This window comes from Schistocerca americana, chromosome 5 (assembly GCF_021461395.2).
Source record: "Schistocerca americana isolate TAMUIC-IGC-003095 chromosome 5, iqSchAmer2.1, whole genome shotgun sequence".
NCBI classification, from domain to species: Eukaryota; Metazoa; Arthropoda; class Insecta; order Orthoptera; family Acrididae; genus Schistocerca; species Schistocerca americana.
This window is the reverse complement of record NC_060123.1, coordinates 663,087,560-663,159,648: the sequence shown is the minus strand read 5'-3', so window position 1 is coordinate 663,159,648 and position 72,089 is coordinate 663,087,560.

The following is a 72,089-nucleotide window of genomic DNA, read 5'->3' as shown; positions in this document are numbered from 1 at the left end:
TACATCCAGCATCTCTACGATCGTCTCCATGGGAGAATAGCAGCCTGCATTGCTGCGAAAGGTGGATACACACTGTACTAGTGCCGACATTGTGCATGCTCTGTTGCCTGTGTCTATGTGCCTGTGGTTCTGTCAGTGTGATCATGTGATGTACCTGATCCCAAGAATGTGTCAATAAAGTTTCCCCTTCCTGGGACAATGAATTCACGGTGTTCTTATTTCAATTTCCAGGAGTGTACATAAATGACCTTGTGAATAACATCGGAAGTTCACTGAGGCTTTTTGCGGATGATGCTGTGGTATATAGAGAGGTTGTAAGAATGGAAAATTGTACTGAAATGCAGGAGGTTCTGCAACGAATTGACGCATGGTGCAGGGAATGGAAATTGAATCTCAATGTAGACAAGTGTAATGTGCTGCGCATACGAAGAAAGAAAGATCCTTTATCATTTAGCTACAATATAGCAGGTCAGCTACTGGACGCAGTTAATTCCATAAACTATCTGGAAGTAGGCATTATGAGTGATTTAAAATGGAATGATCATATAAAGTTGATCGTCGGTAAAGCAGATGCCAGACTGAGATTCATTGGAAGAATCCTAAGGAAATGCAGTCCAAAAACAAAGGAAGTAGGTCGCAGTACACTTGTTCGCCAACTGCTTGAATATTGCTTACCAGTGTGGGATCCGTACCAGATAGGGTTGATAGGAGTGGAATCCGTACCAGATAGGGTTGATAGACAAGATAGAGAAGATCCAACGCAGAGCAGTGCACTTCATTACAGGATCATTTAGTAATCGCGAAAGTCTTACGGAGATGATGGATAAACTCCAGTGGAAGACTCTGCAGGAGAGACGCTCAGTAGCTCGGTACGGGCTTTTGTTGAAGTTTCGAGAACATACCTTCACCGAGGAGTCGAGCAGTATATTGCTCCCTCCAACGTATATCTCGCGAAGAGACCATGAGGATATAATCAGAGAGATTAGGGCCCACACAGAGGCATACCGACAATCTTTCTTTCCACGAACAATACGAGACTGGAATAGAAGGGAGAACCGATAGAGGTACTCAAAGTACCCTCCGCCACACACCGTCAGATGGCTTGAGGAGTATGGATGTAGATGTAGATGTAGATGCATGCTGTCCTTCACTTTGATTGATAGACTATACAGAGTATTTGCATAAGAGCGTGCAAAAATTTAATAGGGTGGACGGGATGCACCACCGAAAAATTTGAGGTAGGAAACCTGCGGTCGGAGAAGCCAGCTGGAGGAGACATTAGGAGTAAAGTCACAGTAATGTGCACTTTTTATTTACATTAACTATAGTTAACTGCAAATACCATCATTGACACAATGAAAGTACGCTTTGTACTATACCTTACAAAATGTGCTGAAATTGACGGATGTCAACCTCAATGCAAGCATGACATCGACGAACAGGATTCTGATCCATCCTGACAAATATCCCTGGTGTATTGTGTTTTGTATTATTGCGAAATAGGGGAGATAGTGCCTCAGACATGATGCGTGAGTTGCTGTGGCAATCATTAAAACAAAGGCGTTTTTCGTTGCGACGGGATCTTCTTATGAAATTTCAATCACCAGTTTTCTCCTCCGATTGCGAAAACATTCAGTTGGCACCTACCTACATAGGGAGAAATGATCATCACGATAAAATAAGGGAAATCAGGCTTGCACAGAAAATTTTAGTGCTCGTTCCTGCCGCGCGCCTTTCGAGAGTGGAACACCTTAAAGGTGGTTCATTGAACCCTCCGCCAGACACTTAACTGTGAATAGCAGAGTGATCACGGCGATGTAGATTTAGATGTAGGTGTGTTTTGAATCACATCACAGGCAGCTACAATTCTGGCAACTAATTTCATCTCCGTATTCACTGGAGCTAGTAAGCAAATGACTTTAGAATAATGAAGGGGAGTCAGGTCAGATGACCTGGCAGGCCATGGAACAGGACCGCCTTTTATAGAATCCAGCAACCAGGAAATACTTCCTAGAAAATCAGGCTCGTCCTCCACATTTCCTTGTAGGAAATAAAGAACGTGTACGTAAATAAACAGCCCAGTACATGTAAACTTGTACGAGTGTTAGTTGTAAAGACGCTGGAAACCAGTAAAGCTAGTTAAAGCGGTAGACAAGTTTATATTGTATTGTATTGTATGTTAACCGGGGACCTAGAAACGACGGAGAGGCTCCGTCCCCGCCTCAGCCGCAGTGGTCCACAACCCCACGGCGACTACCGCAGTCCACTTCACCCCTCCGCCGCCCCACACTGAACCCAGGGTTATTATGCGGTTCGGCCCCCGGTGGACGCCCCAGGGAACGTCTCACACCAGACGTGTGTAACCTTTATGTTTGCATGATAGAGTACTGGTCGTGTACGCGTACGTGGAGAACTTGTTTGCGCAGCAATCGCCCACATAGTGTAACTGAGGCGGAATAAGGGGAACCAGCCCGCATTCGCCGAGGCAGATGGAAAACCACCTAAAAACCATCCACAGACTGGCCGGTTCACCGGACCTCGACACATATGTGCCGGGCGGATTCGTGCTCCTTCCCGCCCGGAAACCGTGCGTTAGACCGCACAGCCAACCGGGCGGGCTAGACAAGTTCCATATCTTGTTAAGCTGGCTTCTCAAGCCACAGGCTCCCAACCTGTAATTGCTCAAGGCAGCTTTCTCTGTGTCCTGTTACACTTTTGCACGGTCTTACGAAAACACAGTGTTGTTATAGCTGAAGGACGACTCCACCGCTTGTCCATGCACCGCCACTGCTGTGAGCTCTTTTCCGACCCCGTCGTATCTGCGCCACTCCGTATCTCTGTGCATTTGGCCTCAACTCAGAGAAAAACCACTAGGTCTAAATCCTATTCTGTTCAATAAATGCACAAGAAGCTGCTGTAGGAACTGGGACAGTTCGAGGTATGTGATGTCCTTGTGGAGCTTGGAAGAAAAAGATATGTACAAGCAAATTCGAGTGCTGGCGGCTGGTGGCCATAATTCTGGCGAGCCAAAGAACGCGCGGAAAGAGTGCCGGGGAGAAGACGGTGTGGAGGCCACAGCGGTCGGCGTTACTCACCTTGCGCGGCCACTTTGTCATCGACTTTCTGTCGCGACGGCTGCGCCCGCTTCTCGCCGCCAAGGCCGCTATTCAGCGCCTAAACGGCCGCCCCGGCCGGGCCTCCACAATGCGGCGCCGCTGGGTCCGACCGGCCGCCACCATTAGCGCCAAACACAACCACCACAGGCACCACCACCACCAGCACCAGCACCATTACGGGGCGCCGCTTTGTGGACAGTGAGCGCAGCGGGCAGTCGGCAGCGGGTGGGCCAGTTCAGTGCGGTTAATCACCGCCCCCCTGCATCGCGTGGCCTCTCTCGCTTCGCACTGCGCCACCCTGCCCACTCGGCAGGTCTGCTGTCCGCACTTCCAACAGGGAAGTAACAACAGGGCAGATCCTGTCCGAAGTTAAATTACGAACCGAATTACACTACTGGCCATTAAAATTGCTACACCGAGAAGAAATGCAGATTCATTAGAAAAATATATTATACTAGAACTGACATGCGATTACATTTTCACGCAATTTGGGTGCATAGATCCTGAGAAATCAGTACCGAGAACAACCACCTCTGGCCCTAATAACGGCCTTGATACGCCTGGGCATTGAGTCAAACATAGCTTGGATGGTGTGTACAGGAACAGCTGCCCATGCAGCTTCAACACGATACCGCAGTTCAAGAGTAGTGACTGGCGTATTGTGACGAGCCATTTGCTCGGACCCCATTGACCAGACGTTTAAAATTGGTGAGAGATCTGGAGAAAGTGCTGGCCAGGGCAGCAGTCGAACATTTTCTGTATCCAGAAAGGTCCGTACAGGACCTGCAACATGCGGTCGTGCATTATCCTGCTGGAATGTAGAGTTTCGCAGGGATCGAATGAAGGGTAGAGCCACGGGTCGTAACACATCTGAAATCTAACGTCCACTGTTCAGAGTGCCGTCAATGCGAACAAGAGGTGACCGAGACGTGTAACCAATGGCACCCCATACCATCGCGCCGGGTGATACGCCAGTATGGCGAAGACGAATACACGCTTCCAATGTGTGTTCACCGCGATGTCGCCAAATACGGATGCGACCATCATGATGCTGGAAACAGAAAGTGGATTCATCCGAAAAAATGACCTTTTGCCATTCGTGCACCCAGGTTCGTCGTTGAGTACACCATCGCAGGCGCTCCTGTTTGTGATGCATCGTCAAGGGTAACCTTAGCCATGGTCTCCCAGCTGATAGTCCATGCTGCTGCAAACGTCGTCGAACTGTTCGTGCCGATGGTTGTTGTCTTGCAAACGTCCCCATCTGTTGAATCGGTGATCGAGACGTGGCTGCACGATCCGTTACAGCCATGCGGATAAGATGCGTTCCGTATTACCCTCCTGAACCCACCGATTCCATATTCTGCTAACAGTCATTGAATCTCTATCAACGCGAGCACCAATGTCGCGATACGATAAACCGCAATAGCGATAGGCTACAAACCGACCTTTATCAAAGTCGGAAACGTGATGGTACGCATTTCTCCTCCTTACACAAGGCATCACAACAGCGTTTCACCAGGCAACGCCGGTCAACTGCTGTTTGTGTATGAGAAATCGGTTGGAAAATTTCCTCATGACCGCACGTTGTAGGTGTCGCCACCGGCGCCAACCTTGTTTGAATGCTCTGAAAAGCTACTCATTTGCTTATCGCAGCATCTTGTTCCTGTCGGTTAAGTTTCGCGTCTGTAGCACGTCATCTTCGTGGTGTACCAATTTTAATGGCCAGTAGTGTAATTTTCAACCCAGTTTCGTACACAGCGTGAGTCAAAGCTCCTAAAATTTGATTCTGGATACTTCATTTGTTTGTTACCGGCTTTCGGAAAATTATCATCCACATAATCCCGAAGATAGCAAGTACAGGCAAGTGCGACAACCAACGAACAATCAGCTTCTCCGCTCATGCACCCACGCCCGAAACAACAATAATACGAGGTTTGGAACTTTAATAGTGGCAACTATTTATTTACAGCTCGTACAAAATAGATACGTGCTTCAAAGTTTTATCCACCTTCAGAGTAGTCACCAGCATTGTTTATAACCCGTTGCCAGCGATGTGGAAGTCGTAGGATACCCTCAGCAGTGCCACTTGTGTTGACAGTTGGAGCGGAGCCGGCCGCTGTGGCCGAGCGGTTCTAGGCGCTTCAGTCCGGAACCGCGCGACTGCTACGGTCGCAGGTTCCAATCTTTCCTCGGGCATGGATGTGTGTGATGTCCTTACGTTAGTTAGGGTTAAGTAGTTCTACGTTCTATAGGACTCATGACCTCAGATGTTAAGTCCCATAGAGCCATTTGAACCAGTTTTAGTTCGAGCGACTCAGAGTAAAAATGGTTGAAACGTCCCTGGTCACTATGGGACTTCTGAGGTCATCACACACATCCATTCCCGAGGCAGGATTCGAACCTGCGTCCGTAGCAGTCGCGCGGTTGCCGACTGAAGCGCCTAGAACCGCTCGGTCACAGTGGCCGGCCGGCGCGGTATATTGACCGACGAATTTATAGCAGTTCTGAAGCGAATACCGTGAAGCGTTTCCTTCAGTTTAGAAATCGAGTTGAACTCACAAGGGCTTAAGTCAGGGGAGTGCAGTAGGTGGTACAGCACTTAGCAGCCCCATCAGTCGAACGAATCAGTAACAGGTTGCACTGTACGTGCTTGAGCATTATCCTGAAAATGATAGTCAGGTCCTGCAGAAAGTGTCATCACTTCTGTCTCTATGCTGTTCATTTTTGGAACACAATCTACGACCAGCTTAGAGACAGAAACTTTCTGTAGGACCTGACCATCAATGGTTCAAATGGCTGAAGAGAGCTGTGGAAGAGGCAGTAATAGAGTACTGTGGTAATAGAGACTTGACTGCAGCATTCGATGGTACCTGGCATAAACGGGGTCACACGTCTCTTCATGGTGTAGTATCTGTCATGAAAATAATTGCACAGCTAACTATAGTGGCAGTACGGGAGGAATGGAAGTGGCTGGTGTTGCTATTTCACCGTTCTGCTGCGTGCGGTAAAAGTGCGGTATGTGAATTACCTTGGTGACAGTGATTCTAAAAGTTTCAAACATATTCAAGAATTGAAGCCCTATGGCGATGAAGTTGTAGAGCAGAAACCTGAGTGTATTGGACACGTACAGAATCGAATGGAATCAAGGTTTCGGCGACTGAAAGTTTCGTACAAAAAACAAAACTCAGTGATGGTAAAGGGTTGGATGGGAAGGTTAACTGACAGTGTATTTGACAAAATACAGAACTATTATGGAATGGCTATTAGGTAAAACGCACACAGTGTCGATGAAATGAGGAATGGCATTATAGGCTTTTTTTTCATACTTTTTCAACGGATGAAAGTCCACGTCATTATTTCTGTCCCAAAGAAGAACGAAGTTGGTGCAAGTACAGGGTTTACATAATGTCCGGGAACACTTTCAATTATTTATTGCACAAGAACCAAACATTGCGCAGATATCATACATACGTCATTTTGAAGAGAAACCCTGAAAGTTTTTTTTTCATGTGTACCGCCACAGAGTAGTTTGGTAATTTGCCGATAGTCAGTGCTAGTCGCAAACATAACGAGTTCATGTGCGGAGCGAGCTTTCTGTGTGTTGGAGTTCGACATAAACAAGTGTGCTACAGCTGTTCAACGGATGTTTACAACCAGGTACGGTAAGAAGCCACCAACAAGGAAGGCATTTACTACTGGCACAACAAATTCGTTACTACGTTTTGCTTGTGCCGGCAAAGAGAAGCGGATGTCCCAGTGTGAGTGAAGTGAATGTGAAGCGCGTACGAGAGACATTCGTAAGGAGTCCAAAGAAATCGGTGCGTCGTGCATCCCGTCAACTCGAAATAGCTCCAATGACAGTGTGGAAAGTTCTTCGACAGAAGCTGTCTATGAAGCCATTCAAATTGGGGCTAGTGCAGAAGCTCAATGACGGCGACAAAGACAAACGTTTTGAGTTTTGTTCGCAGTTGCAACAACTGAATGAGGAAGGGGATGTCATTGTTTATCGCTTAGTTTTTTGCGACGAAGCCACTTTTCACACTAATGGGAAAGTGAACAGGCATAATTGTCGAATCTGGGGTACAAAGCATCCACATGAATGCATTGAATTTGAACGTGACTGCCTTGTCACGTTGAAAACTGTACGGGCCATTCTTATTCGCCGAGAGAAAGATCACTGGATATTCATACTTGGACATGTTGCAGCAATGGCTGATGCCTGAAACGCAATATGACTCTCCGTTCATCTTTCAGCAGGATGGGGCTCCACCCCATTCTCATCGATAAGTTTGTGGGTACCTGAACACGGAACTACCACACCGATGGATCGGCCGTGTTACAGAAGGGGACAGCTGTTTCATGAAATGGCCTCCCCGATTACCAGATCTCACTCCTTGTGACTTTTTTCTTTGGGGACACATTAACGATCTGGCTTATGTATTGCCTCTACCACGTGATGTAGCAGAGCTCCGGGAGAGAATACGGGAAGCGACTGCCACAGACAACAATGCCATGCTGGGCCGGGTATCGATTACCGTATTGGTGTCTGCGGTATCACTAAATAGTACACATATCGAATGTTTAAAAAAAAAAAAAAACTTTCAGAGTTTCTGTTTAATGTTTATTTCCTGTCCAATAAATAATTGAATGTGTTCCCGGACTTTATGTACCCCCTGTAATTGAAAGTGTTCCCGGAATTTATGTACACCCTGACTGAAATGTCACTGTTACACTCTCCATCCAAGGTAATTTGCTGCTACCTCCCTAGAAAAATAATCCTCAGTCCAAGTTTCTCTTGATACGCCATACGATAGTACTTGTGATAGTAAGTGTAGGTGTGGCTCTCACAGTCAAATGATACAATCTGATATGTCGAAACACGCCCTGAAATTTTTTACTCGGTAAGAATACACGGAAGAAAAGACCCTTTCAGAATTACAGCTGCTAAGATGCACGGTAAGCATTCTTTAAAAAATGTTGAAAATTGCTACATTCGTAGATCGCCAGGTAGCGGGACAAATGTACGCTCATACCGCAGCGGTAGAGGACTGCGCATGCGCAACATGGCATGCGCATATCCTTGGCTGACGCCGCATTGGTAGAAAGGTAACACGAGTAGCCGCGATCGTAATTTGTAAAGCGAATTTAAGGTTTTTTAAATAGTTTCTCTGAAACGATTGTCCACAGTTACTGTTAATCAAATTTGCAACTGATTTAATATCCATAATAATTACCAATTATTTTTGTGATAGCATAAGTGTTAAACTGATTTTGATATTCATTATATTAAACGCTGAATGTTAAGCAGTGTGCAAAACCGGTTTTAGTTTGTAGAATAGGACCGTGAGATGTATTCGTGGAAGACCGACTTACACGAAGTAATATATATGTACCAAAATGAAATGGAAATGAAGTCCCATTCTTTTTGAGAGAGGATAGGGGAACGATGCGGGAGACCCGCACCGCCGTACTGGGCAAGGTCATTGTGGAGATGGTTTGCCGCTGCCTTTTACCGACCGCAATGGGGGTGAATGATGATGAAGAAGATACAACAACACGCAGTCATCTCGGAGCAGGTGAAAATCCCTGACCCCGCCGGGAATCGAACCCAGAACCCCAGGCTCGGGATGCGAGAACTTTACCGCGAGACCACGAGCTGCGGATTCACCAAAATGAAACAAAAAAGAAAACCTATTGGAAAGGGTTGTCCCCTCCCGCCGGGGGTTCGAGTCCTCCATCGGGCATGGGTGTGTGTTGTTCTTAGGATAAGTTTGTTTGAGTTAGATTAAGTAGTGTGTAAGTCTAGGGAACGATGACCTCATCAGTTTGGTCCCTTAAGAATTCACAGATATTTGAAAGGGTTGCTGTGCAGCGTGGCCACAAACTCCCGTTAGCCCCCGTTAACAACCAACATAAACACGTAAAGCTGAATAAATAACACGAGTAATAGTTCTTTAGAGGAGTTTTCTTGAGCTATGAACCATGTAGGCTGCTCGTGAGAGGCAGTGAACCGTTGCCGATGGAGGACTATGAGACTGGGCCTTCTGAATCGCAGTTGAGATGAACACTGCCAATTTCAAGTCTTCCTCCACCTGATTATTCAGATTCAAGAAATCATACATTATAAGAAGTCACAAAACAGCTAAGTTTACTCCAAGTAAAAGTATGGTGGATATGCCATTAATTCGTAGCTGACGTGAAGACGAAGCTTGCTGTTATCCACACCACATCTGCTGTGCCTAATGCCGATCAGCCAGGCTTCGTGAAAGAACTGAGAACAAACCCACTTCACCATTTCGAGGCGAAAAAAGACAGAATCTGTAGTGCAATCGGTACTATGACACATTCGTATATAACAATGACAGTGATTAGTCAACTTTGTATCTTTCTTCAAAGACTTAAATGAACATTACGACCAAAAAAAGGGGGGGGGGGTTGAATGGAAAAAAACCACATAACCGACCTTTCAAAATCTGGAGAAATGGGAAAGAATAATTTTCAACATTTCATTCGAAAGTTTTTGTAACCACTTGCAGAGATTAATTCATTGCTTTTGTTGGACTTTTGCCCTTGACATAACGATACGTCTTTCAAGAGGAGGACGAAAATCGTGATGTAATTCAGATTTCACCCGAAACAGCCAGTGTGGCTATCTATACAGATTTTTTTCGACTGTGGAGAGTATTGTTAAGGAAGCTATCCGACAGCATAATTTCCAATTGCTCCGTGTCATTTGAGGTTTATTAGGGGAGCAGTATTCTTAAAAAGGCAGCCATTTGTGCATTGGCAGTTTGCATTGGCACGTTTTACGAGTTTTTTTAGTAAGCTCGTTATGCAGCATAATAAGTAGAGCAACGATCAGGACCATTTGTTACTCCACCACAATTCTGTCTAAATAAAACTACTAATTACTATGACGTGCCTGAAAGCATTAATTTTTCTTTCGTCACGTGTGCCTGGTGTAATGGAAACGTTTGTTTTCGTCACACAAATGATGCGTCGGCTTACTGTGACGACTATAGGAAATAAACAAGGAATTCTTTCTTTGTTACCAATATACGGGGTGTTCGGAAATACCCCGGACTTGGTAGATGGACTGAGTAGACAATATTTTGAAATGGAATCCCTGTCTGGAAATGTGCTGCAGCTTAGTTAAAATATGTTTGCAAGGTAGGTATGCAACAGGATAGTCATCGTGGTGGGTCCTTAGGTCGGGTAGCCTGACGTCTTTTGATGTCTTTCTTACCTCTCTGACCTATTTCGAGCCTCTTCCACACGTCTGTGAGTATTACACCAACATGGCTGAGTACACGTTTGCAGAATACACAGAAACGATCCTCCTATATGAGCGAAGCGTACGGTAATGAAAGAGCTGCTCGTCGCGTTTAACAAGATCGTTTTCCACGACGTCCTGCTCCATCGCATACCCTTTTCGTCACAATTACGCAACGGCTTTGAGTAAGGGGTAGCCTTACCGTCAACAGGCGTGACCGTGGTGCTCCAAGGAGAAGCCGAACCCCTGGTGTGTAGGAGGCCGTACTGCATCACATTAAAGAGAACCCGTCAGCGAGTACACGCGAGGTTTCTTTGGTTCTTAATGAGCGTAATTGTAAAACTAGTAGTTGTAATAGTTGTCGCGTTACCAACATGTTTTCAAATAATTGCAGCACGTTTCTGGACATGGGTTCCCATTCAAAATATTATGTACTCAATCCCCTTCAAAAGTCCTACAAGTTCATAACAAGAATTTCCGAACACCCCATATACGTTATTCAAAAACTGTCAGAAGAACAATGCTACAAGAATGGTTATAAATGATGTATGTGTAAGAAATGTTTCATTTCAATACATTTAAGTCACAGTTGATGGAAGTCGTCTGTAATGTAACATCAGACATTGCCCTTGTAAGAATTACGTATTCAACAGTTTAGCTGTCTATTCGAAAGACTTCTTGTTCGAAACCTTAATGGTATTTCACAATTTAGGAGTGTGATGGACTATGGGCGTAATTGGATTTACGCCCTTTTTCCGTCAAAGTGCTAAATCGATACCTCCATATTTGAATTTCACAGCCTGAAAATTTCAGGTCGATATCTTTGGTGTAGGCTAAGCAATCATCTTAAGAAGGCAGTGGATGACAGGCAGTTGTCACCTTTTTCTGATGCTGCGGGAGTGCAAAACAAAAAAAATTGTTATGATCACGTTTTGCACATGGTTAGCAAAAACACTTGGAATACGAGTATCACATATTTTCCCAGTACGTGGCCATTCATATAGTCATTGTGACCGCAATTTTGCGTTTATGGAAGAAAGTTGAAAAAGAGGGTTCAAATGGTTCAAATGGCTCTGAGCACTATGGGACTTAACATCTGAGGTCATCAGTCCCCTAGAACTTAAAACTACTTAAACCTAACTAACCTAAGGACATCACACACATCCATGTGCGAGGCAGGATTCGAACCTGCGACCGTAGCGGTCGCGCGGTTCCAGACTGTAGCACCTAGAACCGCTCGGCCACTCCGGCCGGCTGAAAAAGAGGGAAACCGTACATTCAAAAGAAGAGTATATCACAATCCTTAAACAATGCAGGGAGAAACCAGAGCCATTTCACGTCACTAACGGAAGTGAGCTTATTAAAGATTGGAAGAGAAGTTTACTGGGGTTCTTCTCATCAAAGCTACAGGGGAAATTTCCTTTCCAGTTGCAGTTTATACCCTTTACGTTCAGTGAGAAATCAACAAGATTCCCAGAAGATATTTCATTTTTGTCATTAATAGAGGAACCAACTGTAGCAGCAGCAAAGTTGAAGGACATTCAAGACCTTTCCCGCTTTCTTCCTGATACAGTAAAAGGCTGGTGTGAAAAACTTCTAGACAGAGTAAACAGTGAAGAAGCTACTGATCCTGAACAGGAACATAAACTATAATGGCCATGAACATATATTTTTTGTTAATGTACAGTTTAACTGGATAATAAAATAATAAAAGCAATTTTCAACTCAATTTTCATGATATTTTGTAGGGGTATCTTGGTTTGATGGAAAGAGGGCGTAAACCATTCATCATATTTTGGAGAGTATATCACAAATGGATGAAATAACTTAAGATTTAAGGCATGATTCTGTAAGAACTATGGTCTAAGACAAAATTATTACATAATTGAAATGTAACTGTTTTTCAATAAGATATAAACATGGAAATCTTCAACTCACTTTTACCGGAAATACACTTTTCGGACTTACGCCCATAGTCCATCAAACTCCTCAGTTTTTGTATGGTTTGGATGCTTCAAATTCGCTTGTATCACTCTAGACATTAGCACCGAGCTGCACTGTGGTCTCTTGCCACGGACGATCGCTCGCTGTGCTGGAAGGGCTTTATAAACCGCTCTGATAAACGGTTCTTCGTACGACAAAAACAGTAACTTAACCAATTCTTACAAAATACCTGCAGTGCGTCTTAGCAGCTAAACTTTTGAGAGTGCATTTCTTTCGCTGCATTCCTCCTGCATAAAAAATTTCAGGGTGTCTTTCCACATGTCGGGTTGGACCATTCCCTTGCGAGTCAAATACTTTTCAAATATCTACCTGACTGTCTTGAATCATGGCTTTCGGGATATCATTTGAAAAAACTGATAGCTGGGTTTCACGTGGTGGTTGTTTTCGGAATCAGTGCTGTTTAGAAGGGAGAAAATACCTAATTACTTTTGAGCTCAGAATATGTTATAAGTCCCTGCAAGGAATGGGTTTTGCACTTCACCTTTGATACGCGTCTTGTACGTGGGTGTAACGTGTGCTTTCTTCGAATGACTGGGCATCGTTTTGTTCGAGGTCTCTATGATAGATAATGCTTAAAACGCGGCTAACAGATGGAAATACGGTATAGAATTTGATAAAGATTTCTTCGAGAGCAAAAACTTGGTTAAATTCACCGATTTCAGTCGTTTCTCAACACCACTGAGAAATAGATCTATATCACTTCTACCTACAGTGGCTCGAGAATACTTGAGCAATACTCCTGGATAATTCTGCATATCACTGCTGTTATTGCGAAGTTCAAGATACACGAGCTGTACAAAACTGTATATTAAGTTAGATACGGTTTAAAAGAACACGGTATTGACCACAACTTACGTCATAACTTACGAAACAAAAGAACAAAAATTTTTAAAGGTCACAAAGCATAATGAATTTTCATATTACGTGAGAATAAGCACGGTAATGTTACCAGTATCAGAGCCACTAAAGTGGACTTACCAAATACGGTTTTACGACATTCCTTGCCCACAGGAGAAGCAAACATTCCAGAATTCGTATCAAGAACTGTTGCCAATATGAGTAACTTAGGTGTATATATCCTTGTCATAACGGAACAACACAAATCACTTAATAAAGGCAAGTCTTCTGGTCCAGAATGTACACCAATTAGGTTCCTTTCAGAGTATGTTGATGTAACACCTCCATATTTAACAATCACGCACAACCGCTTGGTCGACGAAGGATGCGTAAGCAAAGAGTGGGAAGTTGCACAGGTCACACCAATACTCAAGAAAGAAATATGAGTAATCTGCTGAATTAGAAACCTATATCACCAACTTTAATTTGAAGTAGGACTTTGAATCATATTCTGTGTTCGAACATTGTGAATTACCTATGAGAAAACTACTTATTGACACACACTCAACACTGATTCAGAATAACCATTCTTGTGAAACGCAACTAGATCTTCATTTTCATGAAGTAACGAATGTTACCGACAGGGGATGTCAAATCGATCCCATATTTCCAGAAGGCCTTCGATGCCGTTTCTCACATATGACTTCTAATCAAATTGGGTGGCTATGGAGTATCGTCTCACTTGTGCTACTGGATTCGTGATTTTCTGTCAGAGAGATCACAGTTCGTAGCAGTTGACGGAGAGTCGTCGCGTAAAATAAAAGTGATATCTTGCGTCCCCAAAGGGGGGTTATACGGGTAGACCCTGTGCTGTTCATAAACTATATATGTGATTTAGGAGACAATCTGAGCAGCCATCTCAGATTGTACGCACATCATGCTATCATTTGCCGTCTAGTAAAATTATAAGAATACAAAACCAAGTGGAAAGTAATTCAGACAAAATATCTACATGGTGACCCTTAATAATGAAATGTATGAGGTGATCCAAATGTGTGCTAAAAGGAATCCGCTAAATTTCGGTTACATGATAAATCACACAAATCTAAATGCTGTCAAGTCAATACCAACTGGTAAGAGTTACGAACAACTTTAATTGGAACGATCACACAGAGATGCTTACAACAGTTTCCGCAACGAAAATTTGTCTCGAAACGTGGCAGAAAATTTAAAGAGATTCTGGTCGTACCTGTAATATGCTAGCGGCAAGAAACAATCAATACCTTCTTTCCGCGATAGCAATGGAGATACTACCGAAGACAGTGCTGCCAAAGCAGAGTTACTAAACACAGCCTCCGAAATGCCTTCACAGAAGAAGACGAAGTAAATATTCCAGAATTCGAATCAAGAACAGCTGCCGACTACTCGGAGTAGTGAAGCAACTTACATCACTTCCGGTCCAGTCTTTATACCTATTAGGTTCCTTTCAGAGTACTCTGATGTAATAGCTCCATACTTAACAATCATTCACGACCGTTCGCTCGACGAAAGATTCGTAGCTAAAGAATGGGATGTTGCACAGGTCACACCGATATTCGAGAAATTTAATAGGAGTAATTCACTAAATTAGAGGCCCATATCATTAACATCGATATCCAGCAGGATTTTGGAACAAATATTGTGTTCGAAAATAATGAATTACTTCGAAGAAATCGGTCTATTGACACACAGTCAACAAGGATTTAGAAAATATCGTTGTTGTGAAACACAACTAGCTCTTTACTTGCATGAAGTGTTGAGTGCTATCGACAAGGGATTTCCGATTGATTCCGTATTTGTGGATTTCTGGAACGCTTTTGGCCCTGTGCCATACAAGCGGCTTGTAGTGAAATTGGGTGCTTATGGAATATCGTCTCAGTTACGTGACTGGATTCGTGATTCTCTGTCAGAGAGGTCACAGTTCGTAGTAATTGACGGAAAGTCATCGAGTAAAGCAGATGTGATTTCTGGCGTTCCCCTAGGTAGTGTTATAGGCCCTTTGCTGTTGCTTATCGTGGTATAGGCCCTTTGCTGTTCCTTACCTATATAACCGATTTGAGAGACAATCGGAGCAGCCGTCTTAGGTTGTTTGCAAATGCTGTCGTTTATCGACTAGTGAAGTCATCAGAAGATCAAAATGGTGTGAAAATTGGCAATTGGCCAAAAATAACGAAAAGTGTAAGGTCATCCACACGAATGCTAAAAGGAATCCGTTTAGATTCGGTTACACGATAAATCAGTCAAATCTGAAGGCCGTAAATTCAATTAAATACCTAGGAATTACAATTACGAACAACATAAATTGGAAGGAACACATAGAAAATGTTGTGGGGAAGGCTAACCAAAGACTGGCAGGACACTTAGAAAATGTAACAGATCTACTAAGGAGACTGCCTACGCTACGCTTGTCTTTCACCTCTTACAATCCTGCTGCGCGGTGTGAGATCCTTACCAGTTAGGATTGACTAAGGACTTCGAGTAAGTTCAAAGAAGGGCAGCACGTTTTTTACTATCGTGAAATGGGGGAGAGAGTATCACTGAAATGATACAAGATTTGGGATGGACATGAATAAAACAATGGCTTTTTTTGCGGAGGAGTCTTCACGCGAAATTCCTAACACCAACTTTCTCCTCCGAATTCGAAAATATGTTATTGACACCGACGTACATAGGGAGAAATGATCACCACGATAGGATAAGGGGAAATCAGAGATCGTACGGTTATGATGGGATAAGGGGAAATCAGAGATCGTACGGAAAGGTATAGGTGTTCGTTCTTTCCGCGCGCTATACGAGATTAGAATAATAGAGAATTGTGGAGGTGGTTCGATGAACCTTCTGCCAGACACTTAGATGTGATTTTCAGAATATCCTTGGAGATGAGTGTTGCGGAGAAGGCGAATCATAGACTGCGTTTTACTGTCAGATGACTTAATAGAAGCAATGAGTTTGCCGTGGTCTAGGGCAGTGGCAGCGTGCGGACGTCCCCGCGCGCCGGCCAGTGCTCCGCTGCAGGCGTTGTTTACTTCCGCGTCGTAGCTTTAAGCCTTGTGTCTGTCCACCGTGAACAACATGTCGAGCGCTTACCGCCGTGCGACCCTTAAAGTTTCCGTCCCAGCTGAACATGCGCGACCTCGTGCACATGAAGCTGAAACGTTCCTACGTGAAGAAGTTCGTTTAGATCCTAACCACGTTATCGGAATCCATTTTTCGATCACGAGTAGTGTCGTTCATATTAAAATGACAAACACCGAGGTGTGTGAAGATGTTATTCGCCGCCATGCCAATGGACTTAAGTTCAAATACTCTGATGGTCACGTCGGAGCTGTAACACTTGAACTCGCAGAGTACGGTCAACGCACGATTAGGGTGTTTGAACTACCTTTTGAAGTGCCGAAGGACGAAGTTGTCTCTGCGTTACAACCATACGGTAATGTCATCGGTTACGTAGAGGAAAAATGGCAAACCTTCACGACCTACCATGTCCTTAATGGTGTGCGTCAGGTCAAAATTGAACTGAAAAAACATATACCATCATACCTGACAATTGGCGGGGTGCGAGCTATTGTCATGTACGACGGCCATCCCCGAACATGTGCGGGTTGTGGACAAGAAGGCCACGTCAGATCCGCCTGCATGCGACGCCGCCTGATCCAGACGCCGGTCGGCGAGGAAGCGTCTCCAGCGGTGATCACTCAGATCCCTGTCACATATGCCAAGGTTACCCAGGAAGGTAGCACCTCTACACAGGGTCTTCCTGCTCCGTTGACGTCGTCTGATCAGGTAGATGCAACCGCTCCTGAGATTCCTTCTGAGGTGCCACAGACGCCAGATCCTGACCTGCCGAATCATCGCAGCACTGTGACTGAAAATGCTACTGAGATGGACGTTGATCCGGGAGTGGTACCTACTTCTGCTTTCCTTCAGACTGGTCCGGAGTCAGACGAAAGTCACCCGCAATTGGACTCTGAACGACCTGTTCGAAATCAAGGGTCGACGCGAAAGAGAAATAAACGTAGCCGTACACCCGCTGATGAATCCATTCTACGGATGGATACCAGGGATGCAGACCCGAAGATGGGCGACAAACCGCTCTTTCATGACCAAAAGTCTGATGCGAAAGACCCGCGCCACAGGCGACCACTGGCAACGAACCTCCCCTCCCCCCCCCCTTACTGGCGCCGTCGGCCCCACAGGTCGAAGTTGAAGAGAGCGTATCCGATGAGACTAAAACTACGTCTCCTCTCCGCGTGGATGTTGTGCACAGCCGATGCCCTACAGCAGTATCAGTCTCCTGGGCAGACGACGTGGAGATCGAAGGGACTGGGGTGGACGCTGCTGATGATGGGGCACCCCCATCGGTTGCGCCCGCACCCGTGCTCTCACACTTTCCACAATAGCAGGCTCTTCAGCGGACCGGCAAGATCGACGACATCTCGTTCCTGAAGAAGAAGCCCCACCTGTGCCTGTGGGACTCCAACACCAGCATTATCGTGTCGCAAAATTAACCTCGCGACCATTCGTGCACCCCGCAAACTAGCGCTGCTCCGCGATATGATTTATGATGCGGACATAGATATTGCGCTTTTTCAGGAAGTGCATGTCGCCGATTTTTCACCACCACATGGCTTCACAGTGCATCTTTCTCCCGCTTCGGACACCGGTAGCGGTGTTGCCATCATCTTACGCGAAGGTCTTCCTGCCGAAGATGTCCTATACCTCCCCAACGGTAGAGGTATGACCCTTACTCTCTTTGGTGTACGCATCGTCAACATTTATGCGCCGTCGGGCTCCAGCTACCGTCGTGAACGCAATGCCTTCTTCGCGAATGAAGTTACACCCCTTTTTATGGGACCACACGATGACTGGGTCATGGGTGGAGACTTCAACTGCACCCAGCGACCTCCGGATCAATTGCCGCGTCACTCACCATGCGCAGCTCTGGAAACAGTAGTCACGCGGCTACAATTTGTCGACACGTGGAGACATGTTCACGGTGATCTTCTGGACTTTATGTACTACACTGCGCACTCCTGTAGCCGACTGGATCGCATCTACATCTCGCGATCCCTCATTCAACACACTCGACAGGCTGAAATCTGGCCTGTTGCTTTCTCAGATCATGAGGCTTACTTCTGTGATGTTGTTCTCACAAGACAGGCAGTATGGCACGGACGTGGTTTATGGAAACTGAACACGGCTCTTCTTAATTCACCTGACTGTCGACTTCTAATAGAAGACGCTTGGATCACATGTAATAGACGCCGACCCACTTATCCGTCTACCATATCCTGGTGGATCCAGTGTGCAAAACCTGCTCTTCGAAAAACTTTAATCCGGTATGACAAAGATGTTGTCGCCTGGAGGAAGAGCACTATGGACTTTTACTACAGGATCCTACGAGAATGCTCCACGATGCCAGCCTCCCCTGAGCGCTATACAAGGATGAACCATGCTAAGGCCCAAATCTCCAATCTCATGCGAAGGCATTTGGAAGGAGCGATAGTACGATCTCGTACTGCTGATCGCATGCCTCATGAACATCCGTCGATGTACCATATCATCCAAGAACTCCAAAATCGACGCCGAAAATTGATTCACGTCCTAACAGATCAAGAAGGGCATCGCTACGTAACCCAATCTGCAATAGGGAATGTGCTTGACGCCCACTACCAGCAGCTATACGCCGCAATTCCACATTCCCCAGAGTTGATCGAGGAAGTCTCACAGCTCAACTTCGGTGGTATCCCAGGAAATGCGGCAATTGACTTGATGTCAGAGGTGACTGATGAGGAAGTCCGCGATGCGATCCGGACAGGAACCATCAATCGCTTCCCAGGACCTGACGGTCTTCCCCTCGAATTTTATCGCACCTTCCGTGATTTGTTAGAGTCAACCTTCACCTCCATCTGACGGGAATTGATGTCTCCGGAAGTACCTGTACCGGACGCTTTCATGGAAGGAATTATTATTCCTGTACATAATCCGCATGGTGGCAACAATATCAGTGATTATCGGCCCCTCACCCTCCTTAACAGTGATATGAAAATCTTCACTCGCCTTTTGGCAGCACGACTTACAAACGTTGCCCGATGTGTTGCCAGACCAAGCATCCTTGGGAGGGGATAATAATATCCGCACGGCTTTATGCCGCTACAGGGATATGATCGCCGTTACCCAGGCACAACGCCTCTCTGGGGCACTTGCGTCTTTGGACTTTAGTCAAGCTTTTGATAGGGTTGACCATTCGTTCCTTACGGCCGTTCTCCACCATATGGGTTTCCCAGTCGCCGTTATCACGGTAGTGATGCGCCTTCTGCGCGGTGCCTCATCCAGGATTATGTACAATGGCAGACTCACTCCACCGATAATAATAGGTCGATCCGTACGTCAAGGTTGCCCTCTATCAGCAATTTTGTACGCCTTTTCCTTGGAATCCTTGCTATGTGGACTAAGACAACGTTTGATAGGGTTGTCCATAGATCGCTACCGATTCTGTTGCACGGCCTATACTGACGATGTAGTCATCTGTTTACGTAATGCCGACGAGGTTCGAGCTGTTTTGACGTGGGTAGCGACTTATGGTGAGGCGTCGGGTAGCTCTTTAAACGTACGTAAGTCACAAGTTATGTTCATTGGCACGGGACTTCCCGTGGAGTGCGTTACACCTCTCACCACCGTTGATACCATTCGTTGTTTGGGAATAGATTTTTCATCTGATCTCCGGCGTTCAGCCACCATCAACTGCCGATGCCTCCTTTTAATGATCAGAGCAGGTCTTAAGGACCAGCGCCTTCAATCCCTAGATATTCTCCAACGAGCTCGATATGTCAATATATATATCGCCTCCCGAGTTCCCCATGTAGCACAAGTTCTACCTTTCCCGCTTACTGTGGCACGTCGCATGTTGGCAGCGATGGCATCTTTCGTCAGCTCTGGGCTGTTGTTCAAAGTTAATTATGCAACCCTTACTCTTCCCCGTGAACGAGGTGGGATAGGTCTGTTTCACGTGCCGGATAGAGCTCGCGCCCTATTTGTCAGCTCCCAGTTGACGGTATGGACACATTGCCCAACGAGACTCACTGGTCTCCTCCTGTCGGCATATACGCCGGTCTCACTGTCAGCCCCAGTGATGATCTCGGATGTTCCGGCCCAGTTCCATTATATACGGTACTTCTTTCTGGAACTCAGTTATCTACGCCTCACCTTACCAAGACAGCTTTTACTCAAGACAAAGACAGTATACAATGTCCTCCAATTAGGTCGTCCACCTAACCCGATTGAACAAAAGTTCCCCCAGGTTGACTGGCGTCATGTATGGCGCGTGGTGTTCGCCTGTTACCTTGACACGAGTCTTCAGTCTGTCTGGTAGCTAACTGTCAATGGTAAGCAAATCAACCAATTTCGCCTTCATCGTATCCACCTCGCCCAATCACCTCTATGTTCCACGTGTGGAGTGTCAGACAATGATGAACATCGGTTTGTTTGCGGACCGGCGGCGGAGGTTTGGCACTTGGTTCGACGTATTGTGGCTTTTCTAACGCGGGACATTCCGGATCGGATTACTCCCCTTTCATTATTATTTCCGGAACGTGACTATTTTCCTCGGACAAAGACCAGTGCTGTGAACTGGATTCGCGGACATGCCATTCACTACTTATTTGGACAAACTGTAAACTCTGTACTCGATTTTTGGACATACCTCAATGACCGTCATTATGTCGTTGTCCGTCACCCAAAATACAGACAATTTTTCTCGAACTTCCTTAGGAGTGCTTTCCACGAGCCGCCTCGCAGCTGGAATGTGTTAAGCCAAGAGAGAAGAAGAATTCCTGTTTGAACCAACGAACATTTCTGAACAATTGAACGGAACACACCACTTTCGAGAAGACGTGACTCAACATATTACCAGCGGGGCGCAGAAGGCCTCTGATCAATTACACAACAAAACTAAACAAAAAATAAAATAAAATAAAATAAAATAACATAAAAACAATAAAAATAAAATTCAGAAAAAGGAAGATTTTGTCTTGTTTGTAAGGACAGCCCTAACCTTGATTTCCCGTATTTCCCCTGGTATATAGGCATCTCTCTGGGGTAGGTTTAGTCAGGAGCCAACGCCTGAAGTGGACCAGATTTTTTTGTTATAGGGTGAAAAGTGGCGGTGGCACTTGGTTTTTTTTAGATCCATTTTAGTAAAGGGTTTCCAAAAAGAAAAGAAAATGTTAAAAAGAAAGAAAAAAACCAAAAGGAAAAAATAGAAATAAACATTAAAAACAAATAAAAACCAAAAACCACAAAAAACGAAAAAACAAAAATAAACAAAAAAGGGGTAGCGTCTTTGATTCATAATCAAAACGTCTTCGGTCCCGGGTTCGATCCCCGCCACTGCCTAAATTTTGATAAATAATCAGCATTGACGGCCGAAGAATTTCGGCATAAGAAGTCAGCCTCATTCTGCCAACGGCCTTGTCAAAGAGGGCGGAGGAGCGGATAGAGGTTCAAGGCACTCTCTTGTCCTAGGGGTGGGAAATTGCCCCTAAAGGCGGAAGAATCAGCAATGATCAACGACATGAGGATGCAGAAGGCAATGGAAACCACTGCATTAAAGACACGTAACGCGTATCCACAGGACACGTGGCCTGTAATTGAAGTGTCATGATGATCTCTCCATTGGCAAAAGATTCCGGAATAGTCCCCCATTCGGATCTCCGGGAGGGGACTGCCAAGGGGGAGGTTATCATGAGAAAAAGACTGAATAATCAACGAAAGGATAGCGTTCTACGAGTCGGGGCGTGGAATGTCAGAAGCTTGAACGTGGTAGGTAAACTAGAAAATCTGAAAAGGGAAATGCAAAGGCTCAATCTAGATATAGTAGGGGTCAGTGAAGTGAAGTGGAAGGAAGACATGATTTCTGGTCAGATGAGTATCGGGTAATATCAACGGCAGCAGAAAATGGTATAACAGGTGTAGGATTCGTTATGAATAGGAAGGTAGGGCAAAGGGTGTGTTACTGTGAACAGTTCAGTGACCGGGTTGTTCTAATCAGAATCGACAGCAGACCAACACCGACAACGAGAGTTCAGGTATACATGCCGACGTCGCAAGCTGAAGATGAACAGATAGAGAAAGTGTATGAGGATACTGAAAGGGTAATGCAGTATGTAAAGGGGGACGAAAGTCTAATAGTCATGGGTGACTGGAATGCAGTTGTAGGGGAAGGAGTAGAACAAAAGGTTACAGGAGAATATGGGCTTGGGACAAGGAATGAAAGAGGAGAAAGACTAATTGAGTTCTGTAACAAGTTTCAGCTAGTAATAGCGAATACCCTGTTCAAGAATCACAAGGGGAGGAGGAATACTTGGAAAAGGCCGGGAGATACGGGAAGATTTCAATTAGATTACATCATGCTCAGACAGAGATTCCGAAATCAGATACTGGATTGTAAGGCGTACCCAGGAGCAGATATAGACTCAGATCACAATATAGTAGTGATGAAGAGTAGGCTGAAGTTCAAGACATTAGTCAGGAAGAATCAATACTCAAAGAAGTGAGATACGGTAGTACTAAGGAATGACGAGATACGTTTGAAGTTCTCTAACGCTATAGATATAGCAATAAGGAATAGCGCAGTAGGCAGTACAGTTGAAGAGGAATGGACATCTCTAAAAAGGGCCATCACAGAAGTTGGGAAGGAAAACATAGGTACAAAGAAGGTAGCTGCGAAGAAACCATGGGTAACAGAAGAAATACTTCGGTTGATTGATGAAAGGAGGAAGTACAAACATGTTCCTGGAAAATCAAGAATACAGAAATACAAGTCGCTGAGAAATTAAATAAATAGGAGGTGCAGGGAAGCTAAGACGAAATGGCTGCAGGAAAAATGTGAAGACATCGAAAAAGATATGATTGTCGGAAGGACAGACTCAGCATACAGGAAAGTCAAAACAACCTTTGGTGGCATTAAAAGCAACGGAGGTAACATCAAGAGTGCAACGGGAATTCCACTGTTAAATGCAGAGGAGAGGGCAGACAGGTGGAAAAAATACATTGAAAGCCTCTATGAGGGTGAAGATTTGTCTGATGTGATAGAAGAAGAAAAAGGAGTCGATTTAGAAGAGATAGGGGATCCAGTATTAGAATCGGAATTTAAAAGAGCTTTGAAGGACTTACGGCCAAATAAGGCAGAAGGGATAGATAACATTCCATCAGAATTTCTAAAATCATTGGGGGAAGTGGCAACAAAACGACTATTCACGTTGGTGTGTAGAATATATGAGTCTGACGACATACCATCTGACTTTCGGAAAAGCATCATCCACACAATTCCGAAGACGGCAAGAGCTGACAAGTGCGAGAATTATCGCACAATCAGCTTAACAGCGCATATATCGAAGCTGCTTACATGAATAATATACAGAAGAATGGAAAAGGAAATTGAGAATGCGCTAGGTGACGATCAGTTTGGCTTTAGGAAAAGTAAAGGGACGAGAGAGGCAATTCTGACGTTACGGCTAATAATGGAAGCAAGGCTAAAGAAAAATAAAACACTTTCATAGGATTTGTCGACCCGGAAAAAGCGTTCGACAATATAAAATGGTGCAAGCTGTTCGAGATTCTGAAAAAAATAGGGGTAAGCTATAGGGAGTGACGGGTCATACACAATATGTTCAACAACCAAGAGGGAATAATAAGAGTGGACGATCAAGAACGAAGTGCTCGTATTAAGAAGGGTGTAAGACAAGGCTGTAGCCTTTCGCCCCTACTCTTCAGTCTGTACATCGAGGAAGCAATGATGGAAATAAAAGTAAGGTTCAGGAGTGGAATAAAAATACAAGGTGAAAGGATATCAATGATACGATTCGCTGATGACGTTGCTATCCTGAGTGAAAGTGAAGAAGAATTAAATGATCTGCTGAACGGAATGAACAGTCTAATGAGTACACAGTATGGTTTGAGAGTAAATCGGAGAAAGACGAAGGTAATGAGAAGTAGTAGAAATGAGAACAGCGAGAAACTTAACATCAGGATTGATGGTCACGAAGTCAATGAAGTTAAGGAATTCTGCTACCTAGGCAGTAAAATAACCAGTGACGGACGGAGCAAGGAGGACATCAAAAGCAGACTCGCTATGGCAAAAAAGGCATTTCTGGCCAAGCGAAGTCTACTAATATCAAATACCGGCCTTAATTTGAGGAAGAAATTTCTGAGGATATACGTCTGGAGTACAGCATTGTATGGTAGTGAAAGATGGACTGTGGGAAAACCGGAACAGAAGAGAATCGAAGCATTTGAGATGTGGTGCTATAGACGAATGTTGAAAATTAGGTGGACTGATAAGGTAAGGAATGAGGAGGTTCTACGCAGAATCTGAGAGGAAAGGAATGTGTGGAAAACACTGATAAGGAGAAGGGACAGAATGATAGGACATCTGCTAAGACATGAGGTAATGACTTCCATGGTACTAGAGGGAGCTGTAGAGGGCAAAAGCTGTAGAGGAAGACAGAGATTGGAATACGTCAAGCAAATAATTGAGGACGTAGGTTGCAAGTGCTACTCTGAGATGAAGAGGTTAGCACAGGAAAGGAATTCGTGGCGGGCCGCATCAAACCAGTCAGTAGACTGATGACCAAAAAAAAAAAAAAAAAAAAAAACACTCTGCTTCTCCGTCCTCTGTAAGAGTGTTCCTTTGAGGTGTGGGATTCTTGCCAGGTGGGATCGTCGGAGGACAGCGAAGAAGTTCAAAGAAAGATTTCGCACTCTGTTATTGGGGAACAGGGGAGAGGGTGTCACGGATATGGTATGTGAGTTGGAGTGGCAATTATTAAAAGAATGGCATAGTTCAGTGCGGCGAGATATTTTCACTAAATTTCAGTCTCCAATTTTCTTTCTCCACTGTGAAAATGTTTTGTTATCGCGCACCTATATATGGAGAAATGTGGAGAAATGATCACCGTAATAAAATAAGAGAAGTCAGATCTTGTACAGGAAGATTTTGGGGCCCGTTTTTGCGGCACGCTGTTCGATACTGGAACGGTAGAGAAATACTGTGAAAATCGTTCGATGAATCCTACACCAGGCACCTAAATGTGAATTTCAGAGTAGTTTTTTAGATGTAAGTATGCATTATAAAAGAAGGAAAAGCAGGGTATAAATGTGAATAAAGTCTAACCAGTGCCATTCGTATGTAGGAGGGAATATCGTATGACGTTCTGTGTGCAGCTGGTGGCGCTCTTGCTTTTCTTCCAGCAGCAGGTTATTTCGTTCAAGTTGGTCATTCGCCCGGCGGCGTCGACGCGGCTGGCGTAGGGAGTGGACCTTTGAGGACTCGAGGTGCAGGTACGCTGTGGCGTAGTGAGCCGATAATTTCCAGGTATACTGAGTGCAGATTTCACGGATTTCTGGTTAGGTGCAAATTTCACTGAGTGCAGTTTTTATATATCCGGAACTTTTGGGTACATTCTTAGGTGATTCGAGAGTCAAACTAGAGATCCTTTCAGATTTCCATGCACTGTTCTAAGTGGTTCACAAGCTGTTCCACCTACTGAGTTTTCAGACTTCGAATTGGCCCTTGCACTCCTTCCTAAATCTACCTTCTATTTGTGACATCATTTTCCATTCCGTATCGAACGGTATTTCTTGCGGTCCGATGTTTGAATATTTAGGCATGTGACCGCGTTCTCGTCGTCTGACTTCAGCTTCCAAATGTAACAAAGAGTGTATCGTACGATAGTGCATTGTCTGTACACTTCCACGAAGTGACGGGGCTTTCTGCAGCATTGTTACCCTTCTAGTGCAGCCAACGAATTACCTCATGATACTTCACAAGAGCTAAAACATTATGACTACCTACTTAAAAGTGTGTTGGTCCACCTGAGGAACGCAATCAGCAGTGATTCTCGACTAGTACTTGATAGGCTTCCAGGGGTTTGTTGCACCAGATACCTATGCACAAGTCACACACTTCCGTAATTTACTGGTGGTTGGTTTGTGGGCGCGGAGCAGGCACCAGATAGCGTCCGAGTTGAGTTTCATCAGAGTGAGATGAGCCGGATTTGATGGCCAAGACACCACTGTCAGTTCACTGTCATGCTGTTCAAACCATTGTGGCAGGATTCCGTCCACGTGACAGAGACTGTTATATTGCTGGAAGATGTCACCACTTTTACGGAAGACGTCAAGCATCAGGAGTTACAGGTGGCCCTAATAACGTTCACCTAGTCCACAACTGTCATGATGCCTTCGATTATTACCACACATCCCATGGAAGCCCAGGTGAATGTCACCCTAAACATAATATGGTTCCCATCAGCCTGTGTCCGTGGCGCGCTGCATGTTTGGAGCAGCGGTTTGCCTGGATGATGGCGTATCTGGACAGGAACATCGTCTTGGTTTAACAATAAACGGGATTCATTGGCCAAGGGAAATTATTCCATTAAATAACTAATCTGCGGTCTATATATACATATATAAAACTCCTGTAACAAGATTTCCAACACAGAACTTGTAAGTAGGCTGTTTAGGTTTTTATATTGGTAACGCCTCATAGCGCTCTGTGTGAAAATCACTGGCTGAGCTGTATTTTGGACGCTGTTATATTTACAGGATTTTGTTTCCACAGTCTGTAACGCAAATTCTAGACCTGTGAATTTTTTTATATGAGACTGTCACTGTAGTGCAAACTGGTGTCATAAATATTTCGGTAAGAAAGCCAAGTGACCTTGACATAATGCGTCTTGAGTGGCCAGCTGTGTCAGACACCTGGAGAAAAAGCCGTTAGTGTGTGCCTTTTCAGAGGCACAGGTAAAAAAAAGGGGGGGCCATTATCCTCCCTATTGACATTCCTTTGTAGAAAGTGTGGTGTCACCGCCAGACACCACACTTGCTAGGTGGTAGTTTTAAATCGGCCGCAGTCCATTAGTACATGTCGGACCCGCGTGTCGCCACTATGTGATCGCAGACCGAGCGCCACCACAAGGCAGGTCTTGAGAGATACTGACTAGCACTCGCCCTAGTTGTACGGACGACGTAGCTAGCGACTATACTGACGAAGCCTCGCTCCTTTGCCGAGCCAATAGTTAGAATAGCCTTCAGCTAAGTCAATGGCTACGACCTAGCAAGGCGCCATTAGTAACATTGGATGTATCTAAAGAGTCTCACTTGTATCGCCACAATCTCCAGATGTACCAAAAGGATGGATTAAAGTTAAGCATTCCCGAAGCTACGTACTTTTCTTTATAGCCTTCATTACGTATCCTGTATCAGACCTCATGCATCCGGCTTTAGCTTAGCGCGTGCCTTTCGGCTTCCTCTCATTGTGTCTAGGCTGTCTTGTCTAGACACAACAGAAAGCATCGCAAATACGACACGCTCAAACTTGGAAACATATGATAAAACTGTGGAGCTCTTAATTTATGATATTTACTAAAATGCCTAATGAAATGATGAGAAACATTTTACATCTATTGTCTTTCTAGTTGAGAGATTGTTCATTTTGTTTGATTTCTAGTTTCTAGCTGCACTGCAGCATTGGTTAAAATAAAATTTAATAGATGTGCTAATATAGATATTTTATGCCTACAGATCCAGTAAATAACCATTTTAATATCTACTTCAAAAAAACGAGGGAGTACAAAAAGACATTTCCCTTCACAGGAATTGCATACATAATTTTTGTCAATGACTGGGTAACTTATTTAGTAGTGTAAGTTAAGGTGATGCATCACCCTAGTGTTTAGATGTGACATAGGTATTAAACGTGGCCATTTTTACTGTAATATTTTTTCTGCTTGAGCTTTGTCATGTTTAGATATAAGTTATTGCATTTGCTGCTGCTGTTTGCCAGGCATAGTGCTACTAAATTTCACTTTACATTACTCTGTTAAGCCAGTTTTACTACTGATTTATTTTTCTTGTTGCTGCACATTGGCTCATATTAGTTGTAATGTTGCATTTGCTTGGTAATTTAGATTTACTGTAGGTAGCTTTGGCAATTTGCATTTTTTTGTCATTGCTGTTTGTGTTAACTGTTTTGTGCTGCTGCATTGCCTCATCCCTTAGTTTAGCATCTGAGCTCAGTAGATTTAAGTTAGCTTAAGATGGGGTAGGCCATATAAGAGAACAAGTTGTGATGAATTGGAAGAAATGCATTGAGAAGCTATAAGAAAATGGCTTGGCCAAACAAGTATTTTGAAAGAGGATATGAACAAAAAAAAGTAGGGTTTAGGGACAACAGGTTTAGGTAGGATTTTCTTGGAAATAAGTGATGAGGTAAGATAATGGAAAATAAATAATGAGGTATGAAATATGTGAACATATAAATACAGAAAGCATGCTTGAATAGAATTTTTTTGGTGGAAACAAATGTTGAAATAAGACGAAAGATCTATGGAATGAAGTTTTGGGTTGGACTGCAGTACCAAATGTCACACTGAAAACAAACCCTGTCCTGTATTTTTGTGTTATTACACTATGTGAATTTGTGTTTTTCCTGTCTTAATGTGTTTAGCTAATAAGAGTTATGTTGTAGAATTTTTCTGATAATATGTTATTTTCTTTGTAAAGATGTTTAGACATTATTTATTCTGTTCTGTTTTAATGCCCATGTGTGAAGTTGATGTTTCGAAAGTTATTCTGATCTTTTATGTATGTATTCATTTCATAATTCCTGTAACACTGATGTATATGCTATTTCGATTCTTTTGTAAAGCCTGTACTACAAATGTTATCTGTATTGTTATGTTCTTTAATGATGTATTTTGTACCTTTGTAATTGTGTTCTTACGTTATAAAATTGTAATTGACACCAGTTTATCATATTATTAACTTGTAAGTTCCATTTCACTGCACACGTTTCTGTTGGTCATACTATATGGACAATATGTGAGAAGTAGGGACTGTTAGTGTTTGCACGTGTGTTAATAATTCAGCAAGGGACTGCATAACAGCATTGCTGGTTCTAAGGACAATTCCAAAAACTGTGTGTGTGCACAAGTGGTGGTTTATGGACTTGCTACATTCTCCGCTAGACTCTTCTATGGTGATTGTGCACCTGCGCAGTCGCAACAGATGGCTGCTGGCCGTCTCTACAAGGACTACAATGGGTCTGCATCTTTGATGGCCCACCAATACCATTATTTCTACAAGGACTGCAGTAGGTCTGCTCTGTGATGACCTACCTACCACTATTCTTCAAAACTTCGACTGACTCTGCTGTGGGTTTGCTCTGTTGTGGCCCATTACCTGTCTGCATGTCAAGAGTCAGCACTGTCTTTCCGTTGGAAGGACAACACTACTTCTTCAAGACTGCATGGAAATCCACTACTTCCGTGTGCATTCTCTTTTAATGCTCAGACTTTGAGAACAACACTGCAATTTTACTGTGATGAACGATCAGGGCTGTCTTTATGGACTGTGAGAAAATTTTAGCTTTTGACCAACATTGTATCGATAAAGGTTTGCATTTCATTTCTTTGTTATTGTAATTATGAAAAATTTTTTCAAATCTGTATTGGGTACTGCACAAAACAATTTGTAAAATTTTTTGTGGGGAGCATGGGGGCTATGTAAGTAGGCTGTTCAGGTTTTTATATTGGTAACGCCACGTAGCGCTCTGTATGAAAATCACTGGCTGTGCTGTGTGCAGTCTGTGGCTGGTTTGCATTGTTGTTGGCTATTGTAGTGTTGGGCAGCTGGATGTTAACAGCGCGTAGCGTTGCGCAGTTGGAGGTGAGCCGCCAGCAGTGGTGGATGTGGGGAGTGAGATGGCGGAGTTTTGAGAGCGGATGACCTGGACGTGTGTCCATCAGTGACAGTGGATTTGTAAGACTGGATGTCATGAACTGCTGTATATATTATGACTTTTGAACACTATTAAGGTAAATACATTGTTTGTTATCTGTCAAAATCTTTCATTTGCTAACTATGCCCATCAGTAGCTAGTGCCTTCAGTAGTTTGAATCTTTTATTTAGCTGGCAGTAGTGGTGCTCGCTGTATTGCAGTAGTTCGAGTAACGAAGATTTTTGTGAGGTAAGTGATTTGTGAAACGTATAGGTTATGTTAGTCAGGGACATTCTTTTGTAGGGATTACTGAAAGTCAGATTGCGTTGCGCTAAAAAAATAGAAAAGACATACTTAAACTAAAAAAAAGAAAAAAAATAGGGCATCTGGTGAAGACGGCATCACTGCAAAATTACTAAAGAACCTTGGACCAAAATCACTACAGGAGCTTACGCAAATAATCTCTACCATCTGGCAAACAGAAAAAAAAAATCCTGACTACTGGAAATGTGCACTTATCCGTCCACTGCACGAGAAAGGAGATAGGACGAATCTGAACAACTACAGAGTAATCTCCCTGCTGCACGCCACTTACAAAATTTTCTCACCATGCTTACTCCAGAGACTATAAGAACAGTTAGAACACAAAATTCGCTTTCGCCCCGGTCATTGATGCACAGAACAAATCCTCAATCTGCAAAACAATTCTAAAATACAAGGCCATCAGGAATGTGCCAATCATTTGCACCTTCATAGTTTTCATGAAAGTGTATGATTCTGTTGACCGACAATCCTTGTTCAGCGTCTCAGAAGAACAGGGACTCGGCCCAAAAAAACTACGATTAATCAGACAGACAATAGCTGACACAACATCGAAAGTTAAATTCATGGGTGAAATCTCTGATCCCTTCACGAGCAAAACTGGAGTGCGCCAAGGCGACGGATCATCCCCACTGTTCTTCAACCTAGTCCTCGAGAACTAATGAGGGAATGGCAAAAAGAACTGAAAACTCAAGGTCAGTGGAAATCAACACGACTGGGAAGATGCGGGGACAAAATAGAAATATCAAACCTAGCTTTCACATACAACCCAGCCATACTATCAGACAAAGAAGCAACAGCAGCCAAACAAATAGAGGTACTAAAAGAATGCGCGGAAAAAGTGGGGCTGCAAATCTCTTTCGAGAAGTCTGAATTTTTCTGCTCAAAATTAAACATAACATAATTAGACACTAAATACGGCAAAATAAACAGAGTTGCACACTTCAAGTATCTAGATCAAATCATTGAACCTACAGGATGAGAAAAGATCACACAGAAGACTCGACTATCAAAAATGAAGAGAGCGTTCGGCAAGACACAGCACATCTATAATGAAAAATGCATCCCCATTCACACAAAAGTCAGACACAACAACACAGTAATCAAGCCTGGAACAATGTATGCAAGTCAGACGCTAACACTCCATACGAAAAGGGACATGGAAAGTATAGTGAAGGAAGAAAGGAAAATGAAGAGGAAAATTCTCTCTTCAATGCTGACAGAAGAGAGATACAGACCCCACACATGAATTCTAATTTTGCCAGGGTTGGCCATGATGACGGTAATGAATTTGTAAACAGCATCACCCAGCTCTTGGGATGCATCGACCCTCCATTATCTCTGAACTTTTGGAATTTTAGTGTCGACAGGAAGTGATTGTGATCAAAATCCTGTCCGATCTTCTCTCTGGTGTTGTCACTCATTTACGATACTTGCACGTCTGCTGAGTGTCCTGATCTATCTTGCTGATAACTGTGATGTGCTAACTCTGTATCACAATGGAAGTGGCATTCAGCATTCATTCTTCTAAGTGGGCTGCAACTATTGGAGCTATTACTCGCTGTTTCTGCGTATGCATTGACAGTTCCGCAATCTGTCAGTGGGTTAGAGCACGGCGGGCTTTTCCTCAGAGACACAATTCTGTGTACTCCATCACTGGTATCCGAACGCGCAGTGCTCGTGTGCCTGTTTCGCTCTAGTTTCGCTATTCGATTCTCTACTTCTTTCATTCGTTCGTAACCGCGATATTACCTTAGGTTTTTAAGAACGCTAGGGATTTTGAGTGGGCTTGTGTCGCACTTCACAAGCGACCTTCAAGTTGAGAAGTTACTTTTGCTGTTGCAACATGGATTAAGAAAAAACGCGAACTGACTGTAATCGACCCTGCAAGTGGAGTAGAAAAGAGTGTGGCACCTGCAATAATTTAATTTGATAGAAATTAATTAGATAAAGGACAGTTTCATTAACGTAGTGGGAAATGAAAGGGTTGCTCTACCTATTAACAGAATGAAAGTTCTGTCCAAAATAACAATTTGATTTATTATGACTGAACTCAAAATCGTAAACAAAACACATGAAACATTTACAATACATCAAACTGGATACTCAAATAAATGTTGTGAAGGTGAGGTTGTCCATAAACTAGATTGAGATATTTATGACCAACTGGTATGTGGAGCCAATTCCTTGCAACTCAAATCTTAAGAGAAACACACAGCCAACCCAACATTAATTGCTGCTACAGTAGTGAGAACTCAGACAATGAGCACCCAAGACAGAACAAAGTTCGAAAAAGACGAACAGGCGCGCTCTGCTGAGCTCTGATTATCTCCTAGGAAAATCCCTATCTGCCGGTGCAGCCGACATACATTACCAAACTGTCTTCTTAACTGCAAGAACACGATCTGGCGTACCAGAGGCGATGGCTGGTTGCTTCGACGTCCCGTCGTGGTGATGATAATGTCGCGAGTATAGCCCAAAACAAATTATCCTGGTATGGTTGTTCCAGATTAAAGACTTCCTATCAATACAAATGCGCTCCTGAGGGAGACGAAGAAGGCTCGCCACACAATCACTGATGGTACAGTGATTGATTTTAACAAGCGAAGTCACACAGTAACTCCGATACAGTCAACTTTAGCCAAAACTGCTCAAGACAGACAACAAAGGCCGCTTGTACGCAGAACGCTCAATTGCCAACTGTACTCGGAAAGCTATGTTGAAGTCGAAACTTCAGCAACTTCGTCAAACAGTTACAATTAGATAAAAGTATATTAGCCAACGGAAGGCAGGCTGTCCAGAGCAGCGAGAGCTCAGTCTTGTAACCTACTCTGACCGAAAGGCGAGAGCCACCTACCACAAGAGCACCCATACAAACCGAACACAGAACATTCCCGCCCCCACAACAGTGGTCGTGGTTAAACGTTCCAGCAACTCGAAAACCGGCGGAAAATTCCACTCTATTGCCAAAGCACTACCATTCCACCAATGGAGATTCCTGGTGCCAATTTCTGCGTCGATTTTGCTACGTCACGGAGCTATGCCCTGAGCAAGCCAACCACAGTTGCAATATTGTAGAAAACGCGGTAATTTGCCCGCCAAGACTGCATGGAAACACAAGTCATTCCCACGCCTCGCTGGTAGCCCGCCAGAAAGTGTTTTCGCTATGTTTCTGCGACGTACCGGAATCTCTAGCCCAGCCGCTCCTTCAGGCCCCTGCAGGCGTGTCTCTGCCTCTCTACTGAAAATGTCGGCGTCTGGAAAGCATTCACTCGACTCCCTCACACCCGTCAGCTTAACCCTTTCAAGATCAGCATAGCCCGCCTGTCACAGGACCACCCGGGTGACGAGAGACGCTGCATGGGAAGTCCGCGTGTTAAGGAATAGCGACTTTTCACCGCATGCAATTAGAGAGGAAGATCGAATTACTCAGACTAAGATAGAAATATGAGAGGGAGCTTCTGCCACCTCTCATAGCCCCTACGCCATTTTAGATTGTGATTGGTGAGCGGTTGGCACACTTAGGAGCAAGGTAGTGAGTCTGTCACCCAAGAACAACCTTGCAAACTGAATCCACATGCTGCACTCTACACAAAAAAAAAAAATAAATAAATAAATAAATAAAAAAATAAAAAAAATATCATTGCAACTGAAAAATGCAGCTCATAGAGGGAGGATTATTTATGATGTAGCCAACTTCACCTTCTTAATATGGAACTCTAATTCTCACATCACACATTCATACCCAGGGAGCCCCTTCCAAACACCGATTCACACAGACATTCATGCTCTAAATATGGCCCGGGCATGTGTGCCAATTATGGAGCAGATTATTCTTTACAATCGGAGTTGGAGTGCTCTGCAATTAAATGCCCCAGATGTTACAACAATGCCAATCAGTCAACTAACCTGAACTCAATCATACATGATAATATTTAAGTTAACAATCTCTTTGTGAGCTTTCAGTATCTAATTACAACCTCCGATTCATTCTGTCTCCCTGCAGCAAGAATAACCTTTACAAAATGTTCCCTGAACTGATGGTCCATTCACAATGACAGTGGTGGTATCTGCTTCAGTTTATGGGGATTTCAGGCACACTGTTTGCATACACAGAACAAAAAATACAGAATACAAAGAAAAACATGGTGTAGAGAACAATACAGTAATTTGTAATTTGTGCGCCCTACTCTATCACTTACATAAGAATTACAGTGCAAATTCACAAACACATAGAAGGTATAACATACATTACAAAATCAACACAAGAGAAAGAAAGTTAAGAAAGAAACAAGGTTCATGGGGTGTCAAGTTTTGCTTACACAATGCACAATGTTCACGACTGTGCTGAGAATGAGGCACTAAATCACATTGTTAGAAATATTCGAAGCACTTCACAAATTCGTTAGTTTCTCTGAGGGGGTTGGTATGTTGAGTCATATGCATTGATGCACGTGGTTCCATGTCTTGAGCATTGGAGGGGGCTTTTGGGATGTGGCCACAGTACTGACATCACATAGGGCTAAACATCGGCTGTTGTTGCTACGTTGTTGCAACAATGATAGGATGTGCTGGAGCATCTGCAGTACTCTGTTGAGATTCCAGCAAGACTCACGCATATGATCACGGCAGTACGGTAGGAAGACATAGTGATAGGCTCTCCTCACGTCGATTGATTGTCTCTGAGGTCTACTAGTTGAGATACATCACTAGTCCAGGTCTCTTCTCCCCCTGGACAGTACTTCACGTTTCCCAATATTGCAGTTCGACGAGGGATGATGGCACGTGGAGTGACTCCACAAGTGTGTGAGGTCATCCAGACAGGATCGAACTAGGAGCGACGATTGCTACAACTGCTCTCTAAGTGAGAGGAGACGTTAGAAATGAGACAATTAATTTGTTAGAGTTTGTGGCACGATACTGCTTTGTGTATGCAGATCAGCCAATGCTAGTGAGTTGTAAAAACTCAGATAGGTGATTATATAGCGTTCCTTTCTGTCCTGAGGCACATGAGGCGCAGGTTCTGGCACCTTATGTGATCTTCGTGTACTCACGACAACATGGTCTGCCGCAGGGAATCCCTCCAAACGGCTGCCGCGTCCGGAGAGCTAGCTGGCTGTCGCGTGTGGGTCGCATGTCAGTGTCAACGGCCAGCCTCACTTTCGCTTGTGGCCCGGCGAGGGCTGTCTGCCGCCTAATCCCTCAGGTATACGGCCCGGTGACTGTCAGCTTGCAGGACCGGACGCTGCCGCCCCCTTCTCGTCAGGTGGCGCGCTGACGCTCCCCTTCTTGCAGATAGCCGATGACCCCATGTTTTTCGCTCCAGCCGGCCTCTGCATTGCCACGATTCCCGTCATCTGCACAGTTCTTACAAAATTCTTATGCCTAACTTTTCCCATGACCTTCTATGCTATAATAAATTTACATAACGATACTTTGATGGTCTGTCATTTCAGACACTCTTATTTTAATTTTATAGTTATCAATCTATGGGTATCATTATAACAAACTCTTGGTATATCTAATCTAGACATGGAAATAATCTATCTTGATATTTGTGTAGAGACCGATCTCACTACTGTACATGGTGTGTGACGCTATATTGGATGAACAACTAAATGTGCGGGCCCGCACTAATATTACTGTTACTTAAATAGATCGACAGTAGACATGTTCAAGAATTAACTACCATATGCCAACGATCTACATTCTATGTCTTTTGAATAAATTATGTTGTTATGCAGGTTGAAGTTTTACTGAGCTATAAAGAACATGCAACTAATCTGCGTTCGCTCACCGGTCGTCCCTCCATCTCGGGTCTGTGGTTTGGTGACCTGAAAAATAGCATCCCAACAGGTGCGCGGCAAACACTTGTGGTAGTGAACCCCCACAACATTAAGGATCTAGTTATTGTTAAATCCTAAAGTTTAACTTATCCTAGTATATGGTACTCTCCTTTCTTTTCTTTTTTTTCTTTTTTTCTTTTTATTTTTTACCTTATACAATACTCGTACATAATTCCTGTTACGCTGAGATGTCTCGCTGCTCGCCGCTATTGACGACGACAGTGATGTGCGCGCCGTACGACATGGCCTCCGAGTTCTCACTACGCCTCACTGAAACCCCAGAGACTGGGTTAGGCATGGCTATACAAGAGAATAAATCTACAGTTGCAACTTCTTTTTCTATGTGATGCTGTTTTTTAGCGATCAAAGGGCACCTTTCCAGAGGCAATGTAATATGACCAAGCCAGGACTGGTTCCTGTTGAGGATTCAGTCGCCCACCACACGCCAGCTACACGGTATGTCACAAATCTCCAAGTATAATTCCTTGCCTATTCATCTGTGACAGCCGCGAGCAGCACGCTAAATCCCCAACCAGCACATTGGCATGGTGGGGTTTACGCCGGCATTTCCACCGTCTAGGGCACCATTGGCGTCAAACGCTCACAGGTTTACCCCGACATGCAAGACAACGATGCTGGCGCATCACTGTAAAAACTATACTGCCCATATTCATCCTCGAAATCACGCAAATACCACAATCTTGCTGTGCACTGACGCGTGCCTGCAAGCATTGGTATGAACATGTCACGAACTGGTTGTGGCCGCTATGGAGCGTATCACGACTTCTCAGAACGCTTCTAAGAGCACGTTCTTGTATGCGCCCGTTTGTGCGACATCTCCTCACTCATCATTATCCCTCAACATGGACACCAGACAGGAAAGGACAAAAATATTGCTCATGGGCAGGTAGTGTCTCCTACTCCATCGACATTGGAAATAGTGAACATAAACAAAACAAAAAGTTAGCAGCAGTAAATTCTTATGCGAGAAAACGCAGCGTGTTAATACTTTAACAATCTTAATCTATTAATGCAACGATTATTGTTCCCCGAAGAAAGATTCATATATTTGGCTATTCTACTATGTACACCACTTAAACTGCTATTATTCCACGAACTTCTTTGTGTGAGAGGTGTGGTAGAGTCCTATGGACTAGCGGCAATCCCTGGTCAGACTCCCCCTCCTCTGACGTGCATTAGGATTTGCAGGTCTAATTTCAATCTCCTGGTTCCCCTGTGTCCTTGGTTTCGCTCTTTCCAATTACGGTCGCTTTGCCGTTCGTTATTCCTCTTGTCCCAGATTCCTTTTCTGGATTGACCATGTTCCCTGACGTTCTGGTTTCCGTGTCTCTGGTTTCCATAACCTTGAATATCGTAACCTTAATTTCCGTAACCCTGGTTTCCTAACTGAGCAGTGCGATTATGCGATCTGTTGTCGTCTTCCCTTGCTGACCCGTGGTATTTGTTATTTTGTGCCTTCTTCCTGTCTTTTGCGTCTTGTTTATCAAAGACTACTTCGAGTTCGCGCAATAGACTCTTGAATGCTTCTATGTCAGATCCACACTTCCCGATAAGTGTCTGTTGATACCTAACTGGCAATTTGGAAAAGCAAAATTTAATGATTTCTCCGTTGCTATATGGACTACCTAAAAACTGATTCTTCTTGAGTAAATAATCAAAAAATTTGGTTGCGCTCTTATGCCCGGACACTTCCAGTTCTGGACAAAACATTATTTACTCTTTAATCCTGTCTTGCGTTTCCTTTGACCAGTAGGTCCGCAGGAATGCACCAACAAATTCCTGATAGGTCCGACACGTCGCTGCCACACCCCGCCTCTTTTCCGGGGCTTGGCCTTCGAAGTATCCACACATGAATTCTAATTTTGCCTGGGTTGGCCATGACGACGGTAATGAATTTGTAAACCGCATCATCCAGCTCTTCCGATGCATCGACCCTCCATTATCTTTGAACTTCTGGAATTTTAGTATCGACAGGAAGTGATTCTGATAAAAATCCTGTCCGATCCTCGTACTGGTGTTGTCACTCGTTTCTGATGCTTGCAGGTCTGCTGAGTGTCCTGATCTATCTTGCTGACAACTGTGATGTGCTACCTCTGTATCACAGTGGAAGTGGCATTCAGCATTCCCTCTCCTAAGTGGGCTATAATTATTGGAGCTCTTACTCGCTGTTTCGGCGAGTGCATTGTTAGTTCCGCACTCTGTCACTGGGCTAGAGCACGGCGGGCTTTTCCTCGGAGAAACAATTCTGTGTACTACATCATTGGTATCCGAACGCGCAGTGCTCGTATGCCCGTTTCGCTCTAGTTTCGCTATCCGACTCTCTACTTCTTTCATTCGTTTCGTGATGTTCGTAACGGCAATATTATCTTGAGCTTTTAAGACCGCTAGGGATTTTGAGTGGGCTTGTGTCGCACGTCGCAACCGCCCTGCGAGTTGAGAAGTTGCTTTTGCGATTTTCATTGCCCCTGTTGCTGCCGTTTTGGCTAGGCGTGCTACTTTTTGTGCTACCGTTGACATTTGTTTTGCTTCTCCACATTCTTTCTTTATTGTTAGTAATTCCTCACGAATTTCCCCTATATGCGAAATTATTGCCTCAGTGTCCTTCTTACGCTGTTCGTCAGCTTCTTCCTTCTTCTTGCGCTGTTTCTCAGCTTCTTCCATCTCCTTCTTACGCTGTTTCTCATCTTCTTCCTTCTCCTTCTTGCGTTGTTCTTCATCTTCTTCTTTCATTGATCGTAGGAAGCTCAGTATTGGGTTTATGCCATCTTTTTCATCCTCGTCACACATGGGCGACGTAACCCTGGACACCTGGGCTCTAGAGCTCTGGCGTGACAGCGCTGGACCCACTCTGCTCTCGTTCGTGTGATTATAAACTTCTGCTACCGTACCGACCTGTGTGCCTGTCCCTGTTTCATCCTCTACCGCACTATCATAATCACGGCCGCGACTTTGCACTAAGATCGCGTCCAAGTCACCGTCCTCATCAATGACCCTGTCGTCCTGTCCTGCTACAAATGTGCCCATCTCATGTCCGAACCTATCCCCGTCAGTAAATTGCCCATTATCCATTATGCTATCCTCTTTTGTTTTAGCTTCGCTGGATAATAGTCGTGCCTTACTTCTAGTGATCATTGGCGAAAAACAAATTTATCTAAAATTACAATAAAAATAACCTACTCCATATATTTTTCCACTTAGACATAAAATTTCAACAACGCCGTTCCAACGCTGTAATTACATGCACGATTTGTTGTGGTACAGAAACTGCACACAAACCCGACAAAGTGTGATGTGGTATGGACACCACATCAAAGAAACACATAAAACAATGAACAAACAAACAAATATATACGCTCAACACAAAAACAGTAATCATACGCCGATACTTAAATCTAATCACGGAACTACAAGAAAAAGAACTAGGGTATTAATCATTAAAACAAAGTAGAAAAAAATTAAATGTTCCTACTAAGAATACTGTTTGCTTATCAGTGATTCACAGGAAAGATCCAAGGCTAAGGGTAGCCATTTTGTGCGAGGTGCCAGGGCTAGCAGTGTATTTAACACTAAATTCTTCTAGAATCTTCATATATAAACGATGCTCCAAGCCCTCCCTATTCTAACTCCAACTTTTGCTGCTGCACATGGATTAAAAAGAATCGCGAACTGACTGTAATCGACCCTGCAAGTGGAGTAGAAAAGAGTTTGGCACCTGCAATAATTTAATTTGATAGAAATTAATTAGATAAAGGACAGTTACATTAATGTAGTGTGAAATGAAAGGGTTGCTCTACCGATTAACAGAATGAAAGTTCTGTCCAAAATAACAACATGATTTATTATGAGTAAACTCAAAATAATAAACAAAACACATGAAATATTTACAATACATCAAATTGGCTCAAATTGGATACTCAAATAAACGCTGTGAAGGTGAAGTTGTCCCTAAACTAGATTCTGACATTTATGACGAAGTGGTATGTGGAGCCAATTCCTTGCAACTCAAATCTTAAGAGAAACACACAGCCAACCTAACATTAATTGCTGCTGCAGTAGTGAGAACTCAGACAATGAGCACCCAAGACAGAACAAAGTTCGAAAAAGACGAACAGGCGCGCTCTGCTGAGCTCTGATTATCACCTAGGAAAATTCCTATCTGCTGGTGCTGCCGACATACATTACCAAACTGTCTTCTTAACTGCAAGAACACGATCTGGCGTACCGGAGGCGATGGCTGGTTGCTTCGACGTCCCGTCGTGGTGATGATAATGTCGCGAGTATAGTCCAAAACAAATTATCCTGGTCTGGTTGTTCCAGACTAAAGACTTCCTATCAACACAAATGCGCCCCTGAGGGAGATGAAGAAGGCTCGCCACACAATCACTGACGGTACAGTGATTGATTTTAACAAGCGAAGTCACACAGTAACTCCGATACAGTCAACTTTAGCCAAAACTGCTCAAGACAGACAACACAGGCCGCTTGTACGCAGAACGCTCAATTGCCAACTGTACTCGGAAAGCTACGTTGAAGTCGAAACTTTAGCAACTTCGTCAAACAGTTACAATTAAATAAAAGTATATTAGCCAACGGGAGGCAGGCTGTCCAGAGCAGCGAGAACTCAGTCTTGTAACCTACTCCGACCGAAAGGCGAGAGCCGACTTCCACAAGAGCACCTGTACAAACCGAACACAGAACATTCCCACCCCCACGACAGTGGTCGTGGTTAAACGTTCCAATCAGCAACTCTAAAACCGGCGAAAAATTCCACTCTATTGCCAAAGCACTACCATTCCACCAATGGAGATTCTTGGCGCCAATTTCTGCGTCGATTTTGCTATGTCACGGAGCTATGCCCTGAGCAAGCCAACCACAGTTACAGTTTTGCAGAAAACGCGGTAATTTGCCCGCCAAGACTGCATGGGAACACAAGTCATTCCCACGCCTAGCTGGTAGCCCGCCAGAAAGTGTTTTCGCTATGTTTCTGCGAAGTAACGGAATCTCTATCCCAGCCGCTCCTTCAGGCCCCTGCAGGCGATAGAAAGAGACTCCATGGAGAAAAAATGAGAGAATCGTGGAAGATCAGAAGAACACTCAAATGAGGCAGAATGCTTTGCGTGATCCTACAGGGTCCCGACGGAAATAATAATAATAATAATAATAATAACATATTACTGATGAGCCACTGCCGACCGCTACGTTGTATGCTGCCTGTTGGCTGTGAAGGCACGTGAGGCATGTGATGCGGTAAGAGAAGTATACGAACGGAGCAGAGACGAATGGGCAATAATTCTAGCGACGACGAGTGGCGCAAAATGGATATCCGCCGACTTAAGCGACTTTGACACAAGCCAATTCTTATGGCCCAGTGCCTGTAAGTGAGTATATCGGAAACGGCGAAGTTGGTCGGCTGTCTGCGTGCCACTATCGTGAGCATGTGTGGAAAGTGGCTGAAGAAAGCTGAAACCACTAGTAGGCGACCAGAAGTTGAACGTCCACACCTCATCACAGAACACAGGGTTCAGCGGCTTGCCCCCACTCTAAAGCGTGATAGGCGGCGATATGTGGCAAATCTGGCGACACAGTACGGTGCTGGTGCTGGCACACGTGTTTTGGACCACAGTGTTCAACGCAAAGTGTTGAACATGGCGGGCGTTCCGCAGCAGTGAACCCATTAGTGTTCCCATATATATATATATATATATATATATATATATATATATATATATATATATATATATATATATACAGGGTGAGTCACCTAACATTACCGCTGGATATATTTCGTAAACCACATCAAATACTGACGCATCGATTCCACAGACCGAACGTGAGGAGAGGGGCTCGTGTAATTAGTTAATACAAACCATAAAAAAATGCACGGAAGTATGTTTTTTTAACACAAACCTACGTTTTCTTAAATGGAACCCCGTTAGTTTCGTTAGCACATCTGAACATATAAACAAATACGTAATCAGTGCCGTTCATTGCATTGTAAAATGTTAATTACATCCGGAGATATTGTAACCTAAAGTTGACGCTTGAGTACCACTCCTCCGCTGTTCGATCGTGTGTATCGGAGAGCACCGAATTACGTAGGGAGCCAAAGGGAACGGTGATGGACCTTAGGTACAGAAGAGACCGAAACAGCACATTACGTCCACATGCTAACACCTTTTTATTGGTCTTTTTCACTGACGCACATGTACATTACCATGAGGGGTGAGGTACACGTACACACGTGGTTTCAATTACGGAGTGGAATAGAGTGTGTCCCGACATGTCAGGCCAATAGATGTTCAATCATTGCAATCATCATTTGCTGCACAAAGTTGCAATCTCTGGCGTAATGAATGCCGAACACGCCGCAGCACATCTGGTGTAATGTCGCCGCAGGCTGCCACAATACGTTGTTTCATATCCTCTGGGGTTGTAGGCAATGAAGTGAAGACCAATGAAGTGGTCGTCAATGATTCCGCACCATACATTTACAGTCCACGGTCGCTGTCACTCTACCTGTCTAAGCCAGCGAGGATTGTCCACGGACCAGTAATGCATGTTCCGTAGATTCACTGCCCCGCGGTTTGTGAAACCCGCTTCATCGGTAAACAGGTAGAACTGCAACGCATTCTCTGTTAATGACCATTGACAGAATTGCACTCGATGATTAAAGTCATCACCATGTAATTGCTGATGTAGCGACACATGAAACGGGTGAAAGCGGTGACGATGCAGTATGCGCATGACACTACTTTGACTCAGTCCACCGGCTCTCGCAATGTCCCGTGTACTCATGTGTGGGTTCATGGCAACAGCAGCTAACACGCCAACTGCACCCGCTTCTCCTGTGACGGGCCTGTTACGGACCCGTTTGCGTGCTACGACCATACCTGTTGCATACAGTTGGCAGTAGATGTTTGGCAGTGTGCGGCACGTTGGATGCTCTCTGTCCGGGTAACGTTCTGCATACACCCTGCAGGCTTCAGCTGCATTTCGTCGACACTTGCCATAGATGAGTATCATCTCCGCCTTTTCAGAGTTCGAATACACCATGGTCACAGTTCCTACAACACTACACTATCACAGACGTCTGGTAACACGGTGTACTACAGTTGGTCTGCGTGCGGAGACGAATGCAGAATAACAATAGCAGCAAGCGCTACATGCGGACACTGCTACAGCTAGACCAAACTACGACAGTGCACTACAGCCACACTCGTAAACACGGTCGTCATCGTAAACATGTCTCTGCAGATGCTGCTCGCAGACCGTGGCCCGTGTTTGTTACAACACGCAACTGAACGTCGGAGGTTTCAAACGTCAACTTTAGGTTACAATATCTCCGGATGTAATTAACATTTTACAATGCAACAAACGGCACTGATTACGTATTTGTTTATATGTTCAGATTTGCTAACGAAACTAACGTGGTTCCATTTTAAAAAACGTAGGTTTGTGTTGAAAAACATACATCCGTGCATTTTTGTATGGTTTGTATTAACCAATTACACGAGCCCCTCTCCTCACGTTCGGTCTGTGGAATCGGTTCGTCAGTATTTGATGTGGTTTACGAAATATATCCAGCGGTAATGTTAGGTGACTCACACTATATATACAGAGTGGTCCACTGATCGTGACTGGGGCAAAATTCTCACCAAATAAGCGTCAAACGAAAAAAATACAAAGATCGAAACTTGTCTAACTTGAAGGAGGAAACCAGATGGCCCTACGGTTGGCCCGCTAGATGGCGCTGCCACAGGTCAAACGGATATCAACTGCCTTTCTTTTTAAATAGGAACCCCCATTTTTATTACATATTCGTGTAGTACGTAAAGAAATATGAATGTTTTAGTTGGAGCACTTTTTTCGCTTTGTGATAGATGGCGCTGTAGTAGTCACAAACGTATGGATCACAATTTTAGACGAACAGTTGATAACAGCTAGGTTTTTTAAATTAAAATGCAGAACGTAGGTACATTTGAACATTTAATTTCCGGTTATCCAGTGAGATACATGTACCTCTGTGAACTTATCACTTCTGAAAACGCATGCTGTTACAGCTTCATTACCTGTAAATACCGCATTAATGTAATAAGTGCTCAAAATGATGTCCGTCAACCTCAATGCATTTGGTAATACGTGTAACGACATTCCTCTCAACAGCGAATAGCTAGCCTTCCGTAATTTTCGCACATGCACTGGCAATGCGCTGACGCATGTTGTCAGGCGTTGTCGGTGGATCACGATAGTAAATATCCTTCAACTTTTACCACAGAAAGAAGTCCGTTGACGTCAGATCCGGTGAACGTGCAGGCCATGGTGTGGTGCTTCGACGACCAATCTACCTGCCATGAAACATGCTATTCAGTACCGCTTCAATCGCACGCGAGCTATGTGCCGGACATCTATCGTGTTGGCAGTACATCGCCATTCTGTCATGCAATGAAACGTCTTGTAGTAACATCGGTAGAACAGTACGTAGGAAATCAGCATACATTGCACCATTTAGATTGCCATCGATTAAATGGGGGCCAATTATCCTTCCTCCCATAATGCCGAATCATACATTAACCCACCAAGGTCGCTGACGTTCCACTTGTCGCAGCCATCGTGGACTTTCCATTGCCCAGTAATGCATATTATGCCGGTTTACGTTACCACTGTTGGTGAATGACGCTCTGTCGCTAAATAGAACGCGTACAAAAAATCTGTCATCTTCCCGTAATTTCTCTTGTGCCCAGTGGCAAAATTGTACACGACGTTCAAAGTCGTCGCAATGCAAATCCTGGTGCATAGAAATAAGGTACAGGTGCAGTCGATGTAGCATTCTCAACACCGACGTTTTTTAGATTCCCGATTCTCGCGCAATTTATCTGCTACTGATGTGCGGATTAGCCGCGACAGCAGCTAAAACACCTACTTGGGCATCATCATTTGTTGCAGGTCGTGGTTGACGTTCCACATGTGGCTGAACACTTCCTGTTTCCTTAAATAACGAAACTATCCGCCTAACGGTCCGGACACTTGGATGATGTCGTCCAGGATACCGAGCAGCATACATAGCACACGCCCGTTGGGTATTTTGATCGCAATAGCCATGCATCAAGCCATATATCAAGCCATACATCAAACATAGAGCCATCTGGTTTCTCCCTTCAAGCTAGACGAGTTACGTTCTTTGTAGTTTTTCGTTTGATGCTTATTTCGTGAGAAATTTGGGCCCGCATCTCGTGGTCGTGCGGTAGCGTTCTCGCTTCCCACGCCCGGGTTCCCGGGTCCGATTCCCGGCGGGGTCAGGGATTTTCTCTGCCTCGTGATGGCTGGGTGTTGTGTGATGTCCCTAGGTTAGTTAGGTTTAAGTAGTTCTAAGTTCTAGGGGACTGATGACCATAGATGTTAAGTCCCATAGTGCTCAGAGCCATTTGAACCATTTTTGAGAAATTTGGCCCGGTCACTATCAATGGACCACCCTGTATATATATACCATTAAAAAACCACCTAGAATAATGTACGCATGCATACACAACAAATCTAGACACTAATATTTAACCTTCTTCTTTGATAATGGAGAAAATTTATCCAGAAACAAATAAAAAATCAGTTTTTCCGGTTTCGATCAAGGTTTTTGAGAGGTTCTCCTTGCTTGTCAGGCAAATACTGGAACTGGTAATCTCCTCGCATTTGTTCCCAGCTGAGAGTCCATCTGTCCCATCGTGCCTGAAGGGCTGAGTCTACAGCAGACCGCTCTACACCTTGGTGTAGACAGAGAGGAAAAAAAAGACAATTACAAGTTCTTGGAGAACTATGAACGACGTTATTCGCTATTATATCTTTCATGTCTTACCTACGTGTTCCCCACCCAACTACAACAAACGAAAGGCGCAGTCTTGTCTTCCGAAATTTCTTACCTGTGCAACGGCTGTGCACATGCAGAATCCCACAGAATTCTTTTCGCGATAAAAAATGTCTCATATTGTAATAAATTGAAACCATATTTGGTTATACAATATTTATGTGTATGGCATTAGAGTGATGCGAATATTCTGTCTGGAGACCCAATCGCTGGACGTGTGACGTTTAAACATATTGAGGCATGTCTGCCTCCAGCGCCGGTTCCGTGAGCAAAAACTCACATTACAGTCTGCACGTAAATCTCCGTGCGTAGCTGAACCTGGTTTCTCTGATTTCTCCCATATTCAAATGAATTTTCAACGTTCTTTTCATTATCAGTTGTGCACTGAAAACATTAAGAATGTTTGCAGTCTTTTACAGGATTTCTGTGTACTTAAATCCTTTTGCACCATCATCCCGGATAATAGACTGTTTGTTGCTACCCTCACCCATCCTGCATCCCTGGAATCAGTTCCCAGTCACAGTTTTGTAGTTTAACGTTGCCAGTAGGTCCGATCCAACAACCTTAGCATTTCTGTGAGCAAATTTTTTACTTTGTTCCCTGGACATCGTTCATCAAACTCTATGAATCTGGACATTTCCTGTTTTGTATTCCGTAATGTACTTTGAACTTTCCTAGACATTTTCGTATATCATACACTAAACACAGACAATTTTAAGAAATTCAAACAATATTTTGAAAGTTGACATATGACTGACAATTTTCACCACTTTGCGTATACTGCCATAGTTGAACAGTCATATCTTGGTAAGTATACAGTCTAGAAGGCTGTGAAGTGCCTTGATTTGTGCCTATTATTACGTCTCACAAGTTAGGATTACGAATAAATAAATTAATCCTTAGTTACTGGCACTACTTTTGGTTCAAACGAATGTAACAGCCAGCGATCTCTGCAATCCACTTGTTTATATTGCTCCTTTATAAGCAAATAAATTGACTAAGCGTAAAAGTATGCTTAAGAAACGCAAATTGCGGGTAACAGGTGTGTGAAATCTAAAGTTGGGGCTGAAGTATTAAAAAACGCGTGTGCTAACAATGAAAGAAACTAGAAAAATGTTTCTGGAGTGACCACGCACCCTACGTCCTAGCGCATCCAAAAGAAAAGTAACATTACAAACGACCAACAATGGCAAAAGTAATCGTACTATGGACAACGTCATTACTGATCTGCAAATCCCTGTACAAGTTCTCTCTGGAAATGTGTCTTGCTCTCTTGGTAGTAGTGGAGTTAAACTTCATGAGGATGTTGGAGGAAGGGTAGGTGTTGTGTGTGAGTTAGTTATTAAATGTCAGGAGTGTAAAACTAGAAAAGCATTTTATGCTTCATCAAAATGTTCAGGAATTTAACTGTTTTACGGCCTTAGATGCTCTTGTACAAGCGCAAAAGCTGGTAATGTTCTGTGACCTCTGTTGGATTTGGGAATACGTTCTTCTAGATATAGTAATGAGGAGGTATTGAATAGGATTGGGGAGAAGGGAAGTTTGTGGCACAACTTAACTAGAAGAAGGGATCGGTTGGTAACACATGTTCTGAGGCATCAAGGGATCACCAATTTAGTATTGAAGGGCGGCGTGGAGGGTAAAAATCGTAGAGGGAGACCAGGATATGAATACGCTAAACAGATTCAGAAGGATGTAGGTTGCAGTAGGTACTGGGAGGTGAAGAAGCTTGCACAGGATAGAGTAGCATGGAGAGCTGCATCAAACCAGTCTCAGGACTGAGGACCACAACAACAACAGATATATTAAATATGTAAAAGACATTGAGGGCTGTGTAAGTACTGTGGCAGAAGAGTCAATGATTGCTGCTACATGAGAAGTGTTTGCATGGGAAGACTCAGAATGTGAATGAGTATTTCAATAATATTGTGTGGTACAGTGTGCCTAATACTTATTTTTGCCTCATGAGTTTGAAGCTAGCAGCATCCGATGTTATAATAACATTTAGTGGTGGGAAATGTGTAAGACTGAAGGATCTGGAGAAGTTATGGTCAAGATTTGGACTGCAGGAACTGGATGAGCTTAGTCTACACAAAGCAGAGTTTTCTGCTCAGCAAATGACTAAAGAAGCAATAAAGGAAAGAAGAAGGCAAGTACTGAGTGATTGTAACACTCAAGAGGACACAGAATATGGGCCAGGACAATCCTAGTGCATAAAAGACTAGAAATGTAGGTCTGTATAAGAAATTATAATAAAAGACTTTAAACCTCAATACCTCAAAACTACATTCATTGCAATAAATGGCGCGTTTTTTCAAAAAATACTGAGGGTAGAGGCATAAAATTTACACATCATGGGAAGTAAGAGATTCATCACATATCGAAGTAGAATAATAGAAATATCCTATATTGTTTAATTTTTTTATGTTCATTTATTTACTAACTTCTGTCAAAAAGATTGAGTGCTTTAGAAAAATAAGACAACATGCATCACAATAATTTTTTTAATAATTCTAGTTCCGTATATCTAGAAGAGTGTATTCAATAATTATGGAAAATTAGAAGCTAGTGATTTAAAAACTTTCCAAAGTAATCGGTAACAAAGTTTGAAAATTTAACATTAGAGGCACAGGACATACAATGTCTCCTTAACGCGTGCAATCACTCTTTCAGAGCAATAGTTGCGTAGCATTAATCTGACGATCGTATTTCACTTTTATTTCGACAAGCAGTCCAGGCACAGCTGGCCGAAGAAATCAGTGAGCCATGGGCAGCCAATTAAAATCTGGCAAAGACGGGTAGAGGGAAACTACCACAATGTGGTGGTTAAAAAGCAAACTGTAGTAAGATAATTCTACTTCAGGTTTCCTACCTGTGAGAGAAAAAAAGTATCAACTTCCTACAGCAATGAGCCTGTTACAAACTGCAATTAACTGTTGGATTTTTTTGTAACTGACAATGAAACTGAATGGGTACACCTCGGTTTGTGCAGAGCATTCAGGTCGTTGAGGTCCCTTCCTGGGCCCGATTTTACAGCAGTGACGTTACTAGTTAATCTGGAGCTCAGCTTATTACGGGAAACGTCGATGAAACTCCGCGATTGGAAAGGCGAACTTTCTCTGCATTTTGCTAACTGCTCGGAGCGGACTGAGCGACAGATCTGTAATCAACTGCGCGACCCTGCTGGCTGCAAACAAAGTTCGCGTGTTATAATAACTTCCTTCCCCGGGAACAGCCTAACTGTCATCGGAAGCTGTCCTTAAAACGTAACGACCCTGTGAAATTTTTCCGAAGGTTAGTGGAGCTTAGATTAACATCTGCCGTAAAGCAAATGTCCAGGAACAGTTTGATGATGAAATTTTGGGAACCTCAAAACCTCTCCCACTGAGATGTCAGCCTACCTTTTTTTCAGAATTGCCACTGTACGTTTTATTTATTTTTTGTTTGTTTCTTATTAATTGTAGAGAAGATATGAACAGTACAGCTGCCATACAGTATTCTGGTCTTATTTGGCATGTCCCATCGCTATTTTCATGTCAACGTTTTAATATCTGTTTTTACTATTATTTTCTTGCTCTTGTTGCTTGGTATCCATGTCTGAGGTTTCCCGTACTCTATTTGATAAAAGTATCAGAACACCCCACCAAATGTCACGAGAGGGGACCCGTTGGTATGAAAGGACACGGGGAGTACTGTGATGTCTGTAGAGAAGCAATGAAAACAGAATGGGTCGGTCAGGATAGCTGAGTCACTTCGAATGCAGAGTAATCAGAGGCTGTGATTTGTGTAACAAATCCACCAGGGCCATTTCAACCCTTTTAAATCTGCCAAAGTCGGCTTGTTTTGATGTGATTGTGAGTTGCAAGTGCGAAGGAACACTTGCAGATAAACCAACACCAGGTAGGCCTCACGTACAGACCGAGGGGGACTGTGGAGTATTGCAGAGGCTGGTTGTAAAAATCGCGTGAAATCGGTGGAAGTGAACACGTCTGACTTTTGAAGTGCAACCAGCAGTCCAGCTAGCACAGTGGCTGTGCGTAGGGAGTTAAAAGGAATGGGGTAAAATGTAGGGCATCTCCACATTAGCCACACATTTCTGTAGTCAGTACTAAGCGACTGTTGACTGGTGTATACACGAACACCACTGGACAGTGGATGACTGCAAACGAATGATTTGGAGGTATAAATCATGCTATATGCCGTGGCAAACCCATGGGTGGGTCTGGGTTTGGCGAATGCCTGGAGAATATTACCTGTCATCAAGTGAGGTGCCAACAGTCAAATATGGAGGATTTAACAAATTGGGAGAGTTTTTCATAGGTAGTATATGGTCCATTTATTGCGCTTTAAAAAATGCTAAATGCAGATGTATGCGAACACATTCTACAGCATTATGAGGTTATCAGTATGAGTGCTAGATGACCTTCTCCTTGTGTATCAGGTTACAGTGATAAGGACTTCTGGTGTCAGGTCACACATGTGGGTGACTTATATCCATGGACAGCCCCACTCCTTTCCCCCAGGAAACCACTGTGAATTGATCAAGGTCACCCAGGGAACAACCATTCCCTCCTCGCCTCGCTGGACCAATAGGAAGGCTGGACCAGTATGAAATCAGACCTACTCACCTTTCCTCTATCATGAATTCAGGTGCCCAAGCCCTACCCTCATTCAGAGTCGGATCTTCATAGTGGGAGGCTGACATGAAGCACGTGCACCGGCAGAGACCAGCCAGTACACCCATGTGCATGAGGAATAATATTTAGATTTAAAGGTCAGTATTATTATGTTCGCGGCTTGTGGTCTTACGGTAGCGTTCTCGCTTCCCGCGCACAGGGCCCCGGGTTCGATTCCCGGCGGGGTCAGGGATTTTCTCTGTCTCGAGATTACTGGGTGTTTCATCATCATTTCATCCTCATTCACCCGCGAGCGGTCACCGGGCTACCAATGCCATACGCTCATTATTATTATTGTTATTAAGAAACATGCATTCGATCATACTTATGTTTGTTATTGTTCCTTGATCTAGTGGAGCAGAACTGCTGGATGAGGACACCTACATACTATTAGCCACCCAGCCACAGCAGCTCTCAAATGGTCTTCCTGATTTGTCGGACATGGTGTCGTCCAGTTACACTGTACTGCCGCAGCATAAATTGGTCCAGCAGCAGCAACCAACACTGTTGGCACCTGCGGGTCTATCACTGGACAATGACTTTCCCATGGTGAATGAAGTTGAATAAATGCAACATGTCAGTACCAAAATTCAGTATTCATGGTACAATTGGTAACATTTGTGTCATACAACGGGTTCGATAAAGAATAAGATGACAGATATCTATGATCCATCCTGTACTTCAACTGATATTTATACATTTGGCCTTAATGTCTTAATCTTCATATGCATGGTGAGAAATAACTCCATGGGATACAAGCATATACTCACAATATTCTATACTGTGAGTTTAAAAGATCTGTACTGTGCATTCTCGATCGCCACAGAAAGATGGCGCCTCTGGCAGCCATATGTAAGAGCAGCTTACTATGAGTTCGTAGATTATTTGAACAAAAATAGTGTTACTATGTGCGAATTAGAAAAAATTTATCAATGCTTGTATACCTCCTATACGAAAGTGTGTGGATGTAGGACCTGCGAAGTCTGTAGAAGGAGAGCGTAGTGAAGTAATTCTTATGTCGGTAATGTCTGAATGCCATATAAGCCGAACTTAAGGCCTACATATATCAGCTAAATTTTAAATTATGTGCTAACATTATGCAGTGAAACATGTGTATAGACAAACATAAAGCACAGATTGTTTTAATAACCCCCCCCCCCCCCCCCCCCCCACTGTCCTATCCACCTACATATGTATAGTTTCTGACCAGGAGTCAGAGTGTTCACATAACACCGCCGCCATTGGTGTCTCCATCGGTGTCCCCCCCCCCCCCCCCCCCTTTCGGTAGTGAATATCCCTCTGATACTTTGAGAGAGTTAGTCACAGACTTACCGGTTATTGGGAGCATTATAAGCAGCTGATGGCACCCGTCCATGGAGGCTCGTAACTCAGTAATAGAAGGGTGAAGTGAGACTCAAGTGTCTAATTGAAATAAAATAAAAACAAACAAATGCCGTCCGCACAGGCCTTAAGGCAGAACAGCACCGACGGGCCGCCGTGCCATCCTCAACCCTTAAGCGTCACCAGATGCGGACACAGAAGGGCAAGTGGTCAGCACACCGCTCTATCAACCGTCGACAGTTTTTGTGACCGGTACCGCTACTTCTCAGTCGAGCAGCTCCTCAATTGGCCTCACTAGGGCTGAGTGCACCCCGCTTGCCAACAGCACTCGGCAGACCCAGGCGGTGACCCCTCCAAATGCTAGCCAAGCCTGACAGCGCTTAACTTCGGTGAGCTGACTGGAACTGGTGTAACCACTGCGGCAAGGCCGCTGGCTGAAACAATATAAATGTCATTTGAAAAGTTCTAGACACTGTAAGAGAGAACTGAAGAAAACAATTTATTTTGCAAAATAATATTTTACAAGATAATCTCCAGTCTTCCGTACGACAGCTTCCCAAAAATTTTGGCAACTTATTTATCCCGGATAGGCCACCTTCACTGTTGAGCTGTCTGATTACAACAGTCACCTCACTGGTAGCTACATCAATCATATCAAAACACTTGCCACAGAGTTGTCCCACCAATTTGGGAAACAAATCAAAGTCTCGTCGGTTCACATCAGGCCTGTAGGTTGGATGGGAGAGTATTTCCCATCCATATTAGTCGAGCATTTCTCTCAATGATAGGGCAATATACGGTCTTGCATTACCCTCCAGAATGAGAACACCAACTACAAGCATGCTACGCTTTCTTAGACGAATTTTCGAGTGCAAAATATTTTGCAGAAGCAGCTAGTAGTACATGCCTGTTACAGACGTCTCCTGCTGCAATCTATGTAACTATGACTCCATTCATATCATACGAAAAGATCATCATGAGTTATTTATTGGCTGCGGAATATTTTCGGGCGTGAGAGTCGGAAGTTTCAGTAGTTGTCCTTTGGGCCGACTCAGACTTCAGTTCTGTCTCAAAATGTAGTATCCAGGTTTCACCGAGTGCAACAATCCTTCTCAGAAACTATTCTCATTCTATTCGATGATGTTGAAGCAATTCTTCTACTATTATTTTGCGACCTGCTTTCTGCTCTACACTCTGATCATGCAGAACCCGTCCGGCAGCAGATTTTCTCATCTTTAAATTTTCAGTTAAGATTCTGTACACTGAAGTGACAGGTATTCTGGCCTCATGTTCAAAAAAATGTTCAAATGTGTGTGAAATCGTATGGGACTTAACTGCTAAGGTCATCAGTCCCTAAGCTTACACACTACTTAACCTAAATTATCTTAAGGACTAACACACGCACACCCATGCCCGAGGGAGGACTCGAACCTTCGCCGGTAGCAGCCGCACAGTCCATGACCGCAGCGCCTAAGACCGCTCGGCTAATCCCGCCCGGCTCTGGTCTCATATGCAATTTCTTCACATGTTCTTTCTTCCTCCCCTCTCAAAATGTCATTAACAACAACCTGAGAGGTTTAGTCTGTTGCATTTGACGGTCTTCCACTTCCTGGGCTGTCCTCAGTCCTTACCCGACTTTCAGGGAAACGAGCAGACCACCGTGATGTTGAACTACGATCCACCTCTTTATCCTCACACACCATTCTCAAAGCATTGTAAACTTACCTTTGGTTCTTTTCATGTAGGGATTTGATTTTGATGAAGAATGCTGGTCAGTAAGTGTAATCCACCCTGTCTCGTTTTCGTATTCCATTTTAACACTGAATTACTAATGACACAGCCACACAAACCAGCAAACGCAGATACGACTGTCACGCCGAAAGTCTCGCTTACAACTGACATTAATTTCAACTTTTCATGCCGCTGTAAAGGCGCATGCGCGGTGTGCAGGACTTTTGAAATAACCCTCGTAGTTTCTGAAAACATTTGTCTTAGTCAGTAGCGTCTGAAGTACTTACTGAACTACCGTGTCTAACACGCACAAACACACACACACACACAACACACGCCATTATTTTGAAAAATACATTGAGTAGTGAAAATTTATTATTTTCCTTTTTAAAACCAACACAGTGCAATTTAATGGGAGGTCCATCAGTCTGACAGCATTCGTTGACATCATAATGTTTGTAGCAGGGATCATACATAGAAAGGAGAACATCGTTTTTACACACTTCAGGCAGTAAGTTAAATCTTTGTGAAATATCACAAGCGAATGTATATGCTGGGTAGCAAACGAGTAATAGTCTACAATTCAAACTCTTACATCGCTCAGAAAGTATCCCGTTAATGTTCAAACAGCACTTTACAGATATTTAGTGATTCCAGCTACTCAAACATGTAACAGGCAGTGATGATTCGTCACTATATTGGAAGCCATAGTCCTCCAGTTGTTATAACATTAAGCAGTATCCAGAATGTGTGGGTTACGTCGTTTTAATCAATGCGTCAAAGTTGTGCAATCACTGTTCTCCCTAAATAGTGAGGTAATAATTGACGCATCAGCAGGCCTTACTTATAGTATACACTAACTGCCCTAACTTGCTTCAACGATGAGCACAGTCGATCCACAAATGAGCATAGCCAGAGGCCAGTGTATTCATCTTTTACTTTTAAGGGTTGCACGCACTACTCCAAATAATTTATATAAACAGCGGTCTTTTTGTAGTTCACCCAGTCGTGAGAGAACACGCAAAGGGCTAAGATGTCAAGATGGACAGCAGGTGAGGTGAAGAGACAGCAGCCATATGAAACAGTAGTTACGTTGTTAAACGTTAGCTGCTGTACAAACAACACAAGCTGTAAATGCATCGTTGTCGGTGAAAGTAGAAATGTATGCCAGATATTGAGACAGAACTGTGATCGTGTTTGAGTCTCTACACATACCATATAGTGTGTAAACTTTTATAAATAACAGAATTTAGGAGCTATAAAATATCCAGTATGCCAATGTGAGAAGGTACTCGTCGCCGTGAATAAGTGGACGAAACATCTCCGTCAAGAGAGTCTTGTAGTAATCGACTCTTGCTGCAGTGATATAATAACATACATGCTTTAGTTACTGGAACTTCAGATTAGCAGGAGGACTAATATTGTTCTAAGACATCCTGGTGGGGTCTACTCTGAGCTTGTACATATTTTTTCGAAGACCCTGTTTAAATCAAAGTATCAGATGTAGCAGGAGATCTGACGGCATGGAGTGTGAAACGTACCAGACATTCAGCAGAAGCAATGAATTTCCACAGTCTGCAAAGTAAAGCGAAACAATGCATTCATATTTGATGACGTCGCAGCGGAAAATCAGGATGAGCTCCGGAAATGTTTTTGCTTTGGCAACCATATTCATGACGATATACTTTGTTTGAGTCATACTTACTCAAGGATCCTGTAGCAGTTTGTCTAGCATAACTCAAACCTTTTTATCACTTTCAAACATGACAATGAGAATTTAAATCATATTTCCCAATCTGTTGCAGGAACCAACATGTCAATCAATGAATTCATCAGAATATGCAGGAATTTCTGGAATAACTCGTAGCATGGCTTTCTGGTTATTGATAAAACCAGTAAATTGAATGAACTTGGATGAGCTTCTGCGTAAAAGACAGTGCTACCAAAATGTAACTATGTCAGTATATTGTAGGTTATGGATAAATTTGAATGTCTACAGTGTGCTCATTCTGATGGGATGAAGCCAAAGCCATAGACGGAGAAATAAAGGCAATCAAGGCAAGATTAGCAGAATTGGGTAGCGGTGTCAATGCAGCAGCAGTGAAAAGTGAATCTCAGTTGAATGATAGAATCCAACGAAGTGAACAAGATATCAACGCAAGGTTCACGGACGAGACAGCACTATCAAAACAGCAGCTCTGGTATTTGAATCTTAGCTGAATGACACAATCCATCATGATGAACAAAAAAGCAACACTACGTTAACGGAATTGGGTAGCGTTATCAAGCTAGGAGTTGCGAAAGTTGAAGAGCTGAATGACAGAATGCAGTGATGTGAGGCATATGGAGAGGAGAAACCTGGAGCAGTCAGCAGATGTTCAATGCACAGTTAACAGAACTGAATGGGTTTATCAAGGGAGTAGCTATGAAAGTCGAGTTGTACGAACCCCTGATGAGGTAGATGAATGAAGGAGTCCATCGACATGAATCTGAGACTGAAGAATTAAGAAGGCCCCTGCGACTCTTGAAACTGGGACAGCTGGAGCATGAACAGTCGCTCTTTGAAACATTTAGACCCATAACATAAAATATTAAACAGTTCTGCCAACGGTGGAGGCAGATAGCGGTAGAAGAAGAGGATGAGAGGATGAGGAAGGGTATGTTATCACTGATTTCATCAACTGTCACTGTGGTAGCGAATTAGACACGGTACAGAGGGTTACTCAAGATCAGCCATATATGTCGGAAAAACTATCTATTTCTTTAATGAAGGACACCATGCGTATTGTAGATAGGGAGTCTGAGCAGACACCTGGTTCAGTGGACTTTACATTCCTAAAAACTTTGAACCCCAAAAAGTATTTGTCAAAAGGGAAGAGATCATATGCTGAAGTATTACCTATGACTAATTCACATAGGCAAGACAACCTTTCAGAAGGATGATTAAGAAGCCTAAACAGTAGCAAACATGTTAATCTAATTAGACCAGCGATGAGCGGTGAACATAGCGAAGTCCAAGGCACTGAGATACAGCATAAAATGCTGAACACATTATCTCCAGAGCGCGTATATTATGATGATAAATTACAACTATTAATGACATCAGCCACTGTAGGGAATACAGTTCACACAAACGAAATAATATCAATAATTTCAGAGTTTTGCGAGATATGCGTTTTTAAATAATAAAGGTCTACTTGCAATGCAGGAGAGTCAAACAAGTTGTTTGAGTGATTTATGACGGGCCGATCTCGTGGATCTGAGAGAATATTCTCGATCGAATGAAGGTTTCAAATACACTGATGTAAAACAATCGCAACACAAGAAGTAACTAATATAGAATAATCAAATTTGGGGAGTACATTGGGCTAGGTACCATATTTATGTGATTTACATTACAAGGTCGCAGGTTAATGTATTCGCGAGATAAGCCGTTGCGAACGTGAAATGCTGGTACGCTAATAACTTGTGTAACCGCCGGAATGTTGAATGTAAGCATGCAACTGTGCATGCATTATGCTGCATAGGTGACGGTTGTCAGTTTGTGGGATTGAGTTCCATGCCTGTTACACTTGGTCGCCAATACAGGGACGCTTCAAGTTGTTTGTTAATGACGCTGGAGTTGTTGTCCAGTGATGTCCCATATGTGCTCGATTCAAGATAGATCTGGAGATTGAACAGGCCAAGGCAACATGTCTATACTCTGTAGAGCATGCTGTGTTTCAACAGCGGTTTGTGTATGAACGTTATCCTGTTGGAAAACACGCCCCGGATTCCTGTTCATGAATGGCAGCATAACAGGTCGAATCACCAGATAGTCGTACAAAATTGCAGCCACGAGAGTGGGCCTGCTGTCGTACGAAATCGTACTCCAGACCATAGCTTCAGTTGTAGGTCCAGTGTGTCTAGCTCATAGACAGGTTGGTTCCAGGGTGTCAACTGGTGTCCTTTTAACCAACACACAGTAATCACTGGCACTGAGGCAGAATCAGCTTTCATCAGGCCTCCACCCAACCTCCAGTGAGCTCTCACTTGATACCAGTGAAGTCGCAAATGGCGGTGGGTTGGGATCAGTGGAATGCATGCTACATGGCGTCTGGCTTGGAGCTGTCCCTGAAGCAAACGATTTATAACAGTCCATTGTGGTACTGTGGTGCCAACTGCTGTGAAATTGCTTCTGCAGATGCAGCACGATGCGCTAGAGCCATATGCCGAACATGATGGTTTTTCCTCTGTGTTATGCCTCGTAGCTGCCTGTGGACCAGTCATCTTGCAACTGCAGATTCTCGTGACGAGCACTGCCAACAATCATGTACGGTGGCTACATTCCTGCCAATATCAGAGAAGTAACATTCAGCTTCTCGTAGCCACGTTACATAACCTCGTTCAAACTCAGTGAGGTGATTGTGGCGTCTTTGTCACCTTAAAGGCAGTATTGACTAACATAAGCTCACTGTGTTTAATCTCGAGGGTAACTAGTGCTCACACCCGTTACAGGTTGCATTTAAAGCAAACCTGATTGGCATCCTCGTAGTGATGTCACTAGTGTCACACTAATACGACTCGTGTGAAATTTGAATAGACATCATCCTTCAGATGCAGATGCATGCCTACCAACTTTCGTTAAGTCGCACAAATCCTTCTTGATGCTGCGATATTTTTTCTGTCAGTGTTTATTTTAATGACCATAGATATGTATTTGACATTCGCCAGGGCCCTTCCTGTGAAGGCAAAGACTGGGAGTGCAGTTGTACTGGTGCCTGAATAATTGCTGCAGACTGGGACAAATTGGTGTCCTGTCAACCTGCAAACCGTCCATGGCAATGAATTTTACAATAAGTATTTTAAGTGGGTGATGGGGCGGTATGGATTAAACCACTGCTCAACATTCTCCCACGTGAAAGTTAGAATTGTGGAGCATCTGAAGAGAAACATTAAAAACAGTATGTGGATATGATGTAACTTTAATGGTTTACACATATAGCTAGACATTCTTCCACAAAATTGTGGGGATTATAATCGAGATGAACATAGCACGGTTAATATGCAGTCCACTGATGTATGTGAGAATGGACATAAAAATGCAGCATACAGTCGTATTAAGGTTGGATCCATGCAAGCAGAACTTCATTGTAGATGATTTGGTGCATATTTCGAAATACAAAACTGCGTTTGAGAAGTGCTACATTCGTAACTGGTCAGTGGAGATATTTACAGCCCCCAAAGTACAGAGGACAAATTTGGGGATGTGCGTCTTAAAGGACAGCGGTGGTGAAGAATCTGCAGGGAGTTTTTGTACAGAGGAAGGTCTGAACTGGATGTGTTTCTCGTAGAGCATCATGGGAACAGGGCTTTAGCAAAATGGCTTGACTTTCGAACACCACAAAACGGGTGAATGTTCTAGATTTGCTGTATAACAAGGTGCGCATACCTCAGACAGTGCAGTGGCATACCACGAGTGCTACGAAGTATATCACAGGTGGATATGGTGTTCTCAACAAACTGTCATTTGAATTTCATATTGCCGGCCGGTGTGGCCGTGCGGTTCTAGACGCTTCAGTCTGGAACCGAGTGACCGCCACGATCGCAGTTTCGAATCCTGCCTCGGGCATGGATGTGTGTGATGTCCTTAGGTTAGTTAGGTTTAAGTAGTTATAAGTTCTAGGGGACTGATGACGACAGATGTTAAGTCCCATAGTGCTCAGAGCCATTTGAACCAAATTTCATATTCCCAGATTTGCATCTGGCTCATGGTGATGACGGGATTAATGTACGTGGCGAGGCCTGCAAAGAGCATCGTTTAGCAGATTTGGCAGAACACCACACTGCAGATCGTATTTTAGCTGAAAAAGCTAAGCAAAGGCGTTGAAGAAGAGACATAGGCATGTGACACATTTTGCAGCATTTGCATTTGATAAGACGGTGCGGGCCAAATTTAAATTGGGTGCTGGAATAAATTTAAATAAGTTACGAACGCAGTTCGTCGTACGTTAAAGAATACGAAACCTATGAGATGTTTTAAAAATTCTATCCATTCAGTGAGGGTATGAGTAAAAAAGTCTTAAGGAAAAATCCGAAGAAAGGAGTAAGAAGAAAACATATTAAAACGCCCACGGTTCTGCCAGTATCTAAAACTTCTGGTGGAATTATGCTGTTTCTAATTCCAACGTTAGTGCTATTGGCTATTGCGTCATTGGTGGAAGGAGCTGCTGACATAGTCTGAACACTGAAGAACGCACGAAGCACTTAGGAATCTAAAAGGCATAATAGGATGATGGAGGCCGTCACTATCTGTAGAGGACTATATTTAAAACCACACCAAACTATTTATTAATGAAAAAAGGTCGTGTAACTATACTACTGGACAGATCGCTTACCAACATTTATTGCTTAAATTCGTCAATACATTCAGAATTCCTAGTTTCACGGTGTGTTTACGTGGAATACTTCGCTGAAGACGGTTTGGAAATGCAAGGCACGTAGGATCGTAAATTTAGACGTCGCAGGAGGATATGGAACGCACTGGGCTGCGTGAAAGAAAACAGAATAACATGCTCTGTTATGACCTCTATGGGGATTAATGCCTACTGGAAGAATTGTGCCGCTACATCAAAAACCGTTTGTTCTACAATTTTAGTCTCTACCTAGGCAATGACTCATACCTCTACGGTCATTTCTGTCTAATGTTTCTCATGAATACATAAAAACAAGCAGCATGCACGTCAGCAGTTGAGCCATAGATGTCATCTCATACATTCCGATTTTAAAAGCGCGCTCGTGTGATTTAAGTGCAAATTACTTCGCCCCAATATATCTAAGCAAGGGTGAGCCGGATATCATATTGATCGGTCTGAAAACTTATAACAGCATACCAAACAGGCGAAGCGAAAAATTAACTTCATCTTGGCAGCAGCTAAGTTGTGAAGATTCCATCCGGCTTGTACGACACTGACGATCTAAAAGAAATCATAAAACGATCTGTAAAAGTTTTTAATGAATCGTTAGTTCATGTTATCTGTCCAGAAATTAGGAAATTTGTGGTAAGGACTATGGGACCAAACGGATGAGGTCATCGGTCTCTTGGATTACACACTAATTAATCTAACGTACCCTAACCTACGCTAAGGATAACGCACACATACCCATGCCCTAGGGAGGACGCGGGCCTCAGAAGGGGAGAGTCCGCGACCCGTGACAAGACGCCTCAGACCGCGCGGTTACCTCGCGCGGCTATCTGGCCAGAGCTTCTTATTATATGGTAGGTGTTTGTGTTTGGTTTTCCGTTGTATAGTCGTTCCACTATGCCTGGATGGAAATCATTTTTATATACTGCACGTTCTAGTGTTTTAATTTCATTGTAGTTGCTCTCCAGTTCGAATGGTAGTTGGACTAATGAGCTTTTGACTTGCTCAGTTTGTGAAGCTCTTTTTCTTGAATAAATCATCCAGTTTTTCTCAAACTGTAATCATTGATTTTTCTGTGCATGTACATAAGATCTACCACTTTCCGTCGCATTTGGATAATTCCTTCGTGATGCGTCTTTTACCTTTTTCCTTTCGTAGAATGTATTTCTGGGGGATTTTTGTCCATAATACGAGACAAAACTTAAAATTAGTTATATGTGTGTGCAATTATGCATGAATATATGCTAGTAGATTTGTATTTGAGCAGGACTGATGGGTAATATCGATAGAGGCGGAGTTGTTGGTTATACAGGAAGGAAGACGTAGTTGGGAGTGTCGGTAGGGCGACAATATGAAGGGGTAGGGAAGGAGTAAGGAAAGATAAGGAGGGAAGGGGAAAAGAAGTATGGAAAGATGATGAGGGAAAGAAAAAACGAGTCCTAATCAGGTGGGATGGGTAGGGTGGGATTATAGTTAGTAGGATGTGTAAATGCCTGGACATATTTCGTTGTCTGAAAGAGGGAGACGGTATAAGTTTCGTTGGAAGAGAAAGTGGAGAGTTTGCATGTGTAGGATTTGTGGAATGTGCCGATATACGCCCAGCAGCATGGCAGGAATGGAAATTATAGGGGAGTCAATAGGATTATTGAGGTGGAATTTTCGGCTGATGCAATTTGTTCGAAGATGTGAGGGAGGAGAAGTGGGATTCGATGAGATGGTAAACATCAGTGTCGAGGAAAGAAAAAGGATGTGGAAAGCAAGGAGGAGGGTATGAAAATTTTAGGATTTGCAGGGACTGATAGGGCTGACCACATTATACAGGTTAAAATTGATATAGGCATACAGAGAAGAAGAGGCTCGCGACGATAGACTAGACTGGGGAGCTGCATGAATGGATTATTCTGAGTGAAGACAACAATGACGGATTCTGGATACGCCAAAAATCGACGCCAGTCCGTCTGACTTTCCAAAAAACACGGCGAGTTTTGGCCCGGTGGGAAGCCATTTGTCCTGCCGGATCGCTGGTGTGCGGCGGATTTTTGGGGAGCCGGTAGCGAGCAGCACGTGTGGGAGACCGGCTGAGGCGGGATTCCGCGCTTTGACGTGTGCCCGGCTGGTGCGCTCACAGGCCGGCATTCCGCCGTGCGAGAGCGTCTGTTGTGTACACAGGGCACCTCTGCGGGTGCGCCGTTGTCCACGGGAGTGTGCGTGGTGCTACCTACGAGGGTAGTGGTTCGATGAATATTTGAGGAATACAACGCAGTGAGTTATACTGGACGGCGAATGTTCCACGGCAACGAAAGTGACATCGGGTGTGAACCAAGGAAGCGTAACAGGAACTCTGATGTTCTCCACATACATATATGATTTATCATACAGGATCAGCATCGTAAGTTTCTTCACTGACAGTGCTATAGCCTACATGAAAAAAATCTGCTTTGAACGATCGTAATGAAACGAACGATAATTTGTATAAAATTTCACTTGCAACGAATGGCAGCTCTTTTTACAAGCGGATAATTTAAGATAAAATCTACAACAAAGAGAAAGAATTGGATTGTATCGGATTACAAGGTTAATGATGAATATTTTGAGCATATCATATGACACAGGCATTTTGTTGGATCAGTAAACAAGAGATATGAAATCGGACGATCAGTTAAAATCAGTATACATCATCTTTAGTGCATCTATTCTACGACAGATTTCAACTGGACGTTCTCCATCGAGGCGTCTTCTGAGCATATGCCTTCATCTGATTATATGTTCAATCTCTTCTAATGACGTCCTTTATTGAAGTGCTTTTCCTGACTTTTCCCCTCATTCCTTCTACTTTTCTCTCCCTCATACCATATTGCAAAATGGTTCAAAGGGCTCTGAGCACTATGGGACTTAACATCTGAGGTCATCAGTCCCCTAGAATTGAGACCTACTTAAACCTAACTAACGTAAGGACATCACACACATCCATACCCGAGGCAGTATTCGAACCTGCAGTAGCGGTCGCGCGGTTCCCGACCGAAGCGCCTAGAACCACTCGGCCACACCGGCCGGCTACTTTGTTGCTGACAACCCCTATACATACTATACGAACATGTACCAGATAAGATGTTTTCCTCTTTCCGATCACTTCCGATAACCTTCTTCGTTCCTCTATTTTATTCATTACTTCTTCTACATCTACATCTACTTCTACATAGATATTCGACAAGCCGTCGTACTTTCCTTTTCTGTTCCACTCACAATTAGAGCAAAACGACTGTCTAGTTGCCTCTGTATGAGCCCTAATTTCTCGAATAGTATCTTCGTGGTCCTTGCGGGCAATGTACACTAGGTGAGCAAAATACGTTTTTCATATTAGGTACGTAGTGCTGCCGCCTAATGCCAGCTACTTATCAGCGACCTCAGTAGTCATTAGACATCGTGAGAGAGCAGAATGAGGCGCTGCGCGGAACTCGCAGACTTCGAACTTGGTTAGGTGATTGGGTGTCACTTGTGTTATACGTCTGTATGCGAGATTTCCACACTCCTAAACATCCCTAGGTCCACTGTTTCCGACGTGATGGTGAAGTGGAAACTTGAAGGGACACGTACAGCACAAAAGCGTACAGGTCAACCTAGTCTGTTGATTGACAGAGACCACCGACAGTTGAAGAGAGTCGTAATGTGTAATAGGCAGACATCTATGTAGACCATCACACAGGAATTCCAAACTGCATCAGGGTGCACTGCAAGTACTGTGGCAGTTAGGCAGGAGGTGAGAAAACTTGGATTTCATGGTCGAGCGCCTGCTCATAAGCCACACATCACGCCGGTAAATGCCAAACGACGCCTCGGTTGGTGTAAGGAGCGTAAACATCGGACGATTGAACAGTGGAAAAACGTTGTGTGGAGTGACGAATCACGGTACACAATGTGGCGATCAGATGCTAGGGTGTGGGTATGGGGAATGCCCGGTGAACGTCATCTGACAGCGTGTGTAGTGCCAACAGTAAAATTCGCGGGTTGGGTTGTTTGTGGGAAGAGACCAAACTGCGAGGTCATCGGTCTCGTCGGATCAGGGAAGGAGGGGGAAGGAAGTCGGCCGTGACCTTTCAGAGGAACCATCCCTGCATTTGCCTGGAGCGATTTAGGGAAATCACGGAAAACCTAAATCAGGATGGCCGGACGCGGGATTGAACCGTCGTCCTCCCGAATGCGAGTCCAGTGTGCTAACCACTGCGCCACCTCACTCGGTAAAAATTCGGAGGCAGTGCTGCTATGGGGTGGTCGTGTTTTTCATGGAGGGGGCTTGTACCACTTGTTGTTTTGCGTGGCACTATTACAGCACAGGCCTGCATTGACGTTTTAAGTACCTTCTTGAATCCCACTGTTGAAGATCAATTCGGGGATTGCGATTGCATCTTTCAACACGATCAAGCACCTGTTCGTAATACACCGCCTGTGGCGGAGTGGTTACACGACAATAACATCCCTGTAGTGGACTGGCCTGCACAGAGTCCTGACCTGAATCCAATAGAACACCTTTGGGATGTTTTGGATCGCCGACTTGTTGCCAGGCCTCAGAGACCGACATCGACACCTCTCCTCAGTGCAGCACTCCGTGAAGAATGGGCTGCCATTCCCCATTCCTGCACCTGACTGAACGTATGCCAGCGAGAGTGGAAGCTCTCATCAATGCTAAGGGTGGACCAACACCATATTGAATTCCAGCATTACCGATGGAGGGCACCACGAACTTGTAAGTCATTTTCAGCTAGGTGTCCGGATACTTTTGATCACATGGTGTATATTGGCGGCAGTAGAATCGGTCGGCAGTCAGCTTGAAACACCGGTTCCCTAAATTTTCTCAATAGCATTTCTGAAAAAGAATGTCGCCTTCCCTGCAGGGATTTCCATTTGAGTTCTCGAAGCGTCTCCGAAACACTTGCATGCTGATCGAACCTACCGATAACAAATATAACAGCTCACTTCCCAATTGATTCGATGACTTCTTTCAATCCGACCTGGTGCGGATACCAAACACTCGAGCAGTACTCAAGAACAGGTCGCATTAGCGTCCTATATTCGGTGTCATTTATTGGTGAACCACTCTTTCATGAAATTCTCCCAATAAACCGATTATTCACCTTTCTGAAGACAGTTCTCACACGCTCGTTCCATTTCATGTCGCTTTGCAATGTTACGCTCAGATATTTAAACCACTTGACTGTGTTAGTAATACTATAACCGAATATTAAAGGCTTATCGTTACTGATAATCCGCATTAACTTACATTTTCCACATTTAAAGCTACCTGCCATTCATCACACCAACCATCATTCTTAATAGACCACTTCACTTTAAGCATTTTTCTCCATAGCGACATTTCAGAATGTTCTAAATATCTTTTCTTTCTTTCTTATATATTTCATAACAACTTCACATTTTCGAATGCTCTCTTTCCCACAGGTATCCTCAAAATGGTTAAAATGGCTCTGAGCACTATGGGACTTAACATCTGAGGTCATCAGTCTAGGTATCCTCCTCCTTATGCCTCCTGTACGTCTTCTACTGCACGCCATAAAACTTGCCAGGTACAGAAAGGATTTTACTTGTTCTACATTTTTTTCCGTGTAAGAATGTGTTACCTGGAGCCTCCTTCTAGGTTATTCTTGTTATTACGAGCTTGAATCGAAGACTTAGATGTATTGGAAGAATTCGGGGAAAGAGCAACGCTTTTGTACAGCAAATCACATGAGTGTCCGTAGCGCGGTCAGTTCTTGATTGTGGTCCCGATGTTTGAAGTCATTGTGAAGTAGACATGACAAAAAACATCGAAAGAGTGAAGATCAGTATAGCCTACACGAAATTGTAACAGAAATGCTCGGGGAAGTGAAATGGGAATTCTTGGAAGGACGACGACTTAGTACTCGCAAAACCATGTTGGGTAAAGTTAGGGGACCGCCTTGCGTAGGAATCATGAGAGTGAGAGAAGAGACATTAGGGCACGTACAGAGCCATACACACAGTCGTTGTCCCTTCACTTACTATGCAAATGTGTGACGCTACATCGCAGTCCTTGCTATGAATTTTTTCGCTTGCTTAACACATGAAACTGTTTGTATACGATGTATTGTCTAGTGTAAATATGTATCGTAAATACTATGTTTAAATTATGTAATATTTAACACTGGCAGATCAGGGCATATTTAGTTAACGTTTAAGTCAGAGAGATTGTTTTGTCGCGCCTCTGGGCGCGGGAGCGCACCAGCGGGTAGTACACTCCTGGAAATTGAAATAAGAACACCGTGAATTCATTGTCCCAGGAAGGGGAAACTTTATTGACACATTCCTGGGGTCAGATACATCACATGATCACACTGACAGAACCACAGGCACATAGACTCAGGCAACAGAGCATGCACAATGTCGGCACTAGTACAGTGTATATCCACCTTTCGCAGCAATGCAGGCTGCCATTCTCCCATGGAGACGATCGTAGAGATGCTGGATGTAGTCCTGTGGAACGGCTTGCCATGCCATTTCCACCTGGCGCCTCAGTTGGACCAGCGTTCGTGCTGGACGTGTAGACCGCGTGAGACGACGCTTCATCCAGTCCCAAACATGATCAATGGGGGACAGATCCGGAGATCTTGCTGGCCAGGGTAGTTGACTTACACCTTCTAGAGCAGGTAGGGTGGCACGGGATACATGCGGACGTGCATTGTCCTGTTGGAACAGCAACTTCCCTTGCCGGTCTAGGAATGGTAGGACGATGGGTTCGATGACGGTTTGGATGTACCGTGCACTATTCAGTGTCCCCTCGACGATCACCAGTGGTGTACGGCCAGTGTAGGAGATCGCTCCCCACACCATGATGCCGGGTGTTGGCCCTGTGTGCCTCGGTCGTATGCAGTCCTGATTGTGGCGCTCACCTGCACGGCGCCAAACACGCATACGACCATCATTGGCACCAAGGCAGAAGCGACTCTCATCGCTGAAGACGACACGTCTCCATTCGTCCCTCCATTCACGCCTGTCGCGACACCACTGGAGGCGGGCTGCACGATGTTGGGGCGTGAGCGGAAGACGGCCTAACGGTGTGCGGGACCGTAGCCCAGCTTCATGGAGACGGTTGCGAATGGTCCTCGCCGATACCCCAGGAGCAACAGTGTCCCTAATTTGCTGGGAAGTGGCGGTGCGGTCCCCTACGGCACTGCGTAGGTTCCTACGATCTTGGCGTGCATCCGTGCGTCGCTGCGGTCCGGTCCCAGGTCGACGGGCACGTGCACCTTCCGCCGACCACTGGCGACAACATCGATGTACTGTGGAGACCTCACGCCCCACGTGTTGAGCAATTCGGCGGTACGTCCACCCGGCCTCCCGCATGCCCACTATACGCCCTCGCTCAAAGTCCGTCAACTGCACATGCGGTTGACGTCCACGCTGTCGCGGCATGCTACCAGTGTTAAATACTGCGATGGAGCTCCGTATGCCACGGCAAACTGGCTGACACTGACGGCGGCGGTGCACAAATGCTGCGCAGCTAGCGCCATTCGACGGCCAACACCGCGGTTCCTGGTGTGTCCGCTGTGCCGTGCGTGTGATCATTGCTTGTACAGCCCTCTCGCAGTGTCCGGAGCAAGTATGGTGGGTCTGATACACCGGTGTCAATGTGTTCTTTTTTCCATTTCCAGGAGTGTAGTAGCAGTGACGCCGTGCTCGGAGTAAGACGTACAGTCGAGTGCTGCTAGTCCTAGCTGTGTTACATCTAACGGCTAGTGTGTGGATCTAAGTACGACGGGAAAGTAATGGTCGGCATATCTGGAAGCATCGCCGGGCAAGTTATTATGGATTAATGGGCATAGTGCTGAACAAACGAGGACTTAAATGTGAAGCGCACTGTGGGTCCTAGGCGCAACAGTAAAAGCCCGCTGCCACATTGTGTCGCTGCCGTGGACTTCCGTCGATCCACCGACAACGAGGGAAGTAACATCTACGTAATTTTAGTAGGATAAAATTGTAGAAGGCTTGCCAGTGACTGTGCTTTTCTCTGAAGTTGAACAATTAATAACAAGCACTTTATAATCGAAGTGTTGCAGTTACACGCCACCTGACAATAGCACCAAGTAGGTTCCTTTCAATCCTTACCTTATTGAACCGAGTGTGTCACGCCATTATCAAGAGAAAATATGTTAATTATCAAATTATTTGCATAGACGGTGAAGAGTGAATTTCAGACTGGTTATCGTAGTTAATTGTTGCACTTAATAAGCTTACGCAACCGTAGTAACTTAATAATAGACTGAAGCAATAAATTTGATTATTAAGATTTATTGCAATGCATATTCAGCTGAAGTTAATTCAAGAATATTTCATGAAACTATAAAGCTTATTCCACATGACAATCCCCCAATTAATGAATTATTATCATTCTATAGATAGTTAATCAATTATTGGCAATATATTTCATTATCTGTAGATTAAACTGTGCAAAGTACCTAATTTTAAAGACAGAATGGCAGTCCATTATTCAAAATCTCGATAGATAATTATCTGTGTTGTCAGCATTGCACTTAGCTGACAAATTATGAACAAAATAATTATCAAAATTAATGTTTAAGTGTAGTTAGATTGTTATGACATTGTTTTATATGACTACGGAGCCTGACACAGCATTTACGTAAAAGTTCCTGTTCCACCTACTGCGCTACAAACAGGTGAACTTTATTTTTGACACAATTATTCACGTACTTAACAGTACTGTCGCTCATCAGTTGACCTGGCGACCTATTTTTTATTTGCTTTTACAACTTAGTCATTTCTTTCGGCAAAATTTCCACTGGCAAAATTTATTTCCAAATTATTTCCATTATTTCATTTACCGATCGTTATTGAGTGAAATTACTCATTCAATAACGATCAAGTTATAACGTCTCCTGTTTCCCGCGGAATAATCATTATTTACTTCGGATTCCGATGCCTTATCCCGACGCGGGTCAAAATTCATCATTCAGGGTCATTGTCACCTTCTAATTTCGCAGATTCCGGTAAGCAGGGGGGTGTTATAAATGGAACGGAACAGAAAATCATACTCGTACGATTTACCACCAGCTATGCACTTACAGAGGTTTATTGGGTATTTAAGTAAATGTAGAGCTAGAACTCCGGTATATTTCTACGGCAGATTGCAAAGTTTGGTTATGTGAACGCGTAAGTTGACTTTTACGACGTCGCTAGGGCAAACGTGTCATTGTCAAAGATTCGAAATATGTTTTAGTCATTCCCGTTTTAAATCAAGGTCGGTGGAGGACACGCACATTGTTTCACTCGTAGACTTCAGTCTATGGGACTCGTTTTACGGTAACGAATAATAATTTTTTGAAAGACCAACAATGTTCTCTGCAAGAGCGGAAACCTATTCTGCCAAAAGCGATCTCATCTTCCTCTCTCCGGCCATAAGATCTACTGGATGGCGTGGGTGGAGGAGGAGGGGGGGGGGGGGGGGGAATAGCGGCACCAAGGTTGATGCCTGCTTCGTTGACTCCTGCTGGTTGTACAATACGATTCCTCCCAAAAATTACCTAATGAAATGTTAGACAATTCTATGATCGTATTAAGAATTCCCGATCACAGCTGTTTCGACACGAGAGGGTGAGGTGATGGATTGCACTAACGCGTCCTTCACGAGTTCAATAATATTGTCAATCTGTCAATATACTGACAGTCTGATGGCGCCTATTGACCTATTGTCAGTCCTAGAGATATTGGTGAGCAGTATTGATGCACCTCACAATATTCTCAGTATTGTCAATACACACTGAACGTATGAGTTCAAATATTGATGGTTGCATAATATTCTGCAGTCAGATGTTTCGGTATCCAGCCACGCCGCGCGCGTTTGTGATCAAATGGTTCAAATGGCTCTGAGCACTATGGGACTTAACATCTAGGGTCATCAGTCCCCTAGAACTTAGAACTACTTAAACCTAACTAACCTAAGGACATCACACTACACCCAGTCATCACAAGGCAGAGAAAATCCCTGACCCCACCGGGACTCGAACGCGCGTTTGTGTGTACTGTTTATTTTTTCAGTGGCGGCAGTGTGCAGGAGGTCGAGCGGTCAGGATTTGATAGTGGGCATCCAGGGCTGCCGTTAAATGGCAAAACAGGAAATTAAGTACAATAAAGAGGATTTATTTCAATATACGAAGTACAAAGTGCGCGCATAGGGTTGGGATTTAGCAGGTTTAGGCCAGTCCAGGAGGTCGAACAATTAATTAAAATGGGCAACGGAAGTGGAAGCGGTTCATGTTAACTTATGTTGGTGGCCGGTCGTGGAACCAGAGCCAGAGGCTCCGCCTTCCAAAACGACGTCTGTTCTGATCGAGGTCTGGAATACCAGACAGAGAAGCAACTGTGTTCTGCACCGCAGACCACTCCAGCGTCCACACACGTGATCGGTATCCCCTGCACGTTATTGGCTAAAACCAATGGCGTGAATTCGCTAGCAGTTTCAGCAGAGGGCTCAGGGCGCCCCCTGTCAGCAGCTTTAACTGGACAGAACTACCTCGGTTTTGAAAGGCAAGCGACTTGTGTCACGTAGACACGGCGTGAATTACTCTGGGAGAAAACTTGTAAAGATTCCACTGGACCTTTGAAATAAATTTTTTTAAGCCAATTCCCTAAAATATTCCTTGCCTGACAGATTTCGTGTTCAGTCAGAGGGCTGGCTGCCATACCGTACATTCCTATACCTCCATATCTTAGATTCAGTTTTTGAGGAATCCTTTTAACACAAAAGAATTTTAAAAGACCTATTTAAGGGTAATCATTTTAAATGCCACTTTAGGATCGTTAACGGAGGATTCACTATGACACTGCTTAATTCATTAATTTAAAAATATAGTGTAGATGATTGTGTTACACAGCAGTTTTCAAAGACGCTCCCATTTCGAAAAATACGTCATATATCTGCAATGACTAGTAAGCGGTTTGCGAAATACGTGTCAGTTTCACCGAATAATCTCAAACAAATGTTTAACGTTAATTTCTTGAACAAGTTCTGCTAGGCATATATCATTGCTTCACAGGTTTCCATAGAATTTTATTAATTATGCGTGCTGATACCGCAGAACTAAACTTCGAGCATTAGAACGACCCGTCTGTCACCAGACATCTCTAATTTATTCCTAATCTCATCGAATGCGGCTGCCTCTCTCATTAACGTATTTTTCTTTTCTATTTTCCTTGCATCAACGCTAATGGCTTACCCCACGATGCAGAACTCTTTCGGGTCCGTGATTTTGATTTCAGTCAGTAAATTAACATGTAACCAGTCGCTCCTTTTATCAACTACTCTCGGACTCATTCCGTCTTTTTCGTTGTTTTCTGTTACTTGCAAGCTATAGCTAATATAATTACAGCACGAGCTTTCTTTTGGATGTTCGACACCTTAACCTTGTAAAATCGCGTTGTCTTCTGACAATTTTTGTCAATGTCATTGATAGTGTGAGGTCGTCTCAATATATTGAAGGTTTGACAAACTAGTATTGTCAATAAATATTGAATATGTGCAGAGCCCTTAAACAAACAGCAGATGAGAAGCGGCGCAGCTTAGTCTTGGCTAGCGTTTCCAGTCTCTCTGAAGAACAGATTTCGCCCGCACGGTAGCTCAGCGTGTTCAGAGGGCTGGCTGTCCTCTATCAAAAAAACTGATTGAGTTATTCAGTGATGAAACTGAACGGGTGGCATATGACGTCCGCTCAGATCAAATGGCCCAAAAGAGATCGTAGTGTTGAACCGAGTGTACAGGTATCTAATAACGATGTACAACAGGATGTAAGGCAGCGCGATCACTAT